Source organism: Conger conger, chromosome 3 (assembly GCF_963514075.1).
Source record: "Conger conger chromosome 3, fConCon1.1, whole genome shotgun sequence".
Taxonomy (NCBI): domain Eukaryota; kingdom Metazoa; phylum Chordata; class Actinopteri; order Anguilliformes; family Congridae; genus Conger; species Conger conger.
The window spans coordinates 5,781,142-5,853,230 of record NC_083762.1 but is presented as its reverse complement, the minus strand read 5'-3'; the positions used below and the strand labels follow the sequence as shown (position 1 = coordinate 5,853,230).

At 40.5% G+C, this 72,089-nt stretch overlaps 1 long non-coding RNA gene across 3 annotated transcripts; it reads left to right on the top strand.

Moving 5' to 3' along the window:
- Nucleotides 1-16,967: 16,967 nt before the first annotated feature.
- On the top strand, nucleotides 16,968-48,847 carry LOC133125310 (uncharacterized). Of its 3 annotated transcripts, none has more exons than XR_009708409.1 (3): nucleotides 16,968-18,423; nucleotides 45,972-46,103; nucleotides 46,688-48,847. It is a non-coding gene; the product is annotated as an uncharacterized LOC133125310 (long non-coding RNA). The 3 variants fall into 3 exon arrangements; XR_009708408.1 differs by having other exon boundaries at nucleotides 45,972-46,112; XR_009708407.1 differs by lacking the exon at nucleotides 16,968-18,423 and adding an exon at nucleotides 43,391-43,531 and having other exon boundaries at nucleotides 45,972-46,112.
- Nucleotides 48,848-72,089: the final 23,242 nt, after the last annotated feature.

Genomic DNA, 72,089 nt, shown 5'->3' with positions numbered 1-72,089 from the left:
ACAACTGTTTCTGTGTCAGTTAATGATTGTGTTTCAACCTACATATTAAATTGATGATCAGGAGCTCCTGTTTGGTATAATTGGTTCATTACACACCTGACTATATGCCTACAAAATCCCTGACTTTGTGCAAATGTACTTAGAAGAGTTGATGCTGTTATTGAAATATAAATCAAATATTGATTTGATTTATATTTTTCTTCTGTTCACTCACTTTGCATTTTGTTAATTGATAAAAATAAACTATAAACATTTCTATTTTTGAAAGCATTCTTACTGCATTTTTTCACACCTGCCTAAAACTTTTGCACAGTAATGTACATTCTCTTGAACCATTGGCCTGAGCTGTGTTTTGTGAATATCACCATGCGTTTGACATTACCATTAACCATTACGCTACAGGCCGCCCCATTTCTAATCAGTCTACTGTATTTACTTCACTGTCATGACTGTGAACATACATTTATTTCCTCTTTTAGACACCGCGACCTCCTGCAAAAGCCCAGAGGGTGAAATATCAGCCCAATATCACGGAGCTCTGGGACAATCAGCTTATGTACACCTGACAAACACCAGTGTTGATCATTCGGGTTTTGAGTTGCAAGTCTTTTTCAAGTGTGAAAACATTTTCACCTACAAGCAGAGAAATAAAATAACTCGTTTTCGTTCCGGTAGAAATGGTCAGTTCCTGAAGAATGGAATCTTAAGGCTGGATAATTTTACAATAAATCACTTTGGGGTATATTCAATTGAAGAGTTTGTAGAAGGGACAAGCATTGGAAAAAGACACATATCTCTGACCACTCAAGGTAAATCATTATTTTGTCTATCAAAATTGTAATATTGCAGATTAATTTATCTTTAAAACTAATATAAAAAAATAGGAAAACCTGCAACCACAAGGGACCCAAAACTGTTCTCTTGGCCAAAATGAACTGCTGGCTAACACGGCACCTATTATTAAACATGCAAGTACCTGAAACTAATGTACTTATCTGCTGTCTCAGGAACACTGTAGACGCGGATTCTCTGGGAAGTCCATTTGCAATACAGTTCAGCCTCAGGCCGAATCTGCAGTTGGATGCAGGCACAATTCTACCGCTCTAATGTTCAAGTTATTTTAACCCTTGTGTAGTCTTCATTCTATATACTCCTCTTGTCCAAAGGGTGAAAAATGACGTTCATTAAACCCCTGAAATAAAGCAGCTTAATTGAATTTTAAACCCCAAATCTATTTTGCATGAAGAAACAACATGTCACTTATCACAAACTTTGTCATAAAATTTCAAGTTGACAAAATATAATTTAGGGGGTTTTCTCTGCTGTTAAACATGGAGGCGGGACCCTTAAGACAACATTCATTATCCGAACCCAATCATCCTGAACAGGGTTGCAGGGGGGCTGGAACCTATCCCAGCATACATTGGACGAAAGGCAGGAATACACCCTGGACAGGTCGTCAGTCCATCGCAGAGCACACACACCATTCACTCACACACTCATACCTATGGGCAATTTAGCCTCACCAATCAGTCTAACCTGCATGTCTTTGGACTGTGGGAGGAAACCGGAGTACCTGGAGGAAACCCACAAAACACGGGGAGAGCATGCAAACTCCACACAGAGAGGCTCCGGCCGACCGGGATTCAAACCCAGGACCTCCTTGCTGTGAGGCGGCAGTGCTACCCACTGCGCCATCTGTGCCGCCACACAAGGGTTAATGTCGCTTTATTTTCTTTGCGGACTGCATTAGCGCATTTCTAATTTGGGCTGTTTTCCATCCCCTTGCAGTAAGGACCTGCTTTAATTTGCAAGCTTTAAGTTCCCAGTGGGCGGCACGGATGGTGCAGTGGGTAGCACTGCCGCCTCACAGCAAGGAGGTCCTGGGTTCGAATCCCTGTCGGCCGGGGCCTCTCTGTGCGGAGTTTGCATGTTCTCCCCGTGTCTGCGTGGGTTTCCTCTGGGTACTCCGGTTTCCTCCCACAGTCCAAATACATGCACGTTAGGCTGATTGGAGAGTCTAAATTGCCCGTAGGTATGAGTGAGTGTGTGAGTGAATGGTGTGTGTGCCCTGTGATGGACTGGCGACCTGTCCAGGGTGTATTCCTGCCTTTCGCCCAATGTATGCTGGGATAGGCTCCAGCCCCCCTGCGACCCTGATCAGGATAAGCGGGTTCAGATAATGGATGGATGGAAGTTCCCAGTGGAAACTTTCACATTGTCAATGTAATGCTTGTGACCTATGAGGGCCCAAAATTTTACCATATGAAAAAGGAAATATAATTTTTTGGACCTCACCCCATTGTATTTGCTGGGAGTGAGTAAGTACTAGTGACAGAAGCTAACCCAACTTACTGGGGATGACTGGCTTTTCCCATTTGACTGGCTCCAATTCACTCCCGTTCATTTTTGAGACCTCACCAAAATTAGTACAAAATAATGAAAGAGAATAATAGAGTGATAAAAAAGACTTTGGCGAAAAAATACAGCAATATCATTGTTTTAATGAATGTGCCCATGTTAATATGCAGGAATACATCACTTAGTTAAGATAACAAAACCTTTTCTGGATTATTTAATAAAATGGCAAAAATACAGAAAAAAAGCAGATGCCTCTTTTATGAATCTGTTATCATATGTAGCTAGTTTGTGCTTTACGACTAATTTGGGTGAGGTCGCGTAAATTAATGGAAGTGTATTGAGATCCAGACAAAAGGGAAAAATGACGATGCAGCTAACGGGCAGCAGGGAAAGCTGATGTTCCTGGTATTCACTCCACGCAAACATAATGAGGTTAGCTCCATAAAAGTCAAGTGAAATGTCCCTTTAATGGTGGTTCCACAGAGACTCCTGTATTCTCAGCCTTTGTATGTTGCACTGTACCCCACAGGACCTGGAGCCCCTGTGAAGTGCACCATGGGTCATGGGACTGATGAGATCGATGTGAGGATGAACACCGCATCTCTGCAGTACAATACAGAAATATTCTTTAGGGATCGAGGGGGAGAATTTGTGTCTACCATTTGTAAGATTAAGCCCTACACTCCAAATAAGACAACTTCCATTTGTGGTAAGGGAATTTCCAAGATGTTAATGTTCTAAGTTGATAATGTACTTGTCGCCAATGGTGCAGTGAGTTTGAGAACCCCTAATGTAGGCCATTCACTTCAAATATTCCACTATTGAAAAACACAAACAAACACATTCTCTTGAACCACTAGTCTGAGCTGTGCTTTGTGAATATCATTGCATTTGACATTACCAGAAAGAATAAAGGCTCCGCACACCAAAACATGCCTGAAATATACATAAATCTTTAACTTCTAACTGAAGACAACTGGACCAGCAATTTCAGCCTTCTATACTTTACCTGATTTGCAAATGAAAAGCTCCTTGATGAAATGCCTCAACCTAAATGGCCACATCTACAGACAATTCTGTAAAATTGATCCTGTTCCAAAGTAATAGGTGTCAATTGGTTTATGTATCCTAAAACATTTATGATCTAAACATGGAATGATGTTACAAATAATCAGTTTCCATAAAACTATGCTTTAGGAGTAAAGCTGCAGAGCAATGGGACACATTGGTAGTTAGATTCACTGGAATTAAAGAAAACACTGTATATTCAAATGTAACGTGTGTATTTCATTTTGAAATGTTAATACTTTCAATGTTAAGTTGTGTCATTGTGAACAAGTGATTTGCTTCAGTGAACAAATGCTTTTTGGTTTATGAATATTGTATTGTAGCAATTGAAAAAAGTGTTTTGAGTTTCAGAAAGTGTGCATTTTGATATTCCGTTTTGAGTTTCATGTCTATAGTTTTCAAAAATGACCTGCAGGTTCTGAAATTAGTGTCAAAGTGATTTTAAGATACTGTAATATTTAAAAGACCAAAGATGCAATTATCTCCACATAGCCTAAATACTTATATTATAACGGGCCTCCTGGTTTTACATTTCTGATTGGCTATTTGCTCTTACTGTAAATCTTCCCTGGGTTTTCTGTCGATTTTTACATATGCTCGATCCCCTCAGTTGCTGACGATAGCTGTACTATTATTATTATTGCTGATGTGCTCTATATGCTTACCACTGTATTGCAATAGCAGAGACAGTTGCTGCTTCATTGACAACCCCAAGCCTCTGACCAGATACACTCAGTGAGCCATTTATTAGGTATTTATTTGAGCTAATTTTTAGACTTCAACTGTTGTAGCCTATCCACTTAGGGCTTGATGCGTTGTGTGTTCAGAGATGCTCTTCTGCATACCACTGTTGTAATGTGTGGTTATTTGTGTTACTGTCACCTTCCTGTCAGCTTTGACCCGTCTGGCCATTCTCCTCTGACCTCGCTCATTAACAAGACATTTCTGCCCACAGAACTGCTGCTCACTGGATGTTTTTAGTTTTTTGCACCATTCTCTGCAAACGCTAGAGACTGTTGTGCGTGAAAACCCCCAGGAGATCAGCAGTTTCTGAGACACTCCAGCCACCCTCTCTGGCACCCACAATCATTAGATGGTCAAAGTCACATAGATCACATTTCTTTCCGTATTCTGATGGTCGATGTGAACTTTAACTGAAGCTCCTGGCCCGTATTTGCATGATTGTATGCACTGCACTGTTGCCACACAACTGGCCGATTAGACAATCAGATGAAGAAGTAGGTGTTCCTAATAAAGTGCTCAGTGAGTGCACAGCGAGAGTGTCATTGACATTACTATGCGCCAGTCCATTGTGGTGCTGTGGTAAATATGTGATCTTGGTTCCCTTCAGAGTCCCTAGAGCAGATGGTTGTTCCTGTGGCACTGGGATCTTGCTCGGTTCTTCTCGCTATCCTGTTGGGGACCTGGTGCTGCCTCTACAAAAAGAAGCAAAAACAACCAAAGGGAAGCCAGAGAAGGACTGGTGAGAAAGGTGCTTTGCTACTCCTTGTCTCCCTAAAACTGTACAAATTTCATTTACCCCTTTGAATATCTCTTGAGGATCTTTGAATTTCTATCAGGCCTCTTTAACGCTTGTGTTGTCTTAAGGGTTAAAAAATGACCCGCCACTATGTTTAACATCATAGAAAATTTGAAAGATATAGATATTACATTACATTACATTACATTATTGGCATTTGGCAGACGCTCTTATCCAGAGCGATGTACAACAAAGTGCATACCCATAACAATTATTAATCTATTTGTTAATAGATATAGACAAATAGATTTGAAAGATAGAAATTCAATTAAGCTGCTTTATTTCAGGGGTTTAGTGAAGGTGGGTCATTTACTACCCTCTGGACAAGGGGAGTATACAGAATGTTATGACTACACAAGGGTTAATAGGACATCTGTGCCTTGTTGGTGATATCACATTTTTGGATTCTTGACACAAGTGAAGATACTGTCCTGTAATGTTTGTGGGTCTGGATAAAAGCACCCAGTAAATGATTATAATGTAATGTACAGTGCAGTAATATCGAGTAATGCAATCTCACTCCCCAGGTGACACGTAGATCCAGCCAATCGCAGTGACCTTCCTCAAATTTAGGCCGAATACCCACTTGAAATTCAGGGGGATTTTGTCCACAGGAACTACAACATCGTGGGAAGGATATCTTTCTTTTTTTTTTCTCACAATTTTTTGGTAATGTGAACTGTAATTTTCCTCCCTGTCACCTTTGTGGGATAGTTTTTGTGTTCTGCAATAGAGATATTGCAGAACACAAACAGATAATTATGTGACCAGCAGGGCTTGACATCAACACCTACCAGTGGCCAAATCCGGATAGAATTTGGCATTGGCGTGTAACTTGTTCACTCTTACTGGCCACTTTGGCAGGTGAGATTTCAGTAACATTTTCTGAATCTGAAATTAAGTCAATTGAATTACGTTTATGTTCCACCGCAGAGTTACATACTTTCATGAGGTATGGACTTGAAAACAAATTCTGACAAAATATGTCTATTAGCTAATTTGCATACTTTACTCAAAATGGCGGAAGTGACAATTTTTTTGTTTTTGTTGCAGTCTATAACCTAGTAAGATATTGTGATAATTCTTTCAGATTCTAAATAAGGCATGTTTGAAGATATTTTGCGCCAATTTGTATCACCAGGCCACAATAGCCATTTTTCTCGAAATTTCAGATTTTCCATGAAGATTTTTCATGAAAATTGTGAAATTTCAGGATCTAACAATGGACTTTGTGATGCTGTACCTGTCCCTAAAGCTTATAACAAGAAAATAATTTGTTCTCCTGGATATGAAGTAAAGGATTTCAAAGTTTCATGATGATAAGATGACTATGCACTGAGACAGATATGGTAAATAATTATACTAATTCCATCATATACATGGTGTAATCACTCAAAAGGTGGCATTATCCTGAAAATTGAATCGTTGAGGGATGATTTGCAGCAGTAAACAGAAAAGGGTCATTGATTTTTTCAGTGGAACAGAACAGTGGAGGCTGGTGACTTCCAGAATTGAGGAGGCCATTTTTTTCCGCTTGCTCACTTCACTCGCGATGGAATGTTCCCTGTTCTCTTATCTGTCTTTGTGCTGGCCAAAGGCATACTATTTGGAGTGTAAGCTACAGTCAGAAAGTTCTGGCTGATGAAATTCATTGTGCAGAGCTTAGCCTTGTGCCTTCCTGAAGAAATGACATTGCTGTAAGTCTATGAGCCTGCCTGATAATTAAGCTGAGAAATGACATTTGGATGTAATATAATGTGTAAAAGGCAGGAATTTTAATTATGTAGTTAAAAACAATTTTGTTTCGCTTACATTTTTCATTCTTCTACAGCTTCAACATGTAATCACCAATTTAATCAAGTTTAGCATATAAAAAAGATAAGATAACACTTTATCATATGTAGTTTTATTCAATATATTTAATATAAAATATGTAAAAATATGGTTCCAGTTGGCTTTATCTAACGTTAACGTTATCCACTAGAGGGCAGCACTCTATTCGTATTTAGAGTGAATTTCCTCACAGAGCAACAATTCAGTAATTTGATATGGAAGATTATTAAATTGACTTGTAATAAAACGAAATGGACTACATTAAAAATAAAACTGTTCAATAAATCCCAAATGGTGTCTAACATGACCTATTGAATGTCATTCCCACTCCCTAGTATCTGGAATCTGCATATCTCCAGCCCAAGATCTCAAATTGCGCCAGAATCTCGCCGACTTCCGAGCGTTTTAAGCAAAAGTATTTGGCCAAATGAGCTAATAAACTTCAGGGATGATAGCCAGGGGTGTTCTCTAAATTTCCTGAAAAGCACAAGTTGATAGGACACTCGTAGCCACTATGGCGAGTGTTTGTTTGACTGAAGTGACTGGCGAATTCTCAAAATGGCTTCTGTGTTGAACAGGAAAGGAAAGGATAGTTGATTCCAAATGAACCAGTAGCATGTGATTGGACGAACAAAATGTCAATCTTTCAGCCCTGGACACAATGCATGGTGAGGCCAGGCCTCCGTTGCCCACCCATTTTCAGTGATCTGGCCAATCACATATTGGCATGAAAAAAAATGCATTACATTGACTTCTATGAGAAGCTAATTTCCTAGGGGAGGCCTGGCCTCCCTTAATACAAACTGATAGGGAAATCTGGCCTGTTGCTTTACAATTGCAATATTGGGTTTTAGCCATGGGAAAATTTAGATTTATGAACAAAACTAAAATAATATGAATATAAAAAATAAAAAATATGTTTTTTGTTAAAATAAATAAATAAAATAAATATATTTATTGTTTTTTTTAAATCTCTCTCTTCTCTCAAATTATTGGGGAGGCCAGGCCTCCTCCACCTCTATGGAGGAGCCTCCACTGGAACAGAACCTTAAGGCAATTTTTTGGTGATACTACATGATACTACAACTCCCATGAGCACTAGGTGCCATCTCACTCTAGCTTCTTCAGTGGGAGCAGGCAAACTCGGGTGAACCCAGCGCTGCAACTTCAAAGTGTCTGTTTGTATCCATGGCACTGGACAGCGCAGATTCAGATCCTCTAGTTCCAACCTGAAAACATGGAAGTGACAACGATCGCAGCACCGAACACAGAAAAAGATAACGGTTCGGTAAATGAGCGTGAACTTCGACCACAGACAGTTCTGTGACTTTGAGAAATGCCCATGAATTCAAAGTTGCTTTAGCTTATTTTTAAAAGGCAAAGAAAATAAAAAAGGGAAAACAAAAAAAGAAAGAAAGTAGGCTTGTCACAGTGTCTGGTTTAAGCTGTGCATTCAGCAGTTATACTACATAATGCCAATACTGATATTTTGTAATTGTAATTAAAAGTAGTCATTAAAAAATAGTCAAAGTAAAAACAATCAAAAATTAAGAAAGAGTTCTGTTACTCCATAAAGCGTCTGTAACGGCAGGATACAGATAAAAACATTGTGCATGTCACATCAACATTTTGTAAAATTGTGGCTATGGGTGTGGCAGCCTGTCGAGAAGTGGCTAAGTTATGACTGGGTCCAGGATGGTTGACGGTTCAAGCCCTGGTGTAGCCACGATACGATCCGCACAGCGGTTGGGCCCTTGAGCAAGGCCCTTAACCCCGCATTGCTCCAAGGGGGATTTTCCCCTGCTTAGTCTAATCAACTGTAAGTCTCTTCAGCTAAATAACTGCAATGTAATGTGTGCACTTTGTTCTCTGCACTGACACATGGAGAATATTCATGGAAAAGGTATGCAATACAAGTGTTTTGTAATTGAAATGATTTTGAAGTGCATTTTTTATTTACTGTTCTCTTTAACAAGCTAACATGGTAGTTAAGAGTGGTGTATATCTTTTTTGGTTAGTGTAGGTGACTTAGCAATTACAATGATTTTTATATACCTATATGTCTATTTGCCTTCAGTACAATCTATTTTTGTCATGTTTATTTTTTCTTTAATGATGTATTTTATATTTCTTTTTAATATGAATGAAGAGTATAATGTCTCAACTCATGCATGTCTCTGCAACATTATTTGTGAATGTATATTTTAATAAAATGGGTTCTAACTGTTACGTGTGGACTATATAACCAGAAGCATGCTGTAATTGATCAAAACTAAAATAAATAATAATTATATATATATTCTAAAATATATAAATGTCCATTCTGACAACTTCAGATTCACTTGTGGTTTTGTAGGCAAAGGTGGGGTGGAGGGCAAGGGAAGATTCTTGGAATAAGTAACGTTCATAGAATGAAAGTTCATATGTTTGGTATGGAGCAGAACTATAGATTAGCAGACAATTTGTCACTTGAAATGCGCAGAAACGTTGTTTCCGACCTCAGACAGGGATGGAGAGAATAGGGAAGTGGTTTTTAATAAAAAACAAACTTGGCTGATGAGGTGACACGATGAGGCTGCGTTTAGTTTAGGGTGTCCGCAGGGTGACACAGGGGAACCGGCTGAGGTGTTGAAGTGAGTCAGGACCTCGGTTTAAACGTCTCGTCCGAAAGACGGCCTCTCCTACAGCGCAGTGTTCCCATGTCCAGCAGCAACATGGCTTTCCCAGGAGGCCTCCCATCCAGTGTTTTGCTTTATCATAAAGCATACTGGACGAGCACACATTGAGCCCCATCCTTCAACATTACACAAACAGGTTCCCAATCAGTGAAACATAATAATGTGAGGAATGTGTCTGTGTCTGTGTCTCTGTGTGTGTGTGTGTGTGTGTGTGGACATATACAGATATATAGACAGTGTCTATGTATAAAACTAAAAATTGTGCAAGTCTATCTGTCAACATTGTGTCCGTGCCACTTGCAGTTTGACACGGAAGAAAATATTTGACCTGTTTCATCGCACCATTCTGTCAGTGGCTTATTCCAGGAAACCTTTTGCAGAATTTTTCGATCCCCTCCCCTCTTGCTAATAGATTCTCTTTTAGACCGGTTAGTGACTATGAAGTCTTCATGGCACTCTCCCATCTGAATATTAAAAAGTCTAAGGGTGAGGATGACATAGCCCCATATCTTTTGCTTCTCAGTGCTCACCTGGTCGCCTCCCCGCTTGCTCACATTTTTAACCTAACTTTTATCTCCGGTGAAATCCCATCGGTCTGGAAGTCCGCACAGGTCGTGCCCCTGTTCAAAGGGGGTGACACCAGTGACCTAAACAATTATCGTCCCATCTCTAGACTGTGCTGCCTAGCTAAGGTTTTAGAAACCCTGGCAATTGAACAGCTGCGGGCTTTTTTAGACGCATACAATATCCTACACTCACACCAATCAGGATTCAGACCCGGTCATAGCACTGTTACTGCCACTTCCCTCGTCCTTAATGATATTGTGAATGGTCTAGATAATCGCCTACATTGTGCTGCCCTCGACCTCTCTAAGGCTTTCGACACTGGTGGCCTGTAGCGTGGTGGTTAAGGTAAATGACTGGGACACGCAAGGTCGGCAGTTAGATCCCCGGTGTAGCCACAATAAGATCCGCACAGCCGTTGGGCCCTTAACCCTGCATTGCTCCAGGGGAGGATTGTCTTTTGCTTAGTCTAATGAACTGTATGTCGCGCTGGATAAGAGCGTCTGCCAAATGCCAATCATGTAATGTAATGTAATGTTGATCATGGTATTTTGTTAAGTAAGTTAGCTTCCATTGGCCTGGATGACCTTTCTCTTAGTTGGTTCTCTAACTACTTGTCTGGGAGAAAGCAATCTGTTGTTGCTGGCAATCTTAGATCCAGCTCTTTATCTGTTGTTAAGGGTGTCCCACAAGGGTCCATTTCTGGTCCAATTTTATTCACTCTTTATATAAATAATATTATTTTCCCTTCTGTACACACTAATGTCCATTATTATGCGGATGATACAATAATTTACTGCTTTGGTCCCACCCCAGCTCAGGCAGCTGCAAGCCTGCAGTCAGCCTTCGACACATTCCAACGATCTCTGCTTGATCTCAAATTAGTCTTAAACTCAAACAAAACTAGATGGATGTTTTTCTCTCGATCGTCAATTGTTAATAATAGCCTTTCTCTTCACTCTCTACAGGGAGAACTAATTGATTGTGTCGACTCATTTAAATACCTGGGTATGTGGCTGGATACCAAGCTCTCTTTTCGCACACATGTTGAACATCTCATAAAGAAGCTGAGGATTAAAATTGGCTTTCTTTACAGGAATAAATCCTGTTTCTCTCTTCAAACCAGGAAATCCATTGTTCAGTCCCAAATTATGTTTGTTTTTGATTATGGTGACATTGGGTATATGCATGCTTCTCCTGCCATTTTGAAGCTGCTTGATGCTGTGTATCATAGTGCCCTGCGCTTTGTAACGGGTGATGGTTTTCTTACTCACCGATGTGTTTTGTATGAAAAATTGGGTTGGTCGTCCCTAACTGCACGAAGAGAGCTACATTCTCTTCTATTCATCTATAAAGCTCTAATTGGTAAACTTCCATCGTATTTATCCTCGCTCCTCATTCACAACTCTATGAGTTGCCGAACACGCAGGGCACCCTTGAAAATGAGAGCTTGCTCTCAAGGGACTTCCCTGTATAAATAAAGGTCAAATAAAAAAATAAAAAATAAAAATAAGGACATAGAAAGAAGGTTCAAGCTGTATTGTGGAAAAATACAATGAAAGGTTATCTCTTGCTGTATAGATAAGAGCACATAACGACATTGCTCTAACAAAGGAAATATTATAAGTGTTCTATGACACCATTTAGGTCAATCTTACTTCAGAAAAATGTGACTTATTCCAGGAAAGGTTCAAGCTGCATTGCAGAAAAATGCCATTAATAGTTTTTTTTTAAATGGAGGTCTCAATTTTATTCTGTTTTTCTCCTCAATAACTTCCTCTTTAACTGTTGACACTGTCATGTTCCTTTGGCTAATACACACCGCACTCAGACAGAGTTTGTCCTGGACTGGGTTCTTGTGAAGAGGCAGTGTGTGTAACTCTGGTGTGTGTATCTCCTGGACTGGGTTCTTGTTTCGGTGACTCCTGTCCTGTGGGATGAAGAGGATGCTGGGTCCCCTTCTCAAACTCCTGCTGCTTTTGACCACGGTGTCACACGGTAAGCTTCACTGTCTCAGTACGCACGTTTCAGCCTGTTTTACACACGGTAAGGTTCACTGTCTCAGTACGCATGTTTCAGCCTGTTTTACACACGGTAAGGTTCACTGTCTCAGTACGCATGTTTCAGCCTGTTTTACACACGGTAAGGTTCACTGTCTCAGTACGCATGTTTCAGCCTGTTTTACACACGGTTGCGTTGTCTGTATCTAAATTGCTGGATACTGGACCAGCCTTTCTTTTGCTGTACAGAATGTGTGAACGTACCCTATCACAGAAGGAATCTGTACATTTTAGCTTGAAGGCTCATGGTGAACATGTGGTCATGATAAAGGCATCTATTGTATGTCTGAAGAATATAAGATGTGTTGAGAAAGAATTCACATCCATTTATTAACAGAACTTGAAAAATAATGGAATCATTGAAAATTATTTATTTAATGTTGAAAATACTTGGTACATTCAAACTAATTGATTTAGGTTTAAAAACTACTCCAAGCTGCGACACATTATTTTTTGCATTTTAGCATTTTATCAATTTCTAAACATTTGATAACATGATTAAAATATATATTTCTCATCAGTCTTCTGTATTTACTCCTCTGTCATGGCCGTACATTTTTTTCCTCTTTTAGGCACCGTGACATATTGATTTGATTTAGATTGTTCTTCTGTTCACTCACGTTGCATTTTGTTAATTGATAAAAATAAACTATTAACATTTCTGTTTTTGAAAGCATTCTTAATTTACTGCATTTTTTCACACCTGCCTAAAACTTTTGCAGAGTAATATACATTCTCTTGAACCATTGGTCTGAGCTGTGCTTTGTGAATATCACCATGCGTTTGACATTACCATTAACCATTACGCTACGGGCCGCCCCATTTCTAATCAGTCTACTGTATTTACTTCACTGTCATGACTGTGAACATACATTTATTTCCTCTTTTAGGCACCGCGACCTCCTGCAGAAGCCCAGAGGGTGAAATATCAGCCCAATATTACGGAGCTCTGGGACAATCAGCTTATGTACACCTGACAAACACCAGTGTTGATCATTCGGATTTTGAGTTGCAAGTCTTTTTCAAGTGTGAAAACATTTTCACCTACAGAAATAAAATAACTCGTTTTTTTTTGGGTAGAAATGGTCTGTTGCTGAAGAATGGAACCTTAATGCTGGATAATTTAACAAAAAATAATTCTGGGGTATATTCAATTGAAGAGTTTTTAGATGGTAGAGGCATGGGAAAAAGAAAAATAACTCTGACCATTCAAGGTAAATCATGATTTTGTCGATTAAAATAGTAATATTGCAGATAAATTAATCTTTAAAACAAATATTAAAAAATGGGACCCTGCAACCACAAGGTACCCAAGGCTGTTCTCTTGTCCAAAATGAACTGCTGGCTAACACGGCACCCATTATTAAACATGCAGGTACCTGAAACTAATGCACTTATCTGCTGTCTCAGGAACACTGTAGACGCTGATTCTCTGGGAAATCCATTTGCAATACAGTTCAGCCTCAGGCCGAATCTGCAGTTGGATGCAGACACAATTCTACGGCTCTAATGTTCAAATGACTTCAATGTCAGTTTATTTTCTTTGCGCACTGCATTAGCGCATTTCTAATTTGGGCTGTTTTCCATCCCCTTGTAGCCCCAGTGTCTCCCCCTGAACTGTCCCAGCTCTGTCAGCCCCATGGAGAGATTCGGGCCTGGTGCTCCAGCACAGGGGAGGCCCCCCAGTACAGCTGGACTCTGAATGACCGTCCCCTGGATGGGGGGGGTGGCCTTCCTCAGCAATGAGACCCAAACTGTCATACTGAAGAGGACCATAACCGGATCTATCACCTGTACAGTCAGTAACCACGTCAGCAAGGAAAGCACCACCCAGAAACTCCTCACCTGTCCAGGTAGGATGCACAAAATCTTCACAAATTATGGAGAAGCCGTATATTGGAGGTTAATATGCCATTTAACTCTGAGAGAATTCAATCAAAACAGATAATAAAAACAAAAACAATAGTAATCACTCCTTAGATGCATTTCTGCCCTGTCTTGTCCCAGCTGTTTCTCCTTATCTCATTATCTCTTCTTTCTTAATATATTTAAGCCTGTTGTTTTCAGTTCAGTGTTGCTAGTTTGTCAGTTCAGTTTTCCCCTGTGTTAGGTTCTTCTCTGTTCTAGCCTCTGTTTGATGTCCTTTTATACTCTGTTCTGTCTGTTTTGATTTCTGGATTTCTGTTTTCACCCCTATCTGGCTCTTTGGAGTCTGTCTTTGGATTGCTATCTTTGTACCTCTGCCCTGTTTGGACTGACCACCTAATCGTTTAACTTTGTGTGTCTGAATTACGCTCTGTCTGCCCCTTATCCACCTGCTACATTAAACCTGCTATTTTCTGGTTATCCATGAGACTGCGCATGGTTCCTCTGGTGCAAATCCTGACATAGCATTGATATGGCTAATGAACCCAAATGTTTGGCGCTATATGAAAGTGCAATGTGGTAGCTCTGTCTCTGTCATGCGTTCTTGTTCAATTTAAGGATGATTACAAACATTCTATACTATCTACCCTATGCATATATCATTGTGTGTATGTGTGTGCGTGTGTATGTGTTTGCGTGCATGTATGTATTCATACAGTAAGTGTGTTGATACCTTGTGTATGCATATTTTGTGCTTATTGAATTTGCCGTTTAAAGAGGCGTTCATCTTCCACTTCTGGTAAGGGACTTTCCTAAGATGTTAATGTTGTAAGTTGATAATGTACGTGTCGCCAATGGTACAGGGTGGGGAAAGGGAATGAAGGGGGGGGACTGAGTTTGAGAACCCCTAATGAAGGCCATTCACTTCAAATATTCCACTATTGAAAAACACAAACAAATTCAGTACTGTGCAAAAAGTTTAGGCAGGTGTGAAAAAATTCTGTAAAAAAAGAATGCTTTCAAAAATAGAAATGTTAATAGTTTATTTTTTTATCAATTAACAAAATGCATGAACAGAAGAAGTGAATGAACAGAAGAAAAATCCAAATCTAATCAATATTTGGTGTGACCACCCTTTGCCTTCAAAACAGCATCAATATTTCTAGGTATACTTGCACACAGTTTTTGAGGGAACTCGGCAGGTAGGTTGTTCCAAACATCTTGGAGAACTAGCCACAGTTCTTCTGTGGATGTAGGCAGCCTCAAATGCTTCTGTCTCTTCATGTAATCCCAGACAGACTCGATGACATTGAGATCAGGGCTCTGTGGGGGCCATACAATCACTTCCAGGACTCCTTGTTCTTCTTCATGCTGAAGATAGTTCTTAATGACATTGGCTGTATGTTTGGGGTCATTGTCCTGCTGCAGAATACATTTGGGGCCAATCATATGCCTCCCTGATGGTACTGCATGATGGATAAATATCGGCCTGTACTCAGCATTGAGGAGACCATTCATTCTGACCAATTCCCCAACTCCATTTGCAGAAATACAGCCCCAAATTTGCAACCATGCTTCACTGTTGCCTGCAGACACTCATTCTTGTTCCGCTCTCCAGCCCTTCGGAAAACAAACTGCTTTCTGCTTCAGCCAAATATTTAAAATGTTGACTCATCCGTCCAGAGAACCTACTGCCATTTTTCTGCACCCCAGTTCCTGTGTTTTTGAGCATGGTTGAGTCGCTTGGCCTTGTTTCGACGTCAGAGGTATGGCTTTTTGGCCACAATTCTTCCATGAAGACCACTTCTGACCAGACTTCTCCGCACAGTAGATGGGTGTACCTGGGTCCCACTGGATTCTGCCAATTCTGAGCTGATGGCACTGCTGGACATCTTCCGATTGGGAAGTAAGCATGATGTGTCTTTCATCTGCTGCACTTAGTTTCCACTGCGTCTACGTTCCTCAACGTTGCCCGTTTCTTTGTGCTTCTCCAACAGAGTTTGGACAGCACATCTGGAAACCCCTGTCTGCCTTGAAATTTCTGCCAGGGAGAGACCTTGCTGATGCAGAATAACTACCTTGTGTCTTGTTGCTGTGCTCAGTCTTGCCATGGTGTATGACTTCTGACAGTAAACTGTCAGCAACCTCACCTTGGAAGCAGAGTTTGGCTGTTCCTCACCCAGTTTTAACCCTCCTACACAACTGTTTCTGTTTCAGTTAATGATTGTGTTTCCACCTACATATTAAATTGATGATCCTGAGCTCCTGTTTGGTATAATTGGTTAATCACACACCTGACTATATGCCTACAAAATCCCTGACTTTGTGCAAATGTACTTAGCTGTACTTAGCAGTACTTGATGCTGTTTTGAAGGCAAAGGGTGGTCACATCAAATATTGATTTGATTTTTTTTTTCTGTTCACTCACTTTGCATTTTGTTAATTGATATAAATAAACTATAAACATTTCTATTTTTGAAAGCATTCTTACTTAACTGCATTTTTTCACACCTGCCTAAAACTTTTGCACAGTAATGTACATTCTCTTGAACCATTGGTCTGAGCTGTGCTTTGTGAATATCACCATGCATTTGACATTACCATTAACCATTACGCTACAGGCCGCCCCATTTCTAATCAGTCTACTGTATTTACTTCACTGTCATGACTGTGAACATACATTTATTTCCTCTTTTAGGCACCGCGACCTCCTGCAAAAGCCCAGAGGGTGAAATATCAGCCCAATATTACGGAGCTCTGGGACAATCAGCTTATGTACACCTGACAAACACCAGTGTTGATCATTCGGGTTTTGAGTTGCAAGTCTTTTTCAAGTGTGAAAACATTTTCACCTACAAGCAGAGAAATAAAACAACTCGTTTTCGTTCCGGTAGAAATGGTCAGTTCCTGAAGAATGGAACCTTAAGGCTGGATAATTTAACAAAAAATCATTCTGGAGTATATTCATTTGAAGAGTTTTTAGATGGTACAGGCAAGGGAAAAAGACACATAACTCTGACCATTCAAGGTAAATCATTATTTTGTCTATCAAAATTGTAATATTGCAGATTAATTTATCTTTAAAACTAATATAAAAAAATAGGAAAACCTGCAACCACAAGGGACCCAAAACTGTTCTCTTGGCCAAAATGAACTCCTGATTCTCTGGGAAATCCATTTGCAATACAGTTCAGCCTCAGGCCGAATCTGCAGTTGGATGCAGGCATAATTCTACCGCTCTTATGTTCAAGTTACTTTAACCCTTGTGTAGTCTTCATTCTGTATACTCCTCTTGTCCAAAGGGTGAAAAATGACCTTCACTAAACCCCTGAAATAAAGCAGCTTAATTGAATTTTAAACCCCAAATCTATTCTGCATGAAGAAACAACATGTCACTTTTCACAAACTGTCATAAAATTTCAAGTTGACAAAATATAATTTAGGGGGTTTTCTCTGCTGTTAAACATGGAGGCGGGACCCTTAAGACAAAGGGTTATTCATTCATTATCCTAACCCAATTATCCTGAACAGGGTTGCAGGGGGGCTGGAGCCTATCCCAGCATACATTGGAAAAAAATGCAGGAATACACCCTGGACAGGTCGTCAGTCCATCGCAGAGCACACACACCATTCACTCACACACTCATGTGGGCCCAAAATTTTACTATATGAAAAAGGAAATATAATTTTGTGGAGCTCACCCCATTCTATTTGCTGGGAGTGAGTAAGTACTAGTGACAGAAGCTAACCCAACTTACTGGGGATGACTGGCTTTTCCCATTTGACTGGCTCCAATTCACTCCTGTTCATTTTTGAGACCTCACCAAAATTAGTACAAAATAATGAAAGAGTAATAATAAGTAATAATAGAGTGATAAAAAAGACTTTTTTTAAGGCTATTTTAAGACTTTGGCGAAAAAATACAACAATATCATTGTTTTAATGAACGTGCCCATGTTAATATGCAGGAATACATCACTTAGTTATGATAACAAAACCTTTCATAGATTCTTTAATAAAACGGCAAAAAAAAAAGGTCGCGTAAATTAATGGAAGTGTATTGAGAACCGGACAAAAGGGAAACACAGCGGTGCAGTTAACGGGCAGCAGGGAAAGCTGATGTTCCTGGTATTCACTCCACGCAAATATAATGAGGTTAGCTCCATACAACTCAAGTGAAATGTCCCTTTAATGGTGGTTCCACAGAGACTCCTGTATTCTCAGCCTTTGTATGTTGCACTGTACCCCACAGGACTTGGAGCCCCTGTGAAGTGCACCATGGTTCATGGGACTGATGAGATTGATGTGAGGATGAACGCCGCATCTCCGCAAAACAATACAGAAATATTCTTTATGGATCGAAGGGGAGAATACGTGTCTGCCATTTGTCAGATTAATCCCTACACTCCCAATAAGTCTTCTGAAAATTCACAATCAACAAATTCCACTTGTGGTAAGAGACTTTCCTACAATGTTAATGTTCTAAGTTGATAATGTACTTGTCGCCAATGGTGCAGTGAGTTTGAGAACCCCTAATGTAGGCCATTCACTTCAAATATTCCACTATTGAAAAACACAAAGAAATACATACTCTTGAACCACTAGCCTGAGCTGTGCTTTGGGAATATCATTGCATTTGACATTACCAGAAAGAATCAAGGCTCCGCACACCAAAACATGCCTCAAATATGCATAAATCTGTAACTTCTAACTGAAGTCAACTGGACCAGATAAAAGGTTCAGCAATTTCAGCATTCTATACTTTACCTGATTTGCAAATGAAAAGCTCCTTGATGAAATGCCTCAACCTAAATGGCAAGAAAATTCTGTGAAAAGGGGATTTCACTATTGCTCCCCTGGTCGGTTTGAATAAATGTAACGTGCATCGTCATATTCTTTTTGTTTTTGCCAAGTGTTATGTGAGCATGATGGAAAAACACAGCCGCAGCAGGGCAGCTGGGCCACTCACTCACTAGCTTGTGGCTAACTGGCGCTAGCAGCTCCTCAATTGCTGACCATAGCTGTACTATTATTATTATTATTGCTGATGTGCACTATATGCTTACCACTGTATTGCAATAGCAGAGACAGTTGCTGCTTCATTGACAACCCCGAGCCTCCGACGAGATACACTCAGTGAGCCATTTATTAGGTATTTATTAGAGCTATTATTTCACAGTGACAGTGCACATTAATAAACATTGCTGTAAATGCGCCAGAAGTTAGCCAAGAGGCTATTTTTCCATCTGTCGTCCCCTGGACAGATGTTACGGAGTCACCCTAAAAACAGAATATAATACACCACTGAAAGTACATTGAAATGAATGAAATCATTTATAATCATGCAGAACATTAAGAAATACATTTTAAAAAAAGGAAATATTAATGTTTACAGAAAACATAATTCAGGGACACCCTTAAACTACATTGCCTGGTATTATTTAAAACATGCAACACAGAGGCTCATAATACAAAACGTGCAAAACAATAACGTGAAAAATACGAATATTCATAGAAATACGGTGTAAATAAGACCACATTGCGCTGCATTGTTAGACGCTCGCTTAAACATGCGGAGCCGAAGCAGAGACATAAAAAGCATGCACAGCATATGAAATGCATGAATCAGTCGGACACAATAAAGACAGGCAGGTCCATGACGCGAGAGCAGGATAGCGATGGCTAACCGCAGAGAGCAGGGGAAGTTGAGCTCAGACAGCCTCCACCTCCCGCCCGAGCAGAACCTGCCGCCTGCTGCCCGGCCCAGATCCATTACATTACATTTACATTACATTACATTACATTGCATTGTTGGCATTTGGCAGACTCTCTTATCCAGAGCGACGTACAACAAAGTGTATACCCATAACCAGGGATAAGTTCGCTGAAACACCCTAGAGGGAAGTACAATTTCAACTGCTACCCGTACAACAAAGATAAGGACGAGGGCCTTTTTTTTTTTTTTTTTTTGAGAACAAAGAAACAAACAAACAGAGCAAAAGTGACCAAAGTTAGCCAAACACTGCTTACCTAGCCAACTAAAAATACCGATACACAAAGCAAGTCACAGAGACAACAATTAAGGTTCACAGGGAGGTAGGGAGGGATGGGGAGAGGTGCTGCTTGAAGAGGTGTGTCTTCAGCTTGCGCTTGAAGGTGGGGAGAGATTGTACAGTTCTGACCTCAACGGGGAGGGCCGTAAGGGGCAATTGAGTTTTAGCGCTGACAGACCTGAGTACTTATGGACTATTTCTTTAAATGAGCTCTAAATAAAGCGCATGCATCCAGTTCTCTAATAGTCACTGGGACAGCGTTCCGTTCTAGTGCCGCTTTAACAGCGAATGCAGCCAGACTGTAAGTGCCTTTTCTGAGTGGAATAGTGTGGTGGCCTCTTGCTGCCCCTCTTGCGTAGAGATATGCCATTGTTTTTATGTTGATAAACTGTCTGAGCGGAGCAGCAGTCAAGCCATATATATAATCTTGAACATAAGACAAACATCTACATATTTAATCATGTTTTCACAACTCAGCTCAGTTATATTTTTTCAATATTGGGCAATGATGAAAATGTACCGATTTGTGTATGAAAAGTAAAAAAAAAATATATATATATATATATATATATAAAATATAATAATAATAATAATAATAATAATAATAAATCATCATCATCATCATCATAATAGTAATAATAACGTATTATTATTATGAGCTATAATTGTATGGCACCTTTCATACAGACATGCAGCTCAAAGAGCTTTAATGGTTGGCATTTATATAGCGCCTTTATCCAAAGCCCTGTACAATTGATGCTTCTCATTCAACCATTCATACACACACTGACGGTGATTGGCTGCCATGCAAGGCGCCGACCAGCTCGTCAGGAGCATTTGGGGGTTAGGTGTCTTGCTCAGGGACACTTCGACACAGCCTGGGCGGGGGATCGAACCGGCAACCCTCCGACTGGCAGACAACGGCCGTTACTGCCTGAGCCACGTCGCCCGCCATGTTGCCTGCTTTACATAGTCCAATGAATAAAATATAATAAATAAAAAATGATATAAAGAATAAAATGATAAAAATGGCTAATGAATAATTAATGAATAGGACGGTCCTAATTACGGCATGATTGGAGATGGCAATGAAAATTTTTTTTTAAGAAACTAAAACATAGTCAGAATGGGTTTAATTTACTTCTGTTTTGTGTCCCTATGCTCGATCCCCTCAGTTGCTGACGATAGCTGTACTATTATTATTATTATTGCTGATGTGCTCTATATGTTACCACTGTATTGCAATAGCAGAGACAGTTGCTGCTTCATTGACAACCCCAAGCCTCTGACAAGATACACTCAGTGAGCCATTTATTAGGTATTTATCAGAGCTAATTGCTAGACCCATTAAGTCTAGTTCTACTGCTGCCCATGGTCAAAGTGACTTTGATCTAATTTTTTTCTGTATCCTGATGGCGGATGTGAACATTAACTGAAGCTCCTGACCCGTATCTGCATGATTGCATGCTCCGCACAGCTTCCACACAACAATCGCATGTTCCTAATAAAGTGCTCAGTGAGTGCACAGCGAGAGTGTCATTGACATTACTATGCGCCAGTCCATTGTGCTGCTGTGGTAAATATGTGATCTTGGTTCCCTTCAGGTTCCCAACAGCTGATGATTGTTTCTGTGGCACTGGCAACTTGCTCGGTTCTTCTCGCTATCCTGTTGGTGACCTGCTGCTGCCTCTACAAAAAGAAGCAAAAACAACCAATGGGAAGCCAGAGGAGCAATGGTGAGAAATGTTTCCATTGTTCAAGTATCATTATCCCCTTTATATATCGCTTGAAGATCATTGAATTTCTATCTGGCCTCTTTAACCCTTGTGTTGTCAAAAATGATCCGCCACTGTGTTCAACAGCAGAGAAAACCCCCTAAATGATCTTTTTTTTCCAACTTGAAATTTGATGACAAAGTTTGTGATGAGTGACAGGTTGTTTCTTCATGCAACATAGATTTGCAATTAAGTTGCTTTTATTTTGGGGGTTTAGTGAAGGCGGGTCAGGACATGGGGCGTATACAGAATGTTAAGACTACACGAGGGTTAATAGGACGTCTGTGCCGTGTTGGTGATATCTCGTTTCTGTATTCTTGACAAACTTCTTCACAAACCACTGGATGATTATAATGTAATGTACAGTACAGTAATATGGGGCGACATGGCTCAGGCAGTAAGAGCAGTCGTCTGGCAGTCGGAGGGTTGCCGGTTCGATCCCCCGCCCGGGCTGTGTCGAAGTGTCCCTGAGCAAGACACCTAACCCCCCAAATGCTCCTAACGAGCCGGTCGGCGCCTTGCATGGCAGCCAATCGCCGTCGGTGTGTCGGTGTGTCGGTGTGTCGGTGTGTGTATGAATGGGTGAATGAGAAGCATGAATTGTACAGCACTTTGGATAAAGGCGCTATATAAATGCCAACCATCTCACTCCCCAGGCGACGGGCCGGAGGGGGACCCGCAGGAGTTGGTGTACTGCCAGGTGCAGGTGGCGAAGAAGAAGGATCGCCCAAAGAAGCAGCAGCAGGTGGTCTACGGGGAGGTGAAAGTGTCCGGCAGGGCGAAGGCCGCCAGGCACTCAGCCGAGGGACAGGCGGACACGGTGTACTCTGGCATCCGCACGTAGGTCCAGCCAATCGCAGCGACCTTCGTCAAATTTAGACCGAATACTCAGTTATAATTCAGGGGGATTTGTCAACGGGAAGTACAACATTGGGGAAGGATATCTTAAAAAAAATAAATTAAAAAAAAGTCTCACATTTATTTAGGTAATTTGAGGAACTGTCATTTTCTTCCCATAAAGCTTCGTGGGAGAGTTTGTGTGTTATACAATATAGATGCTGCAGAACACAAACAGATAACTATGTGACCAGCAGGGCTTGACATCAACACCGACCACTGGCCAAATGCGGATAGAATTTGGCAGTGGCGTGTAACTTGTTCATTTTTTACTGGCTACTTTGGCAGGTGAGATTTCAGTAACATTTTATATGAAGAAAGAAAATTGTACTTTCCAAAAGGAAGTAAGTGCATCATTCTAACCAGGTGTTCTAGTATCGCTGCAGACTTTCCTCTAGACGCGGTAATGTTTGATTTTAAATTGCTAATTTGAACAGCAAGGGTTAGGGCTTGAGCCAGTTTGTTTGTCTCTATCGCTGTTAATCACTTCTACTAGTTGCATACCTGTAGAGTGATTGAACGTTTGTCTTAAATAGCTTAAATCGCTGTGGAATTCATCAGTAGATTAGCTTTGATTTGATATTGCTTGTGAGCAATTGTAGGTGATTTAAATAGGCGTGTCAGAGCGACGCTAGCGTATATTAGACTCGCGAAAGTTGTCCTTAGTCAGTAAGTGCATCATTCTAACCAGGTGTTCTAGTATCGCTGCGGACTTCTCCTCTAGACAACATTCCTCAAAACATTGGTGCTAGCCTTCCAAGCAGTTAAGGGGTCTTCCCCAGCTTACCTACAAAAAATCATCAGACCCTACACCCCTGCCAGACCTCTTCGTTCAGCCTCCACAGGCCGCTTGGCACCTCCCCCTCTCCGAACCTCCACCTCACGCTCACGACTACTGTCTGTTCTGGCTCCACGGTGGTGGAACGAACTCCCCGTTGAGGTCAGAACTGTAGAATCTCTCCCCACCTTCAAGCGCAAGCTGAAGATGCACCTCTTCAAGCAGCACCTCTCCCCGTCCCTCCCTACCTCCCTGTGAACCTTAATTGTTGTCTTTGTGATTTACGTAGTGTTTCGGTATTTTTAGTTGGCTAGGTAAGCAGTATTTGGATAGTTAAGTTTGGTCACTTTGGCTTTGTTGTTTGTTTGTTTATTTGTTGATAAAAAACATTTAAAAAAATAAAAAAGAAATAGGCCCTGGTCCTTATCTTTGTTGTACGGGTAGCAATTGAAATTGTACATCCCTCTAGGGTGTTTCAGCGCACTTACCCCTGGTTATGGGTATGCACTTTGTTGTACGTCGCTCTGGATAAGAGCGTCTGCCAAATGCCAATAATGTAATGTAATGTAATGGAATCTGAAATTAAGTCAATTGAATTACGGTTATGTTCCACTGAAAACACATCTTTGGTCTTTCCGCGCACTTATCCCTGGTTATGGGTATGCACTTTGCACTTTGTTGTACATCGCTCTGGATAAGAGTGTCTGCCATATGCCATTAATGTACTGTAATGTAATGTCTTCCATATGATTTCAGAGGTACTTTCGTGAGATATGGAATTGAAAACATAAATTCCGACAAAATATGTCAATTAACTTATTTGCCTACTTTACTCAAGATGGCGGAAATGACAAAAGTCTATAATCTGAACCAAGTAAGATATAGTTATAATATTCTAAATAAGATATGTTTGAAGATGTTTTGAGCCATTTTTGCATCACCAGACCCCAATAGTAATTTTTCTAGTAATGTCAGATTTTTCATGTCCCTAAAGCTTATAACAAGAAAATAATTGGTTCTCCTGGATATGAAGTTAAGGATTTCAAAGTTTCATAATGATAGGATGACTATGCACTGAGAACTCCAAAGATAGAAATGGTAAATAATTATACTAATTCCACCATATACATGGCGTAATCACTCAGAAGGTGGCATTATCCTGAAAATTGAATAGGTGAGGGATGATTTGCAGCAATAAACAGAAAAGGGTCATTGATTTTTTCAGTGGAACAGAACCTTAAGGCAATTTTCTGGTGACCCTGCATGATACTACAACTCCCATGAGCACTAGGTGCCATCTCACTCTAGCTTCTTCAGTGGGAGCAGGCAAACTCGGGTGAACACAGCGCTGCAACTTCAAAGTGTCTGTTTGTATCCATGGCACTGGACAGCGCAGATTCAGATCCTCTAGTTCCAATCTGAAAACATGGAAGTGACAACGATCGCAGCACCGAACACAGAAAAAGATAACGGTTCAGTAAATGAGCGTGAACTTCGAGCACAGACAGTTCTGTGACTTTGAGAAATGCCCATGAATTCAAAGTTGCTTTAGCTTATTTTTAAAAGGCAAAGAAAATAAAAAAGGGAAAACAAAAAAAGAAAGAAAGTAGGCTTGTCACAGTGTCTGGTTTAAGCTGTGCATTCAGCAGTTATACTGCATAATGCCAATACTGATATTTTGTAATTGTAATTAAAAGTAGTCATTAAAAAATAGTCAAAGTAAAAACAATCAAAAATGATACAGATACAGATAAAAACATAGTGCATGTCACATCAACATTTTGTAAAATTGTGGCTATGGGTGTGGCAGCCTGTCGAGAAGTGGCTAAGTTATGACTGGGTCCAGGATGGTTGACGGTTCAAGCCCTGGTGTAGCCACGATACGATCCGCACAGCAGTTGGGCCCTTGAGCAAGGCCCTTAAGCCCGCATTGCTCCAAGGGGGATTTTCCCCTGCTTAGTCTAATCAACTGTAAGTCTCTTCAGCTAAATAACTGCAATGTAACGTGTGCACTTCGTTCTCTGCACTGACACATGGAGAATATTCATGGCAAAGGTATGCAATACAAGTGTTTTGTAATTGAAATGATTTTGAAGTGCATTTTTTATTTAATGTTCTCTTTAACAAGCTAACATGGTAGTTAAGAGTGGTGTATATCTTTTTTGGTTAGTGTAGGTGACTTAGCAATTACAATGATTTTTATATACCTATATGTCTATTTGCCTTCAGTACAATCTATTTTTGTCATGTGTATTTTTTCTTTAATGATGTATTTTATATTTCTTTTTAATATGAATGAAGAGTATAATGTCTCAACTCATGCATGTCTCTGCAACATTATTTGTGAATGTATATTTTAATAAAATGGGTTCCAACTGTAACGTGTGGACTATATAACCAGAAGCATGCTGTAATTGATCAAAACTAAAATAAATAATTATTATATATATATTCTAAAATGTATAAATGTCCATTCTGACAACTTCAGATTCACTTGTGGTTTTGTAGGCAAAGGTGGGTTGGAGGGCAAGGGAAGATTCTTGGAATAAGTAACGTTCATAGAATGAAAGTTCATATGTTTGGTATGGAGCAGAACTATAGATTAGCAGACAATTTGTCACTTGAAATGCGCAGAAACGTTTTTTCCGACCTCAGACAGGGATGGAGAGAATAGGGAAGTGGTTTTTAATAAAAAACAAACTTGGCTGATGAGGTGACACGATGAGGCTGCGTTTAGTTTAGGGTGTCCGCAGGGTGACACAGGGGAACCGGCTGAGGTGTTGAAGTGAGTCAGGACCTCGGTTTAAACGTCTCGTCCGAAAGACGGCCTCTCCTACAGCGCAGTGTTCCCACGTCCAGCAGCAACATGGCTTTCCCAGGAGGCCTCCCATCCAGTGTTTTGCTTTATCCTAAAGCATACTGGACGAGCACACATTGAGCCCCATCCTTCAACATTACACAAACAGGTTCCCAATCAGTGAAACATAATAATGTGAGGAATGTGTCTGTGTCTGTGTCTGTGTGTGTGTGTGTGGGTGTGTGTGTGTGGACATATACAGATATATAGACAGTGTCTATGTATAAAACTAAAAATTGTTCAAGTCTATCTGTCAACATTGTGTCTGTGCCACTTGCAGTTTGACACGGAAGAAAATATTTGACCTGTTTCATCACACCATTCTGTCAGTGGCTTATTCCAGGAAACCTTTAGCAGAATTTTTCGATCCCCTCCCCTCTTGCTAATAGATTCTCTTTTAGACCGGTTAGTGACTATGAAGTCTTCATGGCACTCTCCCATCTGAATATTAAAAAGTCTAAGGGTGAGGATGACATAGCCCCATATCTTTTGCGTCTCAGTGCTCACCTGGTCGCCTCCCCGCTTGCTCACATTTTTAACCTAACTTTTATCTCCGGTGAAATCCCATCGGTCTGGAAGTCCGCACAGGTCGTGCCCCTGTTCAAAGGGGGTGACACCAGTGACCTAAACAATTATCGTCCCATCTCTAGACTGTGCTGCCTAGCTAAGGTTTTAGAAACCCTGGCAATTGAACAGCTGCGGGCTTTTTTAGACGCATACAATATCCTACACTCACACCAATCAGGATTCAGACCCGGTCATAGCACTGTTACTGCCACTTCCCTCGTCCTTAATGATATTGTGAATGGTCTTGATAATCGCCAACATTGTGCTGCCCTCTTTGTCGACCTCTCTAAGGCCTTCGAAACTGGTGGCCTGTAGCGTAATGGTTAAGGTGAATGACTGGGACACGCAAGGTTGCTGGTTCTAATCCCGGTGTAGCCACAATAAGATCCGCGCAGCTGTTGGGCCCTTGAGCAAGGCCCTTAACCCTGCATTGCTCCAGGGGAGGATTGTCTCCTGCTTAGTCTAATGAACTGTATGTCGCTCTGGATAAGAGCGTCTGCCAAATTCCTATAATGTAATGTAATGTAATGTTGATCATGGTATTTTGTTAAGTAAGTTAGCTTCCATTGGCCTGGATGACCTTTCTCTTAGTTGGTTCTCTAACTACTTGTCTGGGAGAAAGCAGTCTGTTGTTGCTGGCAATCTTAGATCCAGCTCTTTATCTGTTGTTAAGGGTGTCCCACAAGGGTCCATTTCTGGTCCAATTTTATTCACTCTTTATATAAATAATATTATTTTCCCTTCTGTACACACTAATGTCCATTATTATGCGGACGATACAATAATTTACTGCTTTGGTCCCACCCCAGCTCAGGCAGCTGCAAGCCTGCAGTCAGCCTTCGACACATTCCAACGATCTCTGCTTGATCTCAAATTAGTCTTAAACTCAAACAAAACTAAATGGATGTTTTTCTCTCGATCGTCAATTGTTAATAATAGCCTTTCTCTTCACTCTCTGCAGGGAGAACTAATTGATTGTGTCGACTCATTTAAATACCTGGGTATTTGGCTGGATACCAAGCTCTCTTTTCGCACACATGTTGAACATCTCATAAAGAAGCTGAGGATTAAAATTGGCTTTCTTTACAGGAATAAATCCTGTTTCTCTCTTCAAACCAGGAAATCCATTGTTCAGTCCCAAATTATGTCTGTTTTTGATTATGGTGACATTGTGTATATGCATGCTTCTCCTGCCATTTTGAAGCTGCTTGATGCTGTGTATCATAGTGCCCTGCGCTTTGTAACGGGTGATGGTTTTCTTACTCACCGATGTGTTTTGTATGAAAAATTGGGTTGGTCGTCCCTAACTGCACGAAGAGAGCTACATTCTCTTCTATTCATCTATAAAGCTCTAATTGGTAAACTTCCATCGTATTTATCCTCGCTCCTCATTCACAACTCTATGAGTTGCCGAACACGCTCGCAGTCACAGATCAGATTGCTCATTCCGCGAGTGAGGACGGAATATGGAAAGAATGATTTTTCTCACTATGCTCCGGACAAGTGGAATAGGCTCCAGGACACTCTAAAATTGGATCAATTTGTTTCTCTAGACTCTTTTAGAGTGCTCCTCGTGGGTACCATGACTGAGAACTGCTCGTGTTTTACCTGATTTTTAGTGTCTTACCAATTATTATCTGTTTTTTATAGCTTGTTTTTTGTCTGCTCTTATCTTGTCTGTTGCAACCTGTATCTTTTATATGTGTTTTTTGTAAACAGGGCACCCTTGAAAATGAGAGCTTGCTCTCAAGGGACTTCCCTGTATAAATAAAGGTCAAATAAAAAAATTAAAAATTAAAATAAGGACATAGAAAGAAGGTTCAAGCTGTATTGTGGAAAAATACAATGAAAGGTTATCTCTTGCTGTATAGATAAGAGCACATAACGACATTGCTCTAACAAAGGAAATATTATAAGTGTTCTATGACACCATTTAGGTCAATCTTACTTCAGAAAAATGTGACTTATTCCAGGAAAGGTTCAAGCTGCATTGCAGAAAAATGCCATTAATAGTTTTCTTTCTGAACAGATTGAGGCACATAACAACATTGCTATAAAAAAGTTTTTTTTGTTTTTTTTTAAATGGAGGTCTCAATTTTATTCAGTTTTTCTCCTCAATAACTTCCTCTTTAACTGTTGACACTGTCATGTTCCTTTGGCTAATACACACCACACTCAGACAGAGTCTGTCCTGGACTGGGTTCTTGTGAAGAGGCGGTGTGTGTAACTCTGGTGTGTGTATCTCCTGGACTGGGTTCTTGTTTCGGTGACTCCTGTCCTGTGGGATGAAGAGGATGCTGGGTCCCCTTCTCAAACTCCTGCTGCTTTTGACCACGGTGTCACACGGTAAGCTTCACTGTCTCAGTACGCATATTTCAGCCTGTTTTACACACGGTAAGGTTCACTGTCTCAGTACGCATGTTTCAGCCTGTTTTACACACGGTAAGCTTCACTGTCTCAGTACGCACGTTTCAGCCTGTTTTACACACGGTAAGCTTCACTGTCTCAGTACGCATGTTTCAGCCTGTTTTACACACGGTAAGCTTCACTGTCTCAGTACGCATGTTTCAGCCTGTTTTACACACGGCAAGCTTCACTGTCTCAGTACGCATGTTTCAGCCTGTTTTACACACGGTTGCGTTGCGTCTGTATCTAAATTGTTGGATACTGGACCAGCCTTTCTTTTGCTGTACAGAATGTGTGAACGTACCCTATCACAGAAGGAATCTGTACATTTTAGCTTGAAGGCTCATGGTGAACATGTGGTCATGATAAAGGCATCTACTGTATGTCTGAAGAATATAAGATGTGTTGAGAAAGAATTCACATCCATTTATTAACAAAACTTGAAAAATAATGGAATCAAAAAATTTTTATTTAATGTTGAAAATACTTGGTACGTTCAGACTAATTGATTTAGGTTCAAAAACTACTCCAAGCTGCGACACATTATTTTTTGCATTTTAGCATTTTATCCATTTCTAAACATTTGATATCATGATTAAAATATATATTTCTCATCAGTCTTCTGTATTTACTCCTCTGTCATGGCCGTACATTTTATTCCTCTTTTAGGCACCGTGACATATTGATTTGATTTAGATTGTTCTTCTGTTCACTCACGTTGCATTTTGTTAATTGATAAAAATAAACTATTAACATTTCTGTTTTTGAAAGCATTCTTAATTTACTGCATTTTTTCACACCTGTCTAAAACTTTTGCACAGTAATGTACATTCTCTTGAACGATTGGTCTGAGCTGTGCTTTGTGAATATCACCATGCGTTTGACATTACCATTAACCATTACGCTACAGGCCGCCCCATTTCTAATCAGTCTACTGTATTTACTTCACTGTCATGACTGTGAACGTACATTTATTTCCTCTTTTAGGCAACGCGACCTCCTGCAGGAGCCCAGAGGGTGAAATATCAGCCCAATATTACGGAGCTCTGGGACAATCAGCTTATGTACACCTGACAAACACCAGTGTTGATCATTCGGGTTTTGAGTTGCAAGTCATTTTCAAGTGTGAAAACATTTTCACCTACAGAAATAAAACAACTCGTTTTCTTTTGGGTAGAAATGGTCTGTTGCTGAAGAATGGAACCTTAATGCTGGATAATTTAACAAAAAATAATTCTGGGGTATATTTAATTGAAGAGTTTTTAGATGGTAGAGGCAAGGGAAAAAGACACATAACTCTGACCATTCAAGGTAAATCATGATTTTGTCGATTAAAATAGTAATATTGCAGATAAATTAGTCTTTAAAACAAATATTAAAAAATGGGACCCTGCAACCACAAGGTACCCAAGGCTGTTCTCTTGTCCAAAATGAACTGCTGGCACCTATTATTAAACATGCAAGTACCTGAAACTAATGCACTTATCTGCTGTCTCAGTAACACTGTAGACACTGATTCTCTGGGAAATCCATTTGCAATACTGTTCAGCCTCAGGCCGAATCTGTTGGATGCAGGCACAATTCTATGGCCCTAATGTTCAAATGACATTCATGTCAGTTTATTTTCTTTGCGCACTTCATTAGCGCATTTCTAATTTGGGCTGTTTTCCATCCCTTGTAGCCCCAGTGTCTCCCCCTAAACTGTCCCAGCTCTGTCAGCCCCATGGAGAGATTCGGGCCTGGTGCTCCAGCACAGGGGAGCCCCCCCAGTACAGCTGGACTCTGAATGACCAACCCCTGGATGGGGGGGTGGCCTTCCTCAGCAATGAGACCCAAACTGTCATGCTGAACAGGACCATAACTGGATCTATCACCTGTACAGTCAGTAACCACGTCAGCAAGGAAAGCACCACCCAGAAACTCCTCACCTGTCCAGGTAGGATGTACACATATTATGGAGAAGCCTCATATTGGAGGTTAATATGCCATTTAACCCTGAGAGAATTCAATCAAAACAGAAACTCCTTATATGCATTTCCGCCCTGTCTTGTCCCAGCTGTTTCTCCTTATCTCATTATCTCTTCTATCTTAGTATATTTAAGCCTGTTGTTTGTTTTTTTTACATGACATTACATTATTGGCATTTGGCAGACGATCTTATCCAGAGCGACGTACAGTTGATTAGACTAAGCAGGAGACAATACTCCCCTGGAGCAATGCAGGGTTAAGGGCCTTGCTCAAAGGCCCAACGGCTGTGCGGATCTTATTGCGGCTACTACCGACCTTGCGTGTCCCAGTCATTTACCTTAACCACTACGCTACAAGCTGTTTTTTGAAAGTGCATGTATGTATTCTTACAGTAAGTGTGTTGATACCTTGTGTATGCATATTTTGTGCTTATTGAATTTGCCGTTTAAGGAGGCGTTCATCTTCCACTTCTGGTAAGGGACTTTCCTAAGATGTTAATGTTCTAAGTTGATAATGTACGTGTCGCCAATGGTACAGGGTGGGGAAAGGGTATGAAGGGGGGGACTGAGTTTGAGAACCCCTAATGAAGGCCATTCACTTCAATTATTCCACTATTGAAAAACACAAACAAATTCAGTACTGTGCAAAAAGTTTAGGCAGGTGTGAAAAAATTCTGTAAAAAAAGAATGCTTTCAAAAATAGAAATATTAATAGTTTATTTTTTATCAATTAACAAAATGCATGAACAGAAGAAGTGAATGAACAGAAGAAAAATCCAAATCTAATCAATATTTGGCGTGACCACCCTTTGCCTTCAAAACAGCATCAATATTTCTAGGTATACTTGCACACAGTTTTTGAGGGAACTCGGCAGGTAGGTTGTTCCAAACATCTTGGAGAACTAGCCACAGTTCTTCTGTGGATATAGGCAGCTTCAAATGCTTCTGTCTCTTCATGTAATCCCAGACAGACTCGATGATATTGAGATCAGGGCTCTGTGGGGGCCATACAATCACTTCCAGGACTCCTTGTTCTTCTTCATGCTGAATAGTTCTTAATGACATTGGCTGTATGTTTGGGGTCATTGTCCTGCTGCAGAATACATTTGGGGCCAATCATATGCCTCCCTGATGGTACTGCATGATGGATAAATATCTGCCTGTACTCAGCATTGAGGAGACCATTAATTCTGACCAATTCCCCAACTCCATTTGCAGAAATACAGCCCCAAATTTGCAAGGAACCTCCACCATGCTTCACTGTTGCCTGCAGACACTCATTCTTGTTCCGCTCTCCAGCCCTTCGGAGAACAAACTGCTTTCTGCTTCAGCCAAATATTTAAAATGTTGACTCATCAGTCCAGAGAACCTACTGCCATTTTTCTGCACCCAAGTTCCTGTGTTTTTGAGCATGGTTGAGTCGCTTGGCCTTGTTTCGACGTCAGAGGTATGGCTTTTTGGCTACAATTCTTCCATGAAGACCACTTCTGACCAGACTTCTCCGCACAGTAGATGGGTGTACCTGGGTCCCACTGGATTCTGCCAATTCTGAGCTGATGGCACTGCTGGACATCTTCCGATTGGGAAGTAAGCATGATGTGTCTTTCATCTGCTGCACTTAGTTTCCACTGCGTCTACGTTCCTCAACGTTGCCCGTTTCTTTGTGCTTCTCCAACAGAGTTTGGACAGCAAATCTGGAAACCCGTGTCTGCCTTGAAATTTCTGCCAGGGAGAGATCTTGCTGATGCAGAATAACTACCTTGTGTCTTGTTGCTGTGCTCAGTCTTGCCATGGTGTATGACTTCTGACAGTAAACTGTCACCAACCTCACCTTGGAAGCAGAGTTTGGCTGTTCCTCACCCAGTTTTAACCCTCCTACACAACTGTTTCTGTTTCAGTTAATGATTGTGTTTCCACCTACGTATTAAATTGATGATCCTGAGCTCCTGTTTGGTATAATTGGTTAATCACACACCTGACTATATGCCTACAAAATCCCTGACTTTGTGCAAATGTACTTAGAAGAGTTGATGCTGTTTTGAAGGCAAAGGGTGGTCACACCAAATATTGATTTGATTTATATTTTTATTCTGTTCACTCACTTTGCATTTTGTTAATTGATATAAATAAACTATAAACATTTCTATTTTTGAAAGCATTCTTACTTAACTGCATTTTTTCACACCTGCCTAAAACTTTTGCACAGTAATGTACATTCTCTTGAACCATTGGTCTGAGCTGTGCTTTGTGAATATCACCATGCGTTGGACATTACCATTAACCATTACGCTACAGGCCGCCCCATTTCTAATCAGTCTACTGTATTTACTTCACTGTCATGACTATGAACATACATTTATTTCCTCTTTTAGGCACCGCAACCTCCTGCAGAAGCCCAGAGGGTGAAATATCAGCCCAATATTACGGAGCTCTGGGACAATCAGCTTATGTACACCTGACAAACACCAGTGTTGATAATTCGGGTTTTGAGTTGCAAGTCTTTTTCAAGTGTGAAAACATTTTCACCTACAAGCAGAACAATAAAACAACTCGTTTTCGTTCCGGTAGAAATGGTCAGTTCCTGAAGAATGAAAACTTAAGGCTGGATAATTTAACAAAAGATCACTCTGGGGTATATTCAATTGAAGAGTTTTTAGAAGGGACAAGCATTGGAAAAAGACACATAACTCTGACCATTCAAGGTAAATCATTATTTTGTCGATCAAAATTGTAATATTGGAGATTAATTTATCTTTAAAACTAATATAAAAAAACGGCAAAACCTGCAACCCCATGGGACCCAAGGCTTTTCTCTTGTCCAAAATGAACTGCTGGCTAACACGGCACTATTAAACGTGCAAGTACCTGAAACGAATGCACTTATCTACTGTCTCAGTAACACTGTAGACACTGATTCTCTGGGAAATCCATTTGCAATACTGTTCAGCCTCAGGCCGAATCTGTTGGATGCAGGCACAATTCTAATGCTCTAATGTTCAAATGACTTTAATGTCAGTTTATTTTCTTTGACCACTGCATTAGCGCATTTCTACTTTGGGCTGTTTTCCATCCCCTTGTAGCCCCAGTGTCTCCCCCTGAACTGTCCCAGCTCTGTCAGCCCCATGGAGAGATTTGGGCCTGGTGCTCCAGCACAGGGGAGGCCCCCCAGTACAGCTGGACTGTGAATGACCGACCCCTGGATGGGGATGTGGCCTTCCTCAGCAATGAGACCCAAACTGTCATACTGAAGAGGGACATACCTGGATCTATCACCTGTACAGTCAGTAACCACGTCAGCAAGGAAAGCACCACCCAGAAACTCCTCACCTGTCCAGGTAGGATGCACAAAATCTTCACAAATTATGGAGAAGCCGTATATTGGAGGTTAATATGCCATTTAACTCTGAGAGAATTCAATCAAAACAGATAATGAAAACAAAAACAATAGTAATAACTCCTTATATGCATTTCCGCCCTGTCTTGTCCCAGCTGTTTCTCCTTATCTCATTATCTCTTCTTTCTTAATATATTTAAGCCTGTTGTTTTCAGTTCAGTGTTGCTAGTTTGTCAGTTCAGTTTTCCCCTGTGTTAGGTTCTTCTCTGTTCTAGCCTCTGTTTGATGTCCTTTTATACTCTGTTCTGTCTGTTTTGATTTCTGGATTTCTGTTTTGACCCCTATCTGGCTCTTTGGAGTCTGTCTTTGGATTGCTTTCTTTCTACCTCTGCCCTGTTTGGACTGACCACCTAATCGTTTAACTTTGCGTGTCTGGATTACGCTCTGTCTGCCCCTTATCCACCTGTTACATTAAACCTGCTATTTTCTGGTTATCCATGAGACTGCGCATGGTTCCTCTGGCGCAAATCCTGACATAGCATTGATATGGCTAATGAACCCAAATGTTTGGCGCTATATGAAAGTGCAATGTGGTAGCTCTGACTCTGTCATGCGTTCTTGTTCAATTTAAGGATGATTACAAACATTCTATACTATCTACCCTATGCATATATCATTGTGTGTGTGTGCATGTGTATGTGTTTGCGTGCATGTATGTATTCATACAGTAAGTGTGTTGATACCTTGTGTATGCATATTTTGTGCTTATTGAATTTGCCGTTTAAGGAGGCGTTCATCTTCCACTTCTGGTAAGGGACTTTCCTAAGATGTTAATGTTGTAAGTTGATAATGTACGTGTCGCCAATGGTACAGGGTGGGGAAAGGGTATGAAGGGGGGGACTGAGTTTGAGAACCCCTAATGAAGGCCATTCACTTCAAATATTCCACTATTGAAAAACACAAACAAATTCAGTACTGTGCAAAAAGTTTAGGCAGGTGTGAAAAAATTCTGTAAAAAAAGAATGCTTTCAAAAATAGAAATATTAATAGTTTATTTTTTATCAATTAACAAAATGCATGAACAGAAGAAGTGAATGAACAGAAGAAAAATCCAAATCTAATCAATATTTGGTGTGACCACCCTTTGCCTTCAAAACAGCATCAATATTTCTAGGTATACTTGCACACAGTTTTTGAGGGAACTCGGCAGGTAGGTTGTTCCAAACATCTTGGAGAACTAGCCACAGTTCTTCTGTGGATGTAGGCAGCCTCAAATGCTTCTGTCTCTTCATGTAATCCCAGACAGACTCGATGATATTGAGATCAGGGCTCTGTGGGGGCCATACAATCACTTCCAGGACTCCTTGTTCTTCTTCATGCTGAAGATAGTTCTTAATGACATTGGCTGTATGTTTGGGGTCATTGTCCTGCTGCAGAATACATTTGGGGCCAATCATATGCCTCCCTGATGGTACTGCATGATGGATAAATATCTGCCTGTACTCAGCATTGAGGAGACCATTAATTCTGACCAATTCCCCTACTCCATTTGCAGAAATACAGCCCCAAATTTGCAAGGAACCTCCACCATGCTTCACTGTTTCCTGCAGACACTCATTCTTGTTCCGCTCTCCAGCCCTTCGGAGAACAAACTGCTTTCTGCTTCAGCCAAATATTTAAAATGTTGACTCATCAGTCCAGAGAACCTACTGCCATTTTTCTGCACCCCAGTTCCTGTGTTTTTGAGCATGGTTGAGTCGCTTGGCCTTGTTTCGACGTCAGAGGTATGGCTTTTTGGCCACAATTCTTCCATGAAGACCACTTCTGACCAGACTTCTCCGCACAGTAGATGGGTATACCTGGGTCCCACTGGATTCTGCCAATTCTGAGCTGATGGAACTGCTGGACATCTTCCGATTGGGAAGTAAGCATGATGTGTCTTTCATCTGCTGCACTTAGTTTCCACTGCGTCTACGTTCCTCAACGTTGCCCGTTTCTTTGTGCTTCTCCAACAGAGTTTGGACAGCAAATCTGGAAACCCGTGTCTGCCTTGAAATTTCTGCGAGGGAGAGATCTTGCTGATGCAGAATAACTACCTTGTGTCTTGTTGCTGTGCTCAGTCTTGCCATGGTGTATGACTTCTGACAGTAAACTGTCAGCAACCTCACCTTGGAAGCAGAGTTTGGCTGTTCCTCACCCAGTTTTAACCCTCCTACACAACTCTTTCTGTTTCAGTTAATGATTGTGTTTCCACCTATATATTAAATTGATGATCCTGAGCTCCTGTTTGGTATAATTGGTTAATCACACACCTGACTATATGCCTACAAAATCCCTGACTTTGTGCAAATGTACTTAGAAGAGTTGATGCTGTTTTGAAGGCAAAGGGTGGTCACACCAAATATTGATTTGATTTATATTTTTATTCTGTTCACTCACTTTGCATTTTGTTAATTGAAAAAAATAAAATAAACAATTAACATTTCTATTTTTGAAAGCATTCATACTTTACTGCATTTTTTCACACCTGCCTAAAACTTTTGCACAGTAATGTACATTCTCTTGAACCATTGGTCTGAGCTGTGCTTTGTGAATATCACCATGCGTTTGACATTACCATTAACCATTACGCTACGGGCCGCCCCATTTCTAATCAGTCTACTGTATTTACTTCACTGTCATGACTGTGAACATACATTTATTTCCTCTTTTAGGCACTGCGACCTCCTGCAGAAGCCCAGAGGGTGAAATATCAGCCCAATATTACGGAGCTCTGGGACAATCAGCTTATGTAAACCTGACAAACACCAGTGTTGATCATTCGGGTTTTGAGTTGCAAGTCTTTTTCAAGTGTGAAAACATTTTCACCTACAAGCAGAGAAATAAATTAACTAGTTTTCGTTCCGGTAGAAATGGTCAGTTCCTGAAGAATGGAATCTTAAGGCTGGATAATTTAACAAAATATCACTCTGGGGTATATTCAATTGAAGAGTTTTTAGAAGGGACAAGCATTGGAAAAAGACACATAACTCTGACCATTCAAGGTAAATCATTATTTTGTCTATCAAAATTGTAATATTGCAGATTAATTTATCTTTAAAACTAATGTAAAAAAACGGCAAAACCTGCAACCCCATGGGACCCAAGGCTTTTCTCTTGTCCAAAATGAACTGCTGGCTAACACGGCACCTTAAATAAACATGCAAGTACCTGAAACTAATGTACTTATCTGCTGTCTCAGTAACACTGTAGACACTGATTCTCTGGGAAATCCATTTGCAATACAGTTCAGCCTCAGGCCGAATCCCAAGTTGGATGCAGGCACAATTCTACCGCTCTAATGTTCAAATGACTTTAATGTCAGTTTATTTTCTTTGCGGACTGCATTAGCGCATTTCTAATTTGGGCTGTTTTCCATCCCCTTGTAGCCCCAGTGTCTCCCCCTGAACTGTTCCAGCTCTGTCAGCCCCATGGAGAGATTCGGGCCTGGTGCTCCAGCACAGGGGAGGCCCCCCAGTACAGCTGGACTGTGAATGACCGACCCCTGGATGGGGATGTGGCCTTCCTCAGCAATGAGGCCCAAACTGTCATACTGAAGAGGGACATACCTGGATCTATCACCTGTACAGTCAGTAACCACGTCAGCAAGGAAAGCACCACCCAGAAACTCCTCACCTGTCCAGGTAGGATGCACAAAATCTTCACAAATTATGGACAAGCCGTATATTGGAGGTTAATATGCCATTTAACTCTGAGAGAATTCAATCAAAACAGATAATGAAAACAAAAACAATAGTAATAACTCCTTATATGCATTTCCGCCCTGTCTTGTCCCAGCTGTTTCTCCTTATCTCATTATCTCTTCTTTCTTAATATATTTAAGCCTGTTGTTTTCAGTTCAGTGTTGCTAGTTTGTCAGTTCAGTTTTCCCCTGTGTTAGGTTCTTCTCTGTTCTAGCCTCTGTTTGATGTCCTTTTATACTCTGTTCTGTCTGTTTTGATTTCTGGATTTCTGGATTTCTGTTTTGACCCCTATCTGGCTCTTTGGAGTCTGTCTTTGGATCGCTATCTTTGTACCTCTGCCCTGTTTGGACTGACCACCTAATCGTTTAACTTTGCGTGTCTGGATTACGCTCTGTCTGCCCCTTATCGACCTGCTACATTACACCTGCTATTTTCTGGTTATCCATGAGACTGCGCATGGTTCCTCTGGCCCAAATCCTGACGTAGCATTGATATGGCTAATGAACCCCCAAATGTTCAGCGCTATATGAAAGAGCAATGTGGTAGCTCTGTCTCTGTCATGCGTTCTTGCTCAATTTAAGGATAATTACAAAAATTCTTTACTATCTACCCTATGCATATATCGTTGTGTGTGTGTGTGTGTGTGTGTGTGTGAATATGAGTTTGCGTGCATGTATGTATTCATACAGTAAGTGTGTTGATACCTTGTGTATGCATATTTTGTGCTTATTGAATTTGACTCCTGCTTACTTAAACACTAAAACATGAAATATTGGTTCTTCTATATGTAGGCTATTTAGGCAATATAATCCATGAAAATAAGTTCATACAATTCAACACAGACTCCTTAGACAAGGTTCCTTAGACCAGAGTTCTTGGCCATTAGAACGCAATAAAAAAATAAAAAATGTCATAAAGAATGTGTACGACTATCAGAAAGATGTTTATATGCTGTAAGTCTATCAGAGACTATTTTTCTTTCACACGCATATTTTGCTCTAGCATACTCACTCTTTTTGCTCTGTGGTGATAGAGAAGGTTTGTGCAGTTGTTAGGTGATTTTGAATTTGCATAAATACATTTAACTTAGGAATTGTCCATTGACAAATTTTGTATGATATACCACCTGAACTTTAGGTGCATGAACATAAACGGAAAAATGAATGTGCATATTAACTTTTGGCATTTGTAATATTGAAATGCAACTATATTTTATGAATTACTTGATGTATAAATATTCATCAAGTAATCTTTAGGCAATAAGGATTTTTAACAGAGCCCTAATTGTGCAGTAAGGACCTGCTTTAATTATCAAGTTTTACGTTCTCTGTGGGAACTTGTAGACGTAATGCTTGTGATCGATGAGGGCCCAAAAGTTTACAATATGAAAGAGGAAATATCATTTTGTGGACCTCACCCCATTGTATTTGCTGGGAGTGAGTGAGTGCTAGTCACAGAAGCTAACCAAACTTACTGGGGATGACTGGCTTTTCCCATTTGACTGGCTCCAATTCACTCCCATTCATTTTTCAGACCACACCGAAATGAATAGTTTCAGTACAAACTTACGAAAGAGGATAATAGAGCTATAAAAAGAGTAGTAATGTAAAATGGTCAGATTCGCTGTTTTAGCTATAAGTAGAATAACTATTTTCAGATTTTGGCAAAGAAATACAGCAAGTCGTAATTTCATTGTTTTATGAACATGCCCATGCTAATATGCAGGAATACATCACTCAGTTAAGATAACAAAACCTTTTCTGGATTCTTTAATAAAAAGGCAAAAATACAAAAACAAAAAACGCAGATGCCTCTTTTATCAATCTGCTATCATACGTAGCTAGTGTATGCTTTACGACTATTAATTTGGGTGAGGTCGCGTAAATGAATGGAAGTGTATTGAGAACCGGACAAAAGGGAAACACAGTGGTGCAGGGAAAGCTGATGTTCCTGGTATTCACTCCACGCAAATACAATGAGGTTAGCTCCATAAAACTCAAGTGAAATGTCCCTTTAATGGTGGTTCCACAGATACTCCTGTATTCTAAGTCTTTGTATGTTGCACTGTACCCCACAGGACTTGTGAAGTGCACCATGGCTCATGGGACTGAGATCGATGTGAGGATGAATGCCTCCTTAAACGCTGCATCTCTGCTGTACAATACAGAAATATTATTTATGGATCGAGGGGGAGAATACGTGTCTGCCATTTGTAAGACTTATCCCTACACTCCAGATAAGACTTCCGAGAATTCACAAATAACAACATCTTTCACTTCTGGTAAGGGACTTTCCTAAGATGTTAATGTTATAAGTTGATAATATAATTGTCGCCAAAGGTACAGGGTGGGGAAAGGGTTTGAAGGGGGGGGGGGGGGGGGGGTGGGGACTGAGTTTAAAACCCCTAATGAAGGCCATTCACTTCAACACAACACCCAGTTCCTGTGTTTTTGAGCATGGTTGAGTCACTTGGCCTTGTTTCGACGTCAGAGGTATGGCTTTTTGGCCACAATTCTTCCATGAAGACCACTTCTGACCTATATGCCTACAAAAATCCCTGATTTGATTTATATTTTTATTCTGTTCACTCACTTTGCATTTTGTTAATTGATATAAATAAACTATAAACATTTCTATTTTTGAAAGCATTCTTACTTAACTGCATTTTTTCACACCTGCCTAAAACTTTTGCACAGTAATGTACATTCTCTTGAACCATTGGTCTGAGCTGTGCTTTGTGAATATCACCATGCATTTGACATTACCATTAACCATTACGCTACAGGCCGCCCCATTTCTAATCAGTCTACTGTATTTACTTCACTGTCATGACTGTGAACATACATTTATTTCCTCTTTTAGGCACCGCAACCTCCTGCAAAAGCCCAGAGGGTGAAATATCAGCCCAATATTACGGAGCTCTGGGACAATCAGCTTATGTACACCTGACAAACACCAGTGTTGATCATTCGGGTTTTGAGTTGCAAGTCTTTTTCAAGTGTGAAAACATTTTCACCTACAAGCAGAGAAATAAAATAACTCGTTTTCGTTCCGGTAGAAATGGTCAGTTCCTGAAGAATGGAACCTTAAGGCTGGATAATTTAACAAAAAATCACTCTGGGGTATATTCAATTGAAGAGTTTTTAGAAGGGACAAGCATTGAAAAAAGACACATAACTCTGACCATTCAAGGTAAATAATTATTTTGTCTATCAAAATTGTAATATTGCAGATTAATTTATCTTTAAAACTAATATAAAAAAATAGGAAAACCTGCAACCACAAGGGACCCAAAACTGTTCTCTTGGCCAAAATGAACTGCTGGCTAACACGGCACCTATTATTAAACATGCAAGTACCTGAAACTAATGTACTTATCTACTGTCTCAGTAACACTCTAGACGCAGATTCTCTGGGAAATCCATTTGCAATACAGTTCAGCCTCAGGCCGAATCTGCAGTTGGATGCAGGCACAATTCTTCCGCTCTAATGTTCAAGTTACTTTAACCCTTGTGTAGTCTTCATTCTGTATACTCCTCTTGTCCAAAGGGTGAAAAATGACCTTCACTAAACCCCTGAAATAAAGCAGCTTAATTGAATTTTAAACCCCAAATCTATTTTGCATGAAGAAACAACATGTCACTTATTACAAACTTTGTCATAAAATTTTAAGTTGACAAAATATAATTTTGGGGGTTTTCTCTGCTGTTAAACATGGAGGCGGGACCCTTAAGACAACACAAGGGTTATTCATTCATTATCCTAACCCAATTATCCTGAACAGGGTTGCAGGGGGGCTGGAGCCTATCCCAGCATACGTTGGACGAAAGGCAGGAATACACCCTGGACAGGTCGTCAGTCCATCGCAGAGCACACACACCATTCACTCACACACTCATACCTATGGGCAATTTAGCCTCACCAATCAGTCTAACCTGCATGTCTTTGGACTGTGGGAGGAAACCGGAGTACCTGGAGGAAACCCACAAAACACGGGGAGAGCATGCAAACTCCACACAGAGAGGCCCCGGCCGACCGGGATTTAAAACCCAGGACCTCCTTGCTGTGAGGCGGCAGTGCTACCCACTGCGCCATCTGTGCCGCCACACGAGGGTTAATGTCGCTTTATTTTCTTTGCGGACTGCATTAGCGCATTTCTAATTTGGGCTGTTTTCCATCCCCTTGTAGTCCCAGTGTCTCCCCCTGAACCGCCCCACCTCTGTCAGCTCTGTTAAGAAGCAATAAGGCTTTTTAACAGAGCCCTAATATTGCAGTAAGGACCTGCTTTAATTTGCAAGCTTTAAGTTCTCAGTGGAAACTTTCACATTGTAGATGTAATGCTTGTGACCTACAAGGGCCCAAAATTTTACCATATGAAAAAGGAAATAGAATTTTTTGGACCTCACCCCATTGTATTTGCTGGGAGTGAGTAAGTTCTAGTGACAGAAGCTAACCCAACTTACTGGGGATGACTGGCTTTTCCCATTTGACTGGCTCCAATTCACTCCCGTTCATTTTTGAGACCTCACCAAAATTAGTACAAAATAACGAAAGAGAATAATAGAGTGATAAAAAAGACTTTGGCGAAAAAATACAGCAATATCATTGTTTTAATGAACGTGCCCATGTTAATATGCAGGAATACATCACTTAGTTAAGATAACAAAACCTTTTCTGGATTCTTTAATAAAATGGCAAAAATACATCAGAAAAAAAGCAGATGCCTCTTTTATCAATCTGTTATCATACGTAGCTAGTTTGTGCTTTACGACTATTAATTTGGGTGAGGTCGCGTAAATTAATGGAAGTGTATTGAGATCCAGACAAAAGGGAAATATGGCGATGCAGCTAACGGGCAGCAGGGAAAGCTGATGTTCCTGGTATTCACTCCACGCAAACACAATGAGGTTAGCTCCATAAAAGTCAAGTGAAATGTCCCTTTAATGGTGGTTCCACAGAGACTCCTGTATTCTCAGCCTTTGTATGTTGCACTGTACCCCACAGGACTTGGAGCCCCTGTGAAGTGCACCATGGGTCATGGGACTGATGAGATCGATGTGAGGATGAACGCCGCATCTCTGCAGTACAATACAAAAATATTCTTTAGGGATCAATGGGGAGAATTTGTGTCTACCATTTGTAAGATTAAGCCCTACACTCCAAATAAGACAACTTCCACTTGTGGTAAGGGAATTTCCAAGATGTTAATGTTCCAAGTTGATAATGTACTTGTCGCCAATGGTACAGTGAGTTTGAGAACCCCTAATGTAGGCCATTCACTTCAAATATTCCACTATTGAAAAACACAAACAAACACATTCTCTTGAACCACTAGTCTGAGCTGTGCTTTGTGAATATTGTGGTGCCTGGGGGTAAATCCTGAGGCCGTGGGTGGGCCCAGCTGAAATCCAAGACACAGGAGTCAGTAATCCAGAAAAAATTAGTCTTTTTATTTTTTCTGTTTTCTTTTTTTTTCGTTGGGGTATTGCTGATAGCGCCCCCCCTCAGGGCAAGGGTAGTAAAACGGGAGAAAATAAAAGGGCCGTTGAGGCAAAACTAAATTAGGTTCTTCCCAGACCGGGGTATTCTTCAGGGCCTCCTTCCTTCTTCCCTCCGGGGCCGCGTCAGGGCTGGGGGAAGCACACAGAGATAGGGTTAGGTAAGGGGGCTCAATTATCCTCACGTGTCCGTTGGTAATGGTGGGGCCTCCTTTTAGGTTTAATCCTCCAGGTCAGTACGGTAGAGGATCTTTCCTCTGCTCTTCCTTCCTCAGCATAGGCGCCGACCGACTCCGTTTGCAGCCTCGACCGCGCCTTAAATATCTTCCCCTGCTCATTAGGGAAAAGAGCTGCAGCTGAGTCAGTAGTTTTCCACCGTGTTCACTTACGTGCGCTGTCCGGGGTCCTGGACCTGCAGGTAGAGGGTTCTCTCTCCATGGTGCTGATCTCCCCATCACTTCCCTAGGGAAATAGACCCCTTCGCATACCTCTCCCAATGCAGAACGGTTGCAGGGTTGCGTTGTGCGGGCCCTTCTGGGGTTCTCTACCCACGTGGCGCAACATGCAGGAGCAGGGGCGCCACAATATCATTGCATTTGACATTACCAGAAAGAATAAAGGCTCCGCACACCAAAACATGCCTGAAATATACATAAATCTTTAACTTCTAACTGAAGACAACTGGACCAGCAATTTCAGCCTTCTATACTTTACCTGATTTGCAAATGAAAAGCTCCTTGATGAAATGCCTCAACCTAAATGGCCACATCTACAGACAATTCTGTAAAATTGATCCTGTTCCAAAGTAATTGGTGTCAATTAGTTGTCAATGTATCCTAAAACATTTATGATCTAAACATGGAATGATGTTACAAATAATCAGTTTCCATAAAACTATGCTTTAGGAGTAAAGCTGCAGAGCAATGGGACACATTGGTAGTTAGATTCACTGGAATTAAAGAAAACACTGTATATTCAAATGTAACGTGTGTATTTCATTTTGAAATGTTAATACTTTCAATGTTAAGTTGTGTCATTGTGAACAAGTGATTTGCTTCAGTGAACAAATGATTTTTGGTTTATGAATATTGAATTGTAGCAATTGAAAAAAGTGTTTCGAGTTTCGGAAAGTGTGCATTTTGATATTCCGTTTTGAGTTTCATGTCTATAGTTTTCAAAAATGACCTGCAGGTTCTGAAATTAGTGTCAAAGTGATTTTAAGAAACTGTAATATTTAAAAGACCAAAGATGCAATTATCTCCACATAGCCTAAATACTTATATTATAACGGGCCTCCTGGTTTTACTTTCTGATTGGCTATTTGCTCTTACTGTAAATCTTCCCTGGGTTTTCTGTCGATTTTTACATATGCTCGATCCCCTCAGTTGCTGACGATAGCTGTACTATTATTATTATTGCTGATGTGCTCTATATGTTTACCACTGCACTGCAATAGCAGAGACAGTTGCTGCTTCATTGACAACCCCAAGCCTCTGACAAGATACACTCAGTGAGCCATTTATTAGGTATTTATTAGAGCTAATTTTTAGACTTCAACTGTTGTAGCCTATCCACTTAGGGCTTGATGCGTTGTGTGTTCAGAGATGCTCTTCTGCATACCGCTGTTGTAATGTGTGGTTATTTGTGTTACTGTCACCTTCCTGTCAGCTTTGACCCGTCTGGCCATTCTCCTCTGACCTCGCTCATTAACAAGACATTTCTGCCCACAGAACTGCTGCTCACTGGATGTTTTGAGTTTTTTGCACCATTCTCTGCAAACGCTAGAGACTGTTGTGCGTGAAAACCCCCAGGAGATCAGCAGTTTCTGAGATACTCCAGCCACCCTCTCTGGCACCCACAATCATTAGATGGTCAAAGTCACATAGATCACATTTCTTTCTGTATTCTGATGGTCGATGTGAACTTTAACTGAAGCTCCTGGCCCGTATTTGCATGATTGTATGCACTGCACTGTTGCCACACAACTGGCCGATTAGACAATCAGATGAAGAAGTAGGTGTTCCTAATAAAGTGCTCAGTGAGTGCACAGCGAGAGTGTCATTGGCATTACTATGCGCCAGTCCATTGTGCTGCTGTGGTAAATATGTGATCTTGGTTCCCTTCAGAGTCCCTAGAGCAGATGGTTGTTCCTGTGGCACTGGGATCTTGCTCGGTTCTTCTCGCTATCCTGTTGGGGACCTGGTGCTGCCTCTACAAAAAGAAGCAAAAACAACCAAAGGGAAGCCAGAGAAGGACTGGTGCGAAAGGTGCTTTGCTACTCCTTGTCTCCCTAAAACTGTACAAATTTCATTTACCCCTTTGAATATCTCTTGAGGATCTTTGAATTTCTATCAGGCCTCTTTAACGCTTGTGTTGTCTTAAGGGTTAAAAAATGACCCGCCACTATGTTTAACATCATAGAAAATTTGAAAGATATAGATATTACATTACATTACATTACATTATTGGCATTTGGAAGACGCTCTTATCCAGAGCGATGTACAACAAAGTGCACACCCATAACAATTATTACTCTATTTGTTAATAGATATAGACAAATAGATTTGAAAGATAGAAATTCAATTAAGCTGCTTTATTTCAGGGGTTTAGTGAAGGTGGGTCATTTACTACCCTCTGGACAAGGGGAGTATACAGAATGTTATGACTACACAAGGGTTAATAGGACGTCTGTGCCTTGTTGGTGATATCACATTTTTGGATTCTTGACACAAGTGAAGATACTGTCCTGTAATGTTTGTGGGTCTGGATAAAAGCACCCAGTAAATGATTATAATGTAATGTACAGTGCAGTAATATCGAGTAATGCAATCTCACTCCCCAGGTGACACGTAGATCCAGCCAATCGCAGTGACCTTCCTCAAATTTAGGCCGAATACCCACTTGAAATTCAGGGGGATTTTGTCCACAGGAACTACAACATCGTGGGAAGGATATCTTTCTTTTTTTTTTTTTCTCACAATTTTTTGGTAATGTGAACTGTAATTTTCCTCCCTGTCACCTTTGTGGGATAGTTTTTGTGTTCTGCAATAGAGATATTGCAGAACACAAACAGATAATTATGTGACCAGCAGGGCTTGACATCAACACCTACCAGTGGCCAAATCCGGATAGAATTTGGCATTGGCGTGTAACTTGTTCACTCTTACTGGCCACTTTGGCAGGTGAGATTTCAGTAACATTTTCTGAATCTGAAATTAAGTCAATTGAATTACGTTTATGTTCCACCGCAGAGTTACATACTATCATGAGGTATGGACTTGAAAACAAATTCTGACAAAATATGTCTATTAGCTCATTTGCATACTTTACTCAAGATGGCGGAAGTGACAATTTTTTTGTTTTTGTTGCAGTCTATAACCTAGTAAGATATTGTTATAATTCTTTCAGATTCTAAATAAGACATGTTTGAAGATATTTTGCGCCAATTTGTATCACCAGTCCACAATAGCCATTTTTCTCGAAATTTCAGATTTTCCATGAAGATTTTTCATGAAAATTGTGAAATTTCAGGATCTAACAATGGACTTTGTGATGCTGTACCTGTCCCTAAAGCTTATAACAAGAAAATAATTTGTTCTCCTGGATATGAAGTAAAGGATTTCTAAGTTTCATGATGATAAGATGACTATGCACTGAGACAAATGTGGTAAATAATTATACTAATTCCATCATATACATGGTGTAATCACTCAAAAGGTGGCATTATCCTGAAAATTGAATCGTTGAGGGATGATTTGCAGCAGTAAACAGAAAAGGGTCATTGATTTTTTCAGTGGAACAGAACCTTAAGGCAATTTTCTGGTGATACTGCATGATACTACAACTCCCATGAGCACTAGGTGCCATCTCGCTCTAGCTTCTTCAGTGGGAGCAGGCGAACTCGGGTGAACACAGCGCTGCAACTTCAAAGTGTCTGTTTGTATCCATGGCACTGGACAGCGCAGATTCAGATCCTCTAGTTCCAATCTGAAAACATGGAAGTGACAACGATCGCAGCACCGAACACAGAAAAAGATAACGGTTCAGTAAATGAGCGTGAACTTCGACCACAGACAGTTCTGTGACTTTGAGAAATGCCCATGAATTCAAAGTTGCTTTAGCTTATTTTTAAAAGGCAAAGAAAATAAAAAAGGGAAAACAAAAAAAGAAAGAAAGTAGGCTTGTCACAGTGTCTGGTTTAAGCTGTGCATTCAGCAGTTATACTGCATAATGCCAATACTGATATTTTGTAATTGTAATTAAAAGTAGTCATTAAAAATAGTCAAAGTAAAAACAATCAAAAATGAAGAAAGAGTTCTGTTACTCCATAAAGCGTCTGTAGCGGCAGGATACAGATAAAAACATTGTGCATGTCACATCAACATTATGTAAAATTGTGGCTATGGGTGTGGCAGCCTGTCGAGAAGTGGCTAAGTTATGACTGGGTCCAGGATGGTTGACGGTTCAAGCCCTGGTGTAGCCACGATACGATCCGCACAGCGGTTGGGCCCTTGAGCAAGGTCCTTAACCCCGCATTGCTCCAAGGGGGATTTTCCCCTGCTTAGTCTAATCAACTGTAAGTCTCTTCAGCTAAATAACTGCAATGTAATGTGTGCACTTTGTTCTCTGCACTGACACATGGAGAATATTCATGGCAAAGGTATGCAATACAAGTGTTTTGTAATTGAAATGATTTTGAAGTGCATTTTTTATTTAATGTTCTCTTTAACGAGCTAACATGGTAGTTAAGAGTGGTGTATATCTTTTTTGGTTAGTGTAGGTGACTTAGCAATTACAATGATTTTTATATACCTATATGTCTATTTGCCTTCAGTACAATCTATTTTTGTCATGTGTATTTTTTCTTTAATGATGTATTTTATATTTCTTTTTAATATGAATGAAGAGTATAATGTCTCAACTCATGCATGTCTCTGCAACATTATTTGTGAATGTATATTTTAATAAAATGGGTTCCAACTGTTACGTGTGGACTATATAACCAGAAGCATGGTTTAATTGATCAAAACTAAAATAAATAATTATTATATATATATTCTAAAATATATAAATGTCCATTCTGACAACTTCAGATTCACTTGTGGTTTTGTAGGCAAAGGTGGGGTGGAGGGCAAGGGAAGATTCTTGGAATAAGTAACGTTCATAGAATGAAAGTTCCTATGTTTGGTATGGAGCAGAACTATAGATTAGCAGACAATTTGTCACTTGAAATGCGCAGAAACGTTGTTTCCGACCTCAGACAGGGATGGAGAGAATAGGGAAGTGGTTTTTAATAAAAAACAAACTTGGCTGATGAGGTGACACGAGGAGGCTGCGTTTAGTTTAGGGTGTCCGCAGGGTGACACAGGGGAACCGGCTGAGGTGTTGAAGTGAGTCAGGACCTCGGTTTAAACGTCTCGTCCGAAAGACGGCATCTCCTACAGCGCAGTGTTCCCACGTCCAGCAGCAACATGGCTTTCCCAGGAGGCCTCCCATCCAGTGTTTTGCTTTATCCTAAAGCATACTGGACGAGCACACATTGAGCCCCATCCTTCAACATTACACAAACAGGTTCCCAATCAGTGAAACATAATAATGTGAGGAATGTGTCTGTGTCTGTGTGTGTGTGTGTGTGTGTGGGTGTGTGTGTGTGGACATATACAGATATATAGACAGTGTCTATGTATAAAACTAAAAATTGTTCAAGTCTATCTGTCAACATTGTGTCTGTGCCACTTGCAGTTTGACACGAAAGGAAATATTTGACCTGTTTCATCACACCATTCTGTCGGTGGCTTATTCCAGGAAACCTATTGCAGAATTTTTCGATCCCCTCCCCTCTTGCTAATAGATTCTCTTTTAGACCGGTTAGTGACTATGAAGTCTTCATGGCACTCTCCCATCTGAATATTAAAAAGTCTAAGGGTGAGGATGACATAGCCCCATATCTTTTGCGTCTCAGTGCTCACCTGGTCGCCTCCCCGCTTGCTCACATTTTTAACCTAACTTTTATCTCCGGTGAAATCCCATCGGTCTGGAAGTCCGCACAGGTCGTGCCCCTGTTCAAAGGGGGTGACACCAGTGACCTAAACAATTATCGTCCCATCTCTAGACTGTGCTGCCTAGCTAAGGTTTTAGAAACCCTGGCATTTGAACAGCTGCGGGCTTTTTTAGACGCATACAACATCCTACACTCACACCAATCAGGATTCAGACCCGGTCATAGCACTGTTACTGCCACTTCCCTCGTCCTTAATGATATTGTGAATGGTCTAGATAATCGCCAACATTGTGCTGCCCTCTTTGACAACCTCTCTGGCGGCCTGTAGCATAGTGGTTAAGGTAAATGACTGGGACACGCAAGGTCGGTGGTTCTAATCCCGGTGTAGCCACAATAAGATCCACGCAGCTTTTAGGCCCTTGAGCAAGGCCCTTAACCCTGCATTGCTCCAGGGGAGGATTGTCTCTTGCTTAGTCTAACGAACTGTATGTCGCGCTGGATAAGAGCGTCTGCCAAATGCCAATCATGTAATGTAATGTTGATCATGGTATTTTGTTAAGTAAGTTAGCTTCCATTGGCCTGGATGACCTTTCTCTTAGTTGGTTCTCTAACTACTTGTCTGGGAGAAAGCAGTCTGTTGTTGGTGGCAATCTTAGATCCAGCTCATTATCTGTTGTTAAGGGTGTCCCACAAGGGTCCATTTCTGGTCCAATTTTATTCACTCTTTATATAAATAATATTATTTTCCCTTCTGTACACACTAATGTCCATTATTATGCGGACCATACAATAATTTACTGCTTTGGTCCCACCCCAGCTCAGGCAGCTGCAAGCCTGCAGTCAGCCTTCGACACATTCCAACGATCTCTGCTTGATCTCAAATTAGTCTTAAACTCAAACAAAACTAAATGGATGTTTTTCTCTCGATCGTCAATTGTTAATAATAGCCTTTCTCTTCACTCTCTGCAGGGAGAACTAATTGATTGTGTCGACTCATTTAATTACCTGGGTATTTGGCTGGATACCAAGCTCTCTTTTCGCACACATGTTGAACATCTCATAAAGAAGCTGAGGATTAAAATTGGCTTTCTTTACAGGAATAAATCCTGTTTCTCTCTTCAAACCAGGAAATCCATTGTTCAGTCCCAAATTATGTCTGTTTTTGATTATGGTGACATTGTGTATATGCATGCTTCTCCTGCCGTTTTGAAGCTGCTTGATGCTGTATATCATAGTGCCCTGCGCTTTGTAACGGGTGATCGTTTTCTTACTCACCGATGTGTTTTGTATGAAAAATTGGGTTGGTTGTCCCTAACTGCACGAAGAGAGCTACATTCTCTTCTATTCATCTATAAAGCTCTAATTGGTAAACTTCCATCGTATTTATCCTCGCTCCTCATTCACAACTCTCTAAGTTCCCGAACACGCTCGCAGTCACACATCAGATTGCTCATTCCGCGCGGGAGGACGGAATATGGAAAAACTGCTTTTTCTCACTATGCTCCGGACAAGTGGAATAGGCTCCAGGACACTCTAAAATTGGATCAATTTGTTTCTCTAGACTCTTTTAGAGTGCTCCTCGTGGGTACCATGACTGAGAACTGCTCGTGTTTTACCTGATTTTTAGTGTCTTACCAATTATTATCTGTTTTTTATAGCTTGTTTTTTGTCTGCTCTTATCTTGTCTGTTGCAACCTGTATCTTTTATATATGTTTTTTGTAAACAGGGCACCCTTGAAAATGAGAGCTTGCTCTCAAGGGACTTCCCTGTATAAATAAAGGTCAAATAAAAAAATTAAAAATAAAAATAAGGACATAGAAAGAAGGTTCAAGCTGTATTGTGGAAAAATACAATGAAAGGTTATCTCTTGCTGTATAGATAAGAGCACATAACGACATTGCTCTAACAAAGGAAATATTATAAGTGTTCTATGACACCATTTAGGTCAATCATACTTCAAGCATACTCACTCTTTTTGCTCTGTGGTGATAGAGAAGGTTTGTGCAGTTGTTATGTGATTTTGAATTTGCATAAATACATTTAAATTAGGAATTGTCCATTGACAAATTTTGTATGATATACCACCTGAACTTTTGGTGCATGAACATAAACGGAAAAATGAAAAATTTGGACTGAATGCATCTTTAGCTTCACCTTTGATTGATAAAATATTCAGGGGTCACTACTGGTTTTGTTGCTCGAACTAATGGATGTGCATATTAACTTTTGGCATTTGTAATATTGAAATGTAACTATATTTTATGAATTACTTGATGTATAAATATTCATCAAGTAATATTTAGGCAATAAGGATTTTTAACAGAGCCCTAATAGTGCAGTAAGGACCTGCTTTAATTTGAGTTTAAGTTTTACGTTCTCTGTGGGAACTTGTAGACGTAATGCTTGTGATCGATGAGGGCCCAAAAGTTTACCATATGAAAAAGGAAATATCATTTTGTGGACCTCACCCCATTGTATTTGCTGGGAGTGAGTGAGTGCTAGTCACAGAAGCTTACCCAACTTACTGGGGATGACTGGCTTTTTCCCATTTGACTGGCTCCAATTCACTCCCATTCATTTTTCAGACCTCACCGAAATTAATAGTTTCAGTACAAACTTACGAAAGAGGATAATAGAGCTATAAAAAGAGTAGTAATGTAAAATGGTCAGATACGCTGTTTTAGCAATAAGTAGAATAACTATTTTCAGATTTTGGCAAAGAAATACAGCAAGTCGTAATTTCATTGTTTTATGAACATGCCCATGCTAATATGCAGGAATACATCACTCAGTTAAGATAACAAAACCTTTTCTAGATTCTTTAATTAAACAGCAAAAAAAAAGAAAAAAAAAGGGAAGATGCCTCTTTTATCAATCTGCTATCATACGTAGCTAGTGTGTGCTTTACGACTATTAATTTGGGTGAGGTCGCGTAAAGGAATGGAAGTGTATTGAGAACCGGACAAAAGGGAAACACAGCGGTGCAGTTAACGGGCAGCAGGGAAAGCTGATGTTCCTGGTATTCACTCCACGCAAATACAATGAGGTTAGCTCCATACAACTCAAGTGAAATGTCCCTTTAAGGTGGTTCCACAGAGATTCCTGTATTCTCAGCCTTTGTATGTTGCACTGTACCCCACAGGACTTGGAGCCCCTGTGAAGTGCACCATGGCTCATGGGACTGAGATCGATGTGAGGATGAATGCCTCCTTAAACGCCGCATCTCTGCTGTACAATACAGAAATATTATTTATGGATCAAGGGGGAGAATACATGTCTGCCATTTGTAAGACTTATCCCTATACTCCAGATAAGACTTCCGAGAATTCACAAATAACAACATCTTTCACTTCTGGTAAGGGACTTTCCTAAGATGTTAATGTTGTAAGTTGATAATGTACTTGTCGCCGAAGGTACAGGGTGGTTAAAGGGTTTGAAGGGGGGGGACTGAGTTTGAGAACCCCTAATGTAGGCCATTCACTTCAAATATTCCACTATTGAAAAACACAAACAAATTCAGTACTGTGCAAAAATTTTAGGCAGGTGTGAAAATATTCTGTAAAAAAAGAATGCTTTCAAAACTGGAAATATTAATAGTTTATTTTTATCAATTAACAAAATGCATGAACAGAGAAGTGAATGAACAGAAGAAAAATCCAAATCAAATCAATATTTGGTGTGACCACCCTTTGCCTTCAAAACAGCATCAATTTTTCTAGGTATACTTGCACACAGTTTTTGAGGGAACTCGGCAGGTAGGTTGTTCCAAACATCTTGGAGAACTAGCCACAGTTCTTCTGTGGATGTAGGCAGCCTCAAATGCTTCTGTCTCTACATGTAATCCCAGACAGACTCGATGATGTTGAGATCAGGGCTCTGTGGGGGCCATACCATCACTTCCAGGACTCCTTGTTCTTCTTCACGCTGAAGATAGTTCTCAATGACATTGGCTGCATGTTTGGGGTCATTGTCCTGCTGCAGAATACATTTGGGGCCAATCATATGCCTCCCTGATGGTACTGCATGATGGATAAGTATCTGCCTGTACTTCTCAGCATTGAGGACACCATTAATTCTGACCAAATCCCCAACTCCATTTGCAGAAATACAGCCCCAAATTTGCAAGGAACCTCCACCATGCTTCACTGTTGCCTGCAGACATTCATTCTTGTTCCGCTCTCCAGCCCTTTGGAGAACAAACTGCCTTCTGCTACAGCCAAATATTTAAAATGTTGACTCATCAGTCCAGAGAACCTGCTGCCATTTTTCTGCACCTCAGTTCCTGTGTATTTGAGCATAGTTGAGTTGCTTGGCCTTGTTTCCACGTCGGAGGTATGGCTTTTTGGCCGCAATTCTTCCACGAAGACCACTTCTGACCAGACTTCTCCGCACAGTAGATGGGTGTACCTGGGTCCCACTGGATTCTGCCAATTCTGAGCTGATGGCACTGCTGGACATCTTCCGATTGGGAACTAAGCATGATGTCTTTCATCTGCTGGAATAAGTTTCCTTGGTTGACCATTGCGTCTACGTTCCTCAACGTTGCCCGTTTCTTTGCCCGCATCTGGAAACCCCTGTCTGCCTTGAAATTTCTGCCAGGGGAGACCTTGCTGATGCAGTATAACTACCTTGTGTCTTGTTGCTGTGCTCAGTCTTGCCATGGTGTATGACTTCTGACAGTAAACTGTCAGCAACCTCACCTTGGAAGCAGAGTTTGACTATTCCTCACCCAGTTTGGGACAATCAGCTTATGTACACCTGACAAACACCAGTGTTGATCACTCGGGTTTAGAGTTGCAAGTCTTTTTCAAGTGTGAAGACATTTTCATCTACAAGCAGAGAAATAAAACATCTCATTTTCGTTTGGGTAGAAATGGTCAGTTCCTGAAGAATGGAACCTTAAGGCTGGATAATTTAACAAAAAATCATCCTGGGGTATATTCAGCTGAAGAGTTTTTAGATGGTAGAGGCATGGGAAAAAGACACATAACTCTGACCATTCAAGGTAAATCATTATTTTGTCGATGAAAATTGTAATATTGCAGATTCATTTATCTTTAAAACTAATATAAAAAGTTGGAAAACCTGCAACCATAAGGGACCCAAGGCTGTTCTCTTGGCAAAAATGAACTGCTGGATAACACGGCACCTATTATTAAACGTGCAAGTACCTGAAACTAATGCACTTATCTACTGTCTCAGTAACACTGTAGACACTGATTCTCTGGGAAATCCATTTGCAATACAGTTCAGCCTCAGGCCGAATCTGCAGTTGGATGCAGACACAATTCTACGGCTCTAATGTTCAAATGACTTCAATGTCAGTTTATTTTATTTGCGCACTGCATTAGCACATTTCTAATTTGGGCTGTTTTCCATCCCCTTGTAGCCCCAGTGTCTCCCCCTGAACTGTCCCAGCTCTGTCAGTCCCATGGAGAGATTCGGGCCTGGTGCTCCAGCACAGGGGAGGCCCCCCAGCACAGCAGGACTCTGAATGACCGACCCCTGGATGGGGGGGTGGCCTTCCTCAGCAATGAAACCCAAACTGTCATACTGAAGAGGCACATACCTGGATCTATCACCTGTATAGTCAGTAACCACGTCAGCAAGGAAAGCACCACCCAGAAACTCCTCACCTGTCCAGGTAGGATGCACAAAATCTTCACAAATTATGGAGAAGCCGTATATTGGAGGTTAATATGCCATTTAACTCTGAGAGAATTCAATCAAAACAGATAATAAAAACAAAAACAATAGTAATAACTCCTTATATGCATTTCCGCCCTGTCTTGTCCCAGCTGTTTCTCCTTATCTCATTATCTCTTCTTTCTTAATATATTTAAGCCCGTTGTTTTTAGTTCAGTGTCGCTAGTTTGTCAGTTCAGTTTTCCCCTGTGTTAGGTTCTTCTCTGTTCTAGCCTCTGTTTGATGTCCTTTTATACTCTGTTCTGTCTGTTTTGATTTCTGGATTTCTGTTTTGACCCCTATCTGGCTCTTTGGAGTCTGTCTTTGGATTGCTATCTTTGTACCTCTGCCCTGTTTGGACTGACCACCTAATCGTTTAACTTTGTGTGTCTGAATTACGCTCTGTCTGCCCCTTATCCACCTGCTACATTAAACCTGCTATTTTCTGGTTATCCATGAGACTGCGCATGGTTCCTCTGGCCCAAATCCTGACATAGCATTGATATGGCTAATGAACCCAAATGTTTGGCGCTATATGAAAGTGCAATGTGGTAGCTCTGTCTCTGTCATGCGTTCTTGTTCAATTTAAGGATGATTACAAACATTCTATACTAGCTACCCTATGCATATATCATTGTGTGTGTGTGCATGTGTATGTGTTTGTGTGCATGTATGTATTCATACAGTAAGTATGTTGATACCTTGTGGATGCATATTTTGTGCTTATTGAATTTGCCGTTTAAGGAGGCGTTCATCTTCCACTTCTGGTAAGGGACTTTCCTAAGATGTTAATGTTCTAAGTTGATAATGTACGTGTCGCCAATGGTACAGGGTGGGGAAAGGATTTGAAGGGGGGGACTGAGTTTAAGAACCCCTAATGAAGGCCATTCACTTCAAATATTCCACTATTGAAAAACACAAACAAATTCAGTACTGTGCAAAAAGTTTAGGCAGGTGTGAAAAAATTCTGTAAAAAAAGAATGCTTTCAAAAATAGAAATATTAATAGTTTATTTTTTATCAATTAACAAAATGCATGAACAGAAGAAGTGAATGAACAGAAGAAAAATCCAAATCTAATCAATATTTGGTGTGACCACCCTTTGCCTTCAAAACAGCATCAATATTTCTAGGTATACTTGCACACAGTTTTTGAGGGAACTCGGCAGGTAGGTTGTTCCAAACATCTTGGAGAACTAGCCACAGTTCTTCTGTGGATGTAGGCAGCCTCAAATGCTTCTGTCTCTTCATGTAATCCCAGACAGACTCGATGATATTGAGATCAGGGCTCTGTGGGGGCCATACAATCACTTCCAGGACTCCTTGTTCTTCTTCATGCTGAAGATAGTTCTCAATGACATTGGCTGTATGTTTGGGGTCGTTGTCCTGCTGCAGAATACATTTGGGGCCAATCATATGCCTCACCTTGGAAGCAGAGTTTGGCTATTCCTCACCCAGTTTTAACCCTTCTACACAACTGTTTCTGTTTCAGTTAATGATTGTGTTTCCACCTACATATTAAATTGATGATCCTGAGCTTCTGTTTGGTATAATTGGTTAATCACACACCTGACTATATGCCTACAAAATCCATGACTTTGTGCAAATGTACTTAGAAGAGTTGATGCTGTTTTGAAGGCAAAGGGTGGTCACACCAAATATTGATTTGATTTATATTTTTATTCTGTTTACTCACTTTGCATTTTGTTAATTGATAAAAATAAACTATAAACATTTCTATTTTTGAAAGCATTCTTACTTTACTGCATTTTTTCACACCTGCCTAAGACTTTTGCACAGTAATGTACATTCTCTTGAACCATTGGCCTGAGCTGTGCTTTGTGAATATCACCATGCGTTTGACATTACCATTAACCATTACGCTACAGGCCGCCCCATTTCTAATCAGTCTACTGTATTTACTTCACTGTCATGACTGTGAACGTACATTTATTTCCTCTTTTAGGCACCGCAACCTCCTGCAGAAGCCCAGAGGGTGAAATATCAGCCCAATATTACGGAGCTCTGGGACAATCAGCTTATGTACACCTGACAAACACCAGTGTTGATAATTCGGGTTTTGAGTTGCAAGTCTTTTTCAAGTGTGAAAACATTTTCACCTACAAGCAGAGAAATAAATTAACTATTTTTCGTTCCGGTAGAAATGGTCAGTTCCTGAAGAATGGAATCTTAAGGCTGGATAATTTTACAATAAATCACTTTGGGGTATATTCAATTGAAGAGTTTTTAGAAGGGACAAGCATTGGAAAAAGACACATATCTCTGACCACTCAAGGTAAATCATTATTTTTTCTATCAAAATTGTAATATTGCAGATTAATTTATCTTTAAAACTAATATAAAAAAATAGGAAAACCTGCAACCACAAGGTACCCAAGGCTGTTCTCTTGGCCAAAATGAACTGCTGGCTAACACGGCACCTATTATTAAACATGCAAGTACCTGAAACTAATGCACTTATCTACTGTCTCAGGAACACTGTAGACACTGATTCTCTGGGAAATCCATTTGCAATACAGTTCAGCCTCAGGCCGAATCTGCAGTTGGATGCAGGCACAATTCTTCCGCTCTAATGTTCAAGTTACTTTAACCCTTGTGTAGTCTTCATTCTGTGTACTCCTCTTGTCCAAAGGGTGAAAAATGACCTTCACTAAACCCCTGAAATAAAGCAGCTTAATTGAATTTTAAACCCCAAATCTATTTTGCATGAAGAAACAACATGTCACTTATTACAAACTTTGTCATAAAATTTCAAGTTGACAAAATATCATTATGGGGGTTTTCTCTGCTGTTAAACATGGAGGCGGGACCCTTAAGATAACACAAGGGTTATTCATTCATTATCCTAACCCAATTATCCTGAACAGGGTGCAGGGGGGCTGGAGCCTATCCCAGCATACATTGGACGAAAGGCAGGAATACACCCTGGACAGGTCGCCAGTCCATCGCAGGGCACACACACCATTCACTCACACACTCATACCTATGGGCAGTTTAGCCTCACCAATCAGTCTAACCTGCATGTCTTTGGACTGTGGGAGGAAACCCACAAAACACCGGGAGAGCATGCAAACTCCACAGAGAGATGCCCCGGCCGACCGGGATTCAAACCCAGGACCTTCTTGCTGTGAGGCAGCAGTGCTACCCACTGCGCCATCTGTGCCGCCACACAAGGGTTAATGTCGCTTTATTTTCTTTGCGGACTGCATTAGCGCATTTCTAATTTGGGCTGTTTTCCATCCCCTTGTAGTCCCAGTGTCTCCCCCTGAACCGCCCCACCTCTGTCAGCTCTGTTAAGAAGCAATAAGGCTTTTTAACAGAGCCCTAATATTGCAGTAAGGACCTGCTTTAATTTGCGAGCTATTGTAGATGTAATGCTTGTGACCTATGAGGGCCCAAAATTTTACCATATGAAAAAGGAAATATAATTTTGTGGACCTCACCCCATTGTATTTGCTGGGAGTGAGTAAATACTAGTGACAGAAGCTAACCCAACTTACTGGGGATGACTGGCTTTTCCCATTTGACTGGCTCCAATTCACTCCTGTTCATTTTTGACACCTCACCAAAACTAGTACAAAATAATGAAAGAGAATAATAGAGTGATAAAAAAGACTTTTTTTAAGGCTATTTTAAGACTTTGGCGAAAAAATAAAACAATATCATTGTTTTAATGAACGTGCCCATGTTAATATGCAGGAATACATCACCTAGTTAAGATAACAAAACCTTTTATAGATTCTTTAATAAAACGGCAAAAAAAAAAGGTCGCGTAAATTAATGGAAGTGTATTGAGAACCAGACAAAAGGGAAACACAGCGGTGCAGTTAACGGGCAGCAGGGAAATCTAATGTTCCTGGTATTCACTCCACGGTTCCTGGTCTTCACTATGGTTAACTCCATACAACTCAAGTGAAATGTCCCTTTAATGGTGGTTCCACAGAGACTCCTGTATTCTCAGCCTTTGTATGTTGCACTGTACCCCACAGGACTTGGAGCCCCTGTGAAGTGCACCATGGGTCATGGGACTGATGAGATTGATGTGAGGATGAACGCCGCATCTCTGCAGTACAATACAGAAATCTTCTTTAGGGATCGAGGGGGAGAATTTGTGTCTACCATTTGTAAGATTAAGCCCTACACTCCAAATAAGACAACTTCCACTTGTGGTAAGGGACTTTCCAAGATGTTAATGTTCTAAGTTGATAATGTACTTGTCGCCAATGGTGCAGTGAGTTTGAGAACCCCTAATGTAGGCCATTCACTTCAAATATTCCACTATTGAAAAACACAAACAAATACATACTCTTGAACCACTAGCCTGAGCTGTGCTTTGGGAATATCATTGCATTTGACATTACCAGAAAGAATCAAGGCTCCGCACACCAAAACATGCCTCAAATATGCATAAATCTGTAACTTCTAACTGAAGTCAACTGGACCAGATAAAAGGTTCAGCAATTTCAGCATTCTATACTTTACCTGATTTGCAAATGAAAAGCTCCTTGATGAAATGCCTCAACCTAAATGGCCACAGCTACAGAAAATTCAGTGAAAAGGGGATTTCACTATTGCTCCCCTGGTCGGTTTGAATAAATGTAACGTGCATCGTCATATTCTTTTTGTTTTTGCCAAGTGTTATGTGAGCATGATGGAAAAACACAGCCGCAGCAGGGCAGCTGGGCCACTCACTCACTAGCTTGTGGCTAACTGGCGCTAGCAGCTCCTCAATTGCTGACCATAGCTGTACTATTATTATTATTATTGCTGATGTGCTCTATATGCTTACCACTGTATTGCAATAGCAGAGACAGTTGCTGCTTCATTGACAACCCCAAGCCTCCGACGAGATACACTCAGTGAGCCATTTATTAGGTATTTATTAGAGCTATTATTTCACAGTGACAGTGCACGTTAATAAACAGAAGTTTGCCAAGAGGCAATTTTTCCATCTGTCGTCCTCCTGGACAGTTGTTACGGAGTCACCCTAAAAACAGAATATAATACACCACTGAAAGTACAAAGTTATTGAAATAATTTATAATCATGTAGAACATTTAAACATACATGAAAAAAAAGGAAATATTAATGTTTACAGAAAACATAATTCAGGGACACCCTTAAACTACATTGCCAGGTATTATTTAAAACATGCAACACAGAGGCTCATAATACAAAACGTGAAAAAAAATAACGTGAAAAATACGAATACCGCCCGAGCAGAACATGCTGCCTGCTGCCCGGCCCAAATCCATTACATTACATTTACATTAATGGCATTTGGCAGACGCTCTTATCCAGAGCGACGTACAACAAAGTGCATACCCATAACCAGGGATAAGTTCGCTGAAACACCCTAGAGGGAAGTACAATTTCAACTGCTACCTGTACAACAAAGATAAGGACGAGGGCCTTTTTTTTTTTTTTTTTTTGAGAACAAAGAAACAAACAAACAGAGCAAAAGTGACCAAAGTTAACCAAACACTGCTTACCTAGCCAACTAAAAATACCGATACACAAAGCAAGTCACAGAGACAACAATTAAGGTTCACAGGGAGGTAAGGAAGGATGGGGAGAGGTCCTGCTTGAAGAGGTGTGTCTTCAGCTTGCGCTTGAAGGTGGGGAGAGATTGTACAGTTCTGACCTCAACGGGGAGGGCCGTAAGGGGCAATTGAGTTTTAGCGCTGACAGACCTGAGTACTTATGGACTATTTCTTTAAATGAGCTCTAAATAAAGTGCATGCATCCAGTTCTCTAATAGTCACTGGGACAGCGTTCCGTTCTAGTGCCGCTTTAACAGAGAATGCAGCCAGACTGTAAGTGCCTTTTCTGAGTGGAATAGTGTGGTGGCCTGTTGCTGCCCCTCTTGCGTAGAGATATGCCATTGTTTTTATGTTGATAAACTGTCTGAGCGGAGCAGCAGTCAAGCCATAGATATAATCTTGAACATAAGACAAACATCTACATATTTAATCATGTTGTCACAACTCAGCTCAGTTAGATTTTTTCAATATTGGGCAATGATGAAAATGTACCGATTTGTGTATGAAAAGTTTAAAAAAATAATAATAAAAAATAAATAAAATAAATAAAATAAATAAAATAAATAAAATAAATAAAATAAATAAAAATAAAATAAATAAAATATAATAATAATAATAATAATAATAATAACAATAATAAATCATCATCATCATCATAATAGTAATAATAATGTATTATTATTATTATTATTATTATGAGCTATAATTGTATAGCACCTTTCATACAGAGATGCAGCTCAAAGTGCTTTACATAGTCCAATGAATAAAATATAATAAATAAAAAATGATATAAAGAATAAAATGATAAAAATGGCTAATGAATAGGACGGTCCTAATTACGGCATGATTTGAGATGGCAATAAAAAAAAAAAAAAATTTTTAAGAAACTAAAACATAGTCAGAATGGGTTTCATTTACTTTTGTTTTGCGTCCCTATGCTCGATCCCCTCAGTTGCTGACGATAGCTGTACTATTATTATTATTGCTGATGTGCTCTATATGTTTACCACTGTATTGCAATAGCAGAGACAGTTGCTGCTTCATTGACAACCCCAAGTCAGTGAGCCATTTATTAGGTATTTATCAGAGCTAATTGCTAGACCCATTAAGTCTAGTTCTACTGCTGCCCATGGTCAAAGTGACTTTGATCGAATTTTTTTCTGTATCCTGATGGCGGATGTGAACATTAACTGAAGGTCCTGACCCGTATCTGCATGATTGTATGCTCCGCACAGCTTCCACACAACAATCGCATGTTCCTAATAAAGTGCTCAGTGAGTGCACAGCGAGAGTGTCATTGACATTACTATGCGCCAGTCCATTGTGCTGCTGTGGTAAATATGTGATCTTGGTTCCCTTCAGAGTCCCTAGAGCAGACGGTTGTTCCTTTGGCACTGGGATCTTGCTCGGTTCTTCTCGCTATCCTGTTGGTGACCTGCTGCTGCCTCTACAAAAAGAAGCAAAAACAACCAATGGGAAGCCAGAGGAGCAATGGTGAGAAATGTTTCCATTGTTCAAGAATCATTATCCCCTTTATATATCGCTTGAAGATCATTGAATTTCTATCTGGCCTCTTTAACCCTTGTGTTGTCAAAAATGATCCGCCACTGTGTTCAACAGCAGAGAAAACCCCCTAAATGATCTTTTTTTTCCAACTTGAAATTTGATGACAAAGTTGGTGATGAGTGACAGGTTGTTTCTTCATGGAACATAGATTTGCAATTAAGTTGCTTTTATTTTGGGGGTTTAGTGAAGGCGGGTCAGGACATGGGGCGTATACAGAATGGTAAGACTACACGAGGGTTAATAGGACGTCTGTGCCGTGTTGGTGATATCTCGTTTCTGTATTCTTGACAAACTTCTTCACAAACCACTGGATGATTATAATGTAATGTACAGTACAGTAATATGGGGCGACATGGCTCAGGCAGTAAGAGCAGTCGTCTGGCAGTCGGAGGGTTGCCGGTTCAATCCCCCGCCCGGGCTGTGTCGAAGTGTCCCTGAGCAAGACACCTAACCCCCCAAATGCTCCTAACGAGCCAGTCGGCACCTTGCATGGCAGCCAATCGCCGTCTGTGTGTGAGTGTGTGTACGAATGGGTGAATGAGAAGCATCAATTGTACAGCACTTTGGATAAAGGCGCTATATAAATGCCAACCATCTCACTCCCCAGGCGACGGGCCGGAGGGGGACCCGCAGGAGTTGGTGTACTGCCAGGTGCAGGTGGCGAAGAAGAAGGATCGCCCAAAGAAGCAGCAGCAGGTGGTCTACGGGGAGGTGAAAGTGTCCGGCAGGGCGAAGGCCGCCAGGCACTCAGCCGAGGGACAGGCGGACACGGTGTACTCTGGCATCCGCACGTAGGTCCAGCCAATCGCAGCGACCTTCGTCAAATTTAGACCGAATACTCAGTTATAATTCAGGGGGATTTGTCAACGGGAAGTACAACATTGGGGAAGGATATCTTAAAAAGAATAAATAAATAAAAAGTCTCACATTTATTTTGGTAATTTGAGGAACTGTCATTTTCTTCCCATAAAGCTTCGTGGGAGAGTTTGTGTGTTATGCAATATAGATGCTGCAGAACACAAACAGATAACTATGTGACCAGCAGGGCTTGACATCAACACCGACCACTGGCCAAATGCGGATAGAATTTGGCAGTGGCGTGTAACTTGTTCATTTTTTACTGGCTACTTTGGCAGGTGAGATTTCAGTAACATTTTATATGAAGAAAGAAAATTGTACTTTCCAAAAGGAAGTAAGTGCATCATTCTAACCAGGTGTTCTAGTATCGCTGCAGACTTTCCTCTAGACGCGGTAACGTTTGATTTTAAATTGCTAATTTGAACAGCAAGGGTTAGGGCTTGAGCCAGTTTGTTTGTCTCTATTGCTGTTAATCACTTCTACTATTTGCATACCTGTAGAGTGATTGAACGTTTGTCTTAAATAGCTTAAATCGCTGTGGAATTCATCAGTAGATTAGCTTTGATTTGATATTGCTTGTGAGCAATTGTAGGTGATTTAAATAGGCGTGTCAGAGTGACGCTAGCGTATATTAGACTCGCGAAAGTTGTCCTTGTCCAGTAAGTGCATCATTCTAACCAGGTGTTCTAGTATCGCTGCGGACTTCTCCTCTAGACAACATTCCTCAAAACATTGGTGCTAGCCTTCCAAGCAGTTAAGGGGTCTTCCCCAGCTTACCTACAAAAAATCATCAGACCCTACACCCCTGCCAGACCTCTTCGTTCAGCCTCCACAGGCCGCTTGGCACCTCCCCCTCTCCGAACCTCCACCTCACGCTCACAACTACTGTCTGTTCTGGCTCCACGGTGGTGGAACGAACTCCACGTTGAGGTCAGAACTGTAGAATCTCTCCCCACCTTCAAGCGCAAGCTGAAGATGCATCTCTTCAAGCAGCACCTCTCCCCGTCCCTCCCTACCTCCCTGTGAACCTTAATTGTTGTCTTTGTGATTTACGTAGTGTTTCGGTATTTTTAGTTGGCTAGGTAAGCAGTATTTGGATAGTTAAGTTTGGTCACTTTGGCTTTGTTGTTTGTTTGTTTATTTGTTGATAAAAAACATTTTTTTTTTTTTATTAAAAAATAGGCCCTGGTCCTTATCTTTGTTGTACGGGTAGCAATTGAAATTGTACTTCCCTCTAGGGTGTTTCAGCGCACTTACCCCTGGTTATGGGTATGCACTTTGTTGTACGTCGCTCTGGATAAGAGCGTCTGCCAAATGCCAATAATGTAAGTGTAATGTAATGGAATCTGAAATTAAGTCAATTGAATTACGGTTATGTTCCACCGAAAACACATCTTTGGTCTTTCCGCGCACTTATCCCTGGTTATGGGTATGCACTTTGCACTTTGTTGTACATCGCTCTGGATAAGAGTGTCTGCCATATGCCATTAATGTACTGTAATGTAATGTCTTCCATATGATTCAGAGGTACTTTCGTGAGATATGGAATTGAAAACATAAATTCCAACAAAATATGTCAATTAGCTTATTTGCCTACTTTACTCAAGATGGCGGAAATGACAAAAGTCTATAATCTGAACCAAGTAAGATATAGTTATAATATTCTAAATAAAATATGTTTGAAGATGTTTTGAGCCATTTTTGCATCACCAGACCCCAATAGTCATTTTTCTAGAAATGTCAGATTTTTCATGAAGAAAAATTGTGAAATTTCAGGATCAAACAATGAGATTTGTGATGCTGTACCTGTCCCTAAAGCTTATAACAAGAAAATAATTGGTTCTCCTGGATATGAAGTTAAGGATTTCAAAGTTTCATGATGATAGGATGACTATGCACTGAGAACTCCAAAGATAGAAATGGTCAATAATTATACTAATTCCACCATATACATGGCGTAATCACTCAGAAGGTGGCATTATCCTGAAAATTGAATAGTTGAGGGATGATTTGCAGCAATAAACAGAAAAGGGTCATTGATTTTTTCAGTGGAACAGAACCTTAAGGCAATTTTGCGGTGACCCTGCATGATACTACAACTCCCATGAGCACTAGGTGCCATCTCACTCTAGCTTCTTCAGTGGGAGCAGGTAAACTCGGGTGAACACAGCGCTGCAACTTCAAAGTGTCTGTTTGTATCCATGGCACTGGACAGCGCAGATTCAGATCCTCTAGTTCCAATCTGAAAACATGGAAGTGACAACGATCGCAGCACCGAACACAGAAAAAGATAACGGTTCGGTAAATGAGCGTGAACTTCGACCACAGACAGTTCTGAGACTTTGAGAAATGCCCATGAATTCAAAGTTGCTTTAGCTTATTTTTAAAAGGCAAAGAAAATAAAAAAGGGAAAACAAAAAAAGAAAGAAAGTAGGCTTGTCACAGTGTCTGGTTTAAGCTGTGCATTCAGCAGTTATACTGCATAATGCCAATACTGATATTTTGTAATTGTAATTAAAAGTAGTCATTAAAAAATAGTCAAAGTAAAAACAATCAAAAATGAAGAAAGAGTTCTGTTACTCCATAAAGCGTCTGTAACGGCAGGATACAGATAAAAACATTGTGCCTGTCACATCAACATTATGTAAAATTGTGGCTATGGGTGTGGCAGCCTGTCGAGAAGTGGCTAAGTTATGACTGGGTCCAGGATGGTTGATGGTTCAAGCCCTGGTGTAGCCACGATACGATCCACACAGCGGTTGGGCCCTTGAGCAAGGCCCTTAACCCCGCATTGCTCCAAGGGGGATTTTCCCCTGCTTTGTCTAATCAACTGTAAGTCTCTTCAGCTAAATAACTGCAATGTAATGTGTGCACTTTGTTCTCTGCACTGACGCTTGGAGAATATTCATGGCAAAGGTATGCAATACAAGTGTTTTGTAATTGAAATGATTTTGAAGTGCATTTTTTATTTAATGTTCTCTTTAACAAGCTAACATGGTAGTTAAGAGTGGTGTATATCTTTTTTGGTTAGTGTAGGTGACTTAGCAATTACAATGATTTTTATATACCTATATGTCTATTTGCCTTCAGTACAATCTATTTTTGTCCTGTGTATTTTTTCTTTAATGATGTATTTTATATTTCTTTTTAATATGAATGAAGAGTATAATGTCTCAACTCATGCATGTCTCTGCAACATTATTTGTGAATGTATATTTTAATAAAATGGGTTCCAACTGTTACGTGTGCACTATATAACCAGAAGCATGGTTTAATTGATCAAAACTAAAATAAATAATTATTATATATATATTCTAAAATATATAAATGTCCATTCTGACAACTTCAGATTCACTTGTGGTTTTGTAGGCAAAGGTGGGTTGGAGGGCAAGGGAAGATTCTTGGAATAAGTAACGTTCATAGAATGAAAGTTCATATGTTTGGTATGGAGCAGAACTATAGATTAGCAGACAATTTGTCACTTGAAATGTGCAGAAACGTTGTTTCCGACCTCAGACAGGGATGGAGAGAATAGGGAAGTGGTTTTTAATAAAAAACAAACTTGGCTGATGAGGTGACACGAGGAGGCTGCGTTTAGTTTAGGGTGTCCGCAGGGTGACACAGGGGAACCGGCTGAGGTGTTGAAGTGAGTCAGGACCTCGGTTTAAACGTTTCGTCCGAAAGACGGCATCTCCTACAGCGCAGTGTTCCCATGTCCAGCAGCAACATGGCTTTCCCAGGAGGCCTCCCATCCAGTGTTTTGCTTTATCATAAAGCATACTGGACGAGCACACATTGAGCCCCATCCTTCAACATTACACAAACAGGTTCCCAATCAGTGAAACATAATAATGTGAGAAATGTGTCTGTGTCTGTGTGTGTGTGTGTGTGTGTGTGTGGACATATACAGATATATAGACAGTGTCTATGTATAAAACTAAAAATTGTTCAAGTCTATCTGTCAACATTGTGTCTGTGCCACTTGCAGTTTGACACGAAAGAAAATATTTGACCTGTTTCATCGCACCATTCTGTCAGTGGCTTATTCCAGGAAACCTTTTGCAGAATTTTTCTATCCCCTCCCCTCTTGCTAATAGATTCTCTTTTAGACCGGTTAGTGACTATGAAGTCTTCATGGCACTCTCCCATCTGAATATTAAAAAGTCTAAGGGTGAGGATGACATAGCCCCATATCTTTTGCGTCTCAGTGCTCACCTGGTCGCCTCCCCGCTTGCTCACATTTTTAACCTAACTTTTATCTCCGGTGAAATCCCATCGGTCTGGAAGTCCGCACAGGTCGTGCCCCTGTTCAAAGGGGGTGACACCAGTGACCTAAACAATTATCGTCCCATCTCTAGACTGTGCTGCCTAGCTAAGGTTTTAGAAACCCTGGCAATTGAACAGCTGCGGGCTTTTTTAGACGCATACAACATCCTACACTCACACCAATCAGGATTCAGACCCGGTCATAGCACTGTTACTGCCACTTCCCTCGTCCTTAATGATATTGTGAATGGTCTAGATAATCGCCAACATTGTGCTGCCCTCTTTGTCAACCTCTCTGGCGGCCTGTAGCGTAATGGTTAAGGTAAATGACTGGGACACGCAAGGTCGGTGGTTCTAATCCCGGTGTAGCCACAATAAGATCCGCGCAGCTGTTAGGCCCTTGAGCAAGGCCCTTAACCCTGCATTGCTCCAGGGGAGGATTGTCTCTTGCTTAGTCTAATGAACTGTATGTCGCGCTGGATAAGAGCGTCTGCAAAATGCCAATCATGTAATGTAATGTTGATCATGGTATTTTGTTAAGTAAGTTAGCTTCCATTGGCCTGGATGACCTTTCTCTTAGTTGGTTCTCTAACTACTTGTCTGGGAGAAAGCAGTCTGTTGTTGCTGGCAATCTTAGATCCAGCTCTTTATCTGTTGTTAAGGGTGTCCCACAAGGGTCCATTTCTGGTCCAATTTTATTCACTCTTTATATAAAAAATATTATTTTCCCTTCTGTACACACTAATGTCCATTATTTTGCAGACGATACAATTATTTACTGCTTTGGTCCCACCCCAGTTCAGGCAGCTGCAAGCCTGCAGTCAGCCTTCGACACATTCCAACGATCTCTGCTTGATCTCAAATTAGTCTTAAACTCAAACAAAACTAAATGGATGTTTTTCTCTCGATCGTCAATTGTTAATAATAGCCTTTCTATTCACTCTCTGCAGGGAGAACTAATTGATTGTGTCGACTCATTTAATTACCTGGGTATTTGGCTGGATACCAAGCTCTCTTTTCGCACACATGTTGAACATCTCATAAAGAAGCTGAGGATTAAAATTGGCTTTCTTTACAGGAATAAATCCTGTTTCTCTCTTCAAACCAGGAAATCCATTGTTCAGTCGCAAATTATGTCTGTTTTTGATTATGGTGACATTGTGTATATGCATGCTTCTCCTGCCATTTTGAAGCTGCTTGATGCTGTGTATCATAGTTCCCTGCGCTTTGTAACGGGTGATGGTTTTCTTACTCACCGATGTGTTTTGTATGAAAAATTGGGTTGGTTGTCCCTAACTGCACGAAGAGAGCTACATTCTCTTCTATTCATCTATAAAGCTCTAATTGGTAAACTTCCATCGTATTTATCCTCGCACCTCATTCACAACTCTATGAGTTCCCGAACACGCTCGCAGTCACACATCAGATTGCTCATTCCGCGCGGAGGACGGAATATGGAAAAACTGCTTTTTCTCACTATGCTCCGGACAAGTGGAATAGGCTCCAGGACACTTGGATCAATTTGTTTCTCTAGACTCTTTTAGAGTGCTCCTCGTGGGTACCATGACTGAGAACTGCTCGTGTTTTACCTGATTTTTAGTGTCTTACCAATTATTATCTGTTTTTTATAGCTTGTTTTTTGTCTGCTCTTATATTGTCTGTTGCAACCTGTATCTTTTATATATGTTTTTTGTAAACAGGGCACCCTTGAAAATGAGAGCTTGCTCTCAAGGGACTTCCCTGTATAAATAAAGGTCAAATAAAAAAATTAAAAATAAAAATAAGGACATAGAAAGAAGGTTCAAGCTGTATTGTGGAAAAATACAATGAAAGGTTATCTCTTGCTGTATAGATAAGAGCACATAACGACATTGCTCTAACAAAGGAAATATTATAAGTGTTCTATGACACCATTTAGGTCAATCATACTTCAGAAAAATGTGACTTATTCCAGGAAAGGTTCAAGCTGCATTGCAGAAAAATGCCATTAATAGTTTTCTTTCTGAACAGATTGAGGCACATAACAACATTGCTATAAAAAAGTAGTTGTTTTTTTTAAATGGAGGTCTCAATTTTATTCTGTTTTTCTCCTCAATAACTTCCTCTTTAACTGTTGACACTGTCATGTTCCTTTGGCTAATACACACCACACTCAGACAGAGTCTGTCCTGGACTGGGTTCTTGTGAAGAGGCAGTGTGTGTAACTCTGGTGTGTGTATCTCCTGGACTGGGTTCTTGTTTCGGTGACTCCTGTCCTGTGGGATGAAGAGGATGCTGGGTCCCCTTCTCATACTCCTGCCGCTTTTGACCACGGTGTCACACGGTAAGCTTCACTGTCTCAGTACGCATGTTTCAGCCTGTTTTACACACGGTAAGGTTCACTGTCTCAGTATGCATGTTTCAGCCTGTTTTACACACGGTAAGCTTCACTGTCTCAGTAGGCATGTTTCAGCCTGTTTTACACACGGTAAGCTTCACGGTCTCAGTACGCATGTTTCAGCCTGTTTTACACACGGTAAGGTTCACTGTCTGAGTACGCATGTTTCAGCCTGTTTTACACACGGTAAGCTTCACTGTCTCAGTACGCATGTTTCAGCCTGTTTTACACACGGTTGCGTTGTCTGTATCTAAATTGTTGGATACTGAACCAGCCTTTCTTTTGCTGTACAGAATGTGTGAACGTACCCTATCACAGAAGGAATCTGTACATTTTAGCTTGAAGGCTCATGGTGAACCTGTGGTCATGATAAAGGCATCTATGTCTGAAGAATATAAGATGTGTTGAGAAAGAATTCACATCCATTTATTAACAAAACTTGAAAAATAATGGAATCATTGAAAATTATTTATTTAATGTTGAAAATATTTGGTACATTCAAACTAATTGATTTAGGTTTAAAAACTACTGCAAGCTGCGACACATTATTTTTTGCATTTTAGCATTTTACTAAACATTTGATATCATGATTAAAATATATATTTCTCATCAGTCTTCTGTATTTACTCCTCTGTCATGGCCGTACATTTTTTTCCTCTTTTAGGCACCGTGACATACTGATTGACCTCCTGCAGAAGCCCAGAGGGTGAAATATCAGCCCAATATTACGGAGCTCTGGGACAATCAGCTTATGTACACCTGACAAACACCAGTGTTGATCATTCGGGTTTTGAGTTGCAAGTCTTTTTCAAGTGTGAAAACATTTTCACCTACAGGCAGAGAAATAAAACAACTCGTTTTCGTTCCGGTAGAAATGGTCAGTTCCTGAAGAATGGAACCTTAATGCTGGATAATTTAACAAAAAATCATTCTGGGGTATATTCAATTGAAGAGTTTTTAGATGGTAGAGGCATGGGAAAAAGAAACATAACTCTGACTATTCAAGGTAAATCATGATTTTGTCGATTAAAATAGTAATATTGCAGATAAATTAATCTTTAAAACAAATATTAAAAAATGGGACCCTGCAACCACAAGGTACCCAAGGCTGTTCTCTTGTCCAAAATGAACTGCTGGCTAACACGGCACCTATTATTAAACATGCAAGTACCTGAAACTAATGCACTTATCTGCTGTCTCAGTAACACTGTAGACACTGATTCTCTGGGAAATCCATTTGCAATACAGTTCAGCCTCAGGCCGAATCTGCAGTTGGATGCAGGCACAATTCTACGGCTCTAATGTTCAAATGACTTCAATGTCAGTTTATTTTATTTGCGGACTGCATTAGCACATTTCTAATTTGGGCTGTTTTCCATCCCCTTGTAGCCCCAGTGTCTCGCCCTGAACTGTCCCAGCTCTGTCAGTCCCATGGAGAGATTCGGGCCTGGTGCTCCAGCACAGGGGAGGCCCCCCAGTACAACTGGACTCTGAATGACCGTCCCCTGGATGGGGGGGTGGCCTTCCTCAGCAATGAGACCCAAACTGTCATACTGAAGAGGGACATACCTGGATCTATCACCTGTACAGTCAGTAACAACATCAGCAAGGAAAGCACCACCCAGAAACTCCTCACCTGTCCAGGTAGGATGCACAAAATCTTCACAAATTATGGAGAAGCCATTTATTGTAGGTTAATATGCCATTTAACTCTGAGAGAATTCAATCAAAACAGATAATAAAAACAAAAACAATAGTAATCACTCCTTATATGCATTTCTGCCCTGTCTTGTCCCAGCTGTTTCTCCTTATCTCATTATCTCTTCTTTCTTAATATATTTAAGCCTGTTGTTTTCAGTTCAGTGTTGCTAGTTTGTCAGTTCAGTTTTCCCCTGTGTTAGGTTCTTCTCTGTTCTAGCCTCTGTTT